General features: G+C 38.7%; 3 protein-coding genes and 1 pseudogene across 3 annotated transcripts; 3 read left to right on the top strand and 1 right to left on the bottom strand.

The window, feature by feature from the left end:
- Positions 1-8,861: 8,861 nt before the first annotated feature.
- On the bottom strand, positions 8,862-9,900 carry LOC119040928 (olfactory receptor 2Z1). Its single transcript, XM_037134015.2, has one exon. It carries the CDS (start codon positions 9,816-9,818, stop codon positions 8,862-8,864), a length of 957 nt encoding a protein of 318 aa, XP_036989910.2. The 5' UTR covers positions 9,819-9,900.
- A 23,694-nt stretch (positions 9,901-33,594) lies between these two features.
- LOC119038852 (olfactory receptor 7A10-like) lies at positions 33,595-34,991 on the top strand. The gene is made up of 2 exons (XM_053658548.1): positions 33,595-34,505; positions 34,961-34,991. The coding sequence occupies exons 1-2, from the start codon at positions 33,595-33,597 to the stop codon at positions 34,989-34,991; spliced, it is 942 nt and encodes a 313-aa protein (XP_053514523.1).
- A 12,074-nt stretch (positions 34,992-47,065) lies between these two features.
- LOC128626374 (olfactory receptor 7A17-like) lies at positions 47,066-56,012 on the top strand (annotated as a pseudogene).
- Positions 56,013-64,826: 8,814 nt separating this feature from the next.
- Positions 64,827-65,759, top strand: LOC128626376 (olfactory receptor 7A10). Its single transcript, XM_053658549.1, has one exon. It carries the CDS (start codon positions 64,836-64,838, stop codon positions 65,757-65,759), a length of 924 nt encoding a protein of 307 aa, XP_053514524.1. The 5' UTR covers positions 64,827-64,835.
- The last annotated feature ends 6,330 nt before the right edge of the window (positions 65,760-72,089 follow it).

Consider the following 72,089-nt stretch of genomic DNA (forward strand, 5'->3'; position numbering starts at 1 on the left):
CTGGAACCCTGGGCTCTGCGGTCTGGCCTGGGGCTGCGATAACTCTCTCTGAAGGTATCCCTCCTGATTTTTATCCACCATACATGAATGTGGGACCCTCTGTGCTGCCAGCACCTCTGTGTGCCACACTGAGCCTCTGTGTCTCTCTGTCTCTACATTGTTGCATCTCCTACCCATCTGTATGAATGTGGCTTTTCTAAATCCTTGGTTGTTGGACCTCGATACAGCTTGATTTTCTGAACTGTTCAGTGTGTTATTTGTTTTGAGATCTAGTTGTAATTCTTTCTATGGTTGTATGGCGAAGTATGTCTACCTATGCCTCCATCTTGACTGGATTGATGGGAAGTCTTATGACTTAATTTTGTTTATCACTGAATGGTATTTCATCACATGGATTTACCCCTGGGTGTTTGCTCTTGAAGGACATTTTGCTTAACTCTAACTCTTGCCAATTATGAATAAAGCACCTACGACCATTCACGTGTAGGTTTTTGTGTGGACGTAAGGTTTCAACTCATTTAGGTCAATACCTAGGAATGTGATTGCTAGATCTCACTATATGCAGTAAGAGTATATTTAGTTCTGACACTGTCTCTGGTGTAGGCACTCCCAATTCTAGTCCAAGCAGCAAAGAATGAGGATTGCCTGTGACTTTACATCTGTACCAGGGTCTGATATTCTGTGTTTGAATTTTCAGCATTTGGTAAGTATATGGTGACATCTCTGTTTTATTTGTAATCCCCTAGTGGTATGTGTTGAGCACATTTTTGTATTACTTATTTCCAATCTGTACTTTTCTTTGATGAGTTGTCTGTTTGAGTCTTATGCCCATTTTTATTTAGATATTTGTCTTACTGCTGAACTTTAAGAGGTTTTTTTTTTTTTTGGATAGTAGTCACTTATCAGGTAAGTTACAAAAAGTTTTCTCCTAGGTTGGGACCTTCTATTTTCTTTTCATTCTCTTAACACTTTTACAGAGCACAAGCTTTTCATTTTAATGAAGAGAAACTTATTATTCTGTTATGGATTTTTTTTGGTGTTTTATCTAAAAATTTATTATTAAAGACCAGGTCACTGATACTTTCTCATATGTTATCTTCTAGGAGTTTTTCTACTTTTGCATCTTACACTTAGATCTGTAATCTTATTTGAGTTAATTTTTGTCAAAAGATTAGGGTATGCATTTATCTTCCTTTTTGTGCTTGTGTTGCATGTGGATATCCATTCTATCAAGCCGTATTTCTTTAAAAGTCTTTATTTTTCATTGAATTGCCTTTGCCTTTTTGTCAACTATCAGTTCACTGTATTTGTGTGGGTCTATAGGAAAACAATTGATTAGTGTATCCTTCAACCATGCTATATTTATATTAATTTCAGGCAATATCTTTGTTGTTGTTTCAGAATATTTACATAGACAGTCGTATCACATGGAGCAAAGATTGTTTTATTTCTTGCTTTCCAGTCAGTGTACCACTTTTTTCTTATCCTTTTCTAGTTACATGCCTGGGGCTTCCACTGCAGTGTTGAATGGGACTGGTGAGAGGACACCTTCTTGCCCTGTTCCCGATTTCACCAGAAAAGCATCTAGTTTCTGATCATTGAGTATAATGTTAGCTACAGGCATTGTGTAGATGTTCTTTCTCAAGAAGAAATAGCATTCCTCTATTACTGGTTTGTTATTAAAAATGGACATTGGATGGTAGCCAGTCCTTTTTCATGTTCCTTTTCCCTTCTATTGAATATAATAATAATATTTTCTGTCTGCCTCATTTCTTAGTTATCTTGACTAAATATCAATTTTATTAAATTAATATTTTTAAAAGACCAGCTTTTGGTTAAAAATAAGACTTTTTTTCATTTTAAAACTTTAAATATTTTATTCCAGTCTCTTATTGCTTGCATGGTTTCTAAAAAGAAGTATTATTTAATTTTAATATTTTTATGTATAACTAAGATGTGCTCCTCTGTCTTTTAAAAAAATCTGTAATCTGTCTTTTTTCTCTAGTTAGACTATAATATGCTTGGTGTGTATTGTTTTTAATGTTTAGAGGTATCTGAGCTTGGATCTACAGTTTACCATGTATGATTAGTGTTTGGAAAATCTCAGTGATTATTACTTCAGTTACTTCTATTCCTTTTTGTCTTCCTTTTTCTTCAGTTATTCCCATTATGAGTGTTCAGCCTTCCACCATTGCTCTGCAATTCAAGGATATTGTTTTCTGCCCTGTTCTTCTTTGTCCTTGTATTAGCCTCTGGCGAAATAGACTGTTTTCAGTACCAGCCTTGCTCAGGACAGAATGTTTGTGGCATGTTTTTATTTTTAAAAGGTCTTTTAAAAATTATTTATTTTTTAGAGAAAGGGGAAGGGTGGGAGAAAGAGAGGGAGAGAAAGATCAATGTGTGGTTGCTTCTTGCCTGCCCCCAACCAGGGGCCTGGTCCATAACCCAGGCACGTGCCATGACTGGGAATTGAACCAATGACTCTTTGGTTCACAGGTAGGGGCTCAATCCACTGAGCCACACCACCCAGGGCTGGGGCATAGTTTAAAATGCCATTTTCCCCCTTAGTTTTGGAAAGAGTGGTTTACTTATGACCTTAATGTTCTGATAAAAGTTGTTTATTTTTGGCATATTCTTTTTGTTGTTGTTGTTGTTTTGCTTTTCCCTATGGGGTCAAGAATGACAACTTCCAAATTTCTTAAATACCAGACTAGAAACCAGAATTCTCTGCTTAGTTGTTGATGATTGACAGATGATAGCTTTACAGTCTCATTCCCTCACATCTACACAAAGTGATAAGAGTGCTCCTTCCTTTAAAGGTGGCAAGAGATCCAGCCCTCTGAGGTCTTGATCTTTCGAGTGAACAATAACTAACCCAACCCCTGACCTCAACTTTACAAAAAGTCCAGGCATTTCTTCTTGCTCTCTCAAGCCATTTCATGACTGCTGGAGAGGTCTGCCCTGTCTTCCCCACACACCGCAGTTGTGGAAGTAATAAGCCCTTCATACACTCTTGGCCATGTGTGCTGTCAACACCCAAGGAATGTGACATATGCTCAGGGCTTGAGGTACCATGCTGCCTTGCTCCACATGGGAGCTTGGAAACTAGAGACCTTGGGAGTGCAGCCTCTAGGGTGGCCAGTTGGGAAACATGTACTCCTGCAAAATAAAAATGTATATCTTATGTTCTTTTGAAGGAAAACACTGCTGAATCCTACCATCCATGTATGTTATACTCACAGGCAGATTCACCGTCAAACCTTTGTGTATTTCACTGACACAGTTGCAATCAGTGACTCTCAAACTGATCCCCAAGGTTGAGAAGGTGCAGGGCAGTGTTCTGTTTCTGCCATAAAGAGCACTTCTGGCATATTTACTGTGTGTGCCCATGTGTGCCAAAAATTGGCTTCAAGTAGTCCTGAAACACATGAGAATAGGGATTTTGTGGTCTTAATTTTTCATGCCTTATTCCTAGTGTCTAAGCTCCATGTTTTAATGAACTTTCTAATCTGTAAAATCAGAGATAGAAGGGAAGAACAGTCACTGATAAATTTTACACAAGTTAAAGAATATTAGAATATTCCAATAGGATGAAAATATTCTCCCAACAAGAATATTTTCATTCTACCAGCTGCATTCATCTACTAAAGCCCTGGCGTACTTCAGGGATGATATAGCCAGCTGGACCTTATTACTACTTGGGTTTCTACAGCTTTCCTGGACTCTCAAGTATGATGATGGGAATGGAAGAAAAAGCACTGAACTGTTTGCTGTGTTTTTATTTTTAAAAAAATTTTAAAATATTTTATTTATTTATTTTTAGAGAGAGGGGAAGGGAAAAAGAAAGAGTGGGTGAGAGACATCAATGGGTGGTTGCCTCTCATATGTCCCTTACTGGGGACCTGGCTGCAACCCAGGCATGTTGCTGTGTTTTTATTGATTAAATATTATATTTATTTGATTCTCATCTGATGGAGTGCTGTATATGGTGGGTAATAAGGCAGGAGATGAAAGAGTTTTTCTCACAATGTACTGAAGGTCTTAAAGTGATAATATTGGTTTCATTTGTAATGTGTGTCTGTCATTTTCCCACATGCTGTGGACTCTGCCATTATATTTTACATATAATGTGAGCACAGTAAAAGTGTGTAAACATTTTTCATGTGTTCATGATGCTGTTAATTTATGAGGAAGTAGGTGTGGATAGGGAATAAGTATCTCTTGGTAAGCCATAGAATAAATATTTGGAGATGACAGAATTATATGTGACTTTTATATAAATGGAGGCATGCTGTGCTGTCAGTCTCAAGCATGCTACTCTACACATATTTGGGAAGTTTTATGACTTGGCAGCCTTTGAGGATGTGCCTGTGAACTTCAGTCTGAAGGAGTGGGCCTTACTGTATCCTGCACACAAGAAGCTCTACAGAGATGTGATGCAGGAAACCTTCAGGAACCTGGAATCAATAGCTAAAGATTACAAGTTACTATCACTTTGTCACTAACAGAACAAGAGTTTCTTGCTTATTGACATTTGCCAAGATTTTGCTTGTGAAAAGGTAGATAAATAAACTAGACAATAAACTAGGCAGTGTCACAGCAAAAAATGAGCCTAAACACCAATAATTTTGTCTAATTTCTAATATTTTGAAGTTTTTTTGGGGGCCTACATTGAAAAAAAATGGGAATATCATGACATTGAAGATCAGGACAAAAACCAGGGGAGAAAACTAAGGTGAGCCACACTCACAATGAAATGCAGTGGATCATGTGGAAATCCTGTATGTTGTAAAACTTAAAAAGAAGGAAAAAAACAAACTTTGCTTCAAATTTGGTTATTCCTAGAATGTTTTTTTTTTTTTTACCAAAAATATATTCTTACATGTGACATTAGATGGTCATTGTCAAAATAGTATCTTCAAAAGAGTTTACTTCAAAATAGTATTAATAAATTTCACTTATGACTGTTACTATTTTGATAATAGCATGGGTACATTCCTTATGTTTAAACAATTCAGACAAGGCAGAAAATATACACTTTTCATATAAATTTAAAAAGGTAGTTTAGCCCTGGTTGGTGTGGCTCAGAGGATTGAGTACAGCTCTGCAAACCAAAAGGTCGAAGGTTCAATTCCCAGTCAAATATCATGCTTGGGTTGCAGGCCATGTCCCTAATGGAGGGAGCACAAGAAGCAACCACACATTGATATTTCTCTCCTTCTCTTTCTCCCTCCCTTCCCTCTTTCTAAAAATAAATAAATAAAATCTTTTTAAAAAGGTAGTTCAAATACCCAACTAGTTAATATAAATTTGTTAATAAAGGGATCATTAATACCGTACTTCTTGTTTTTTAAAGAAATTGTATAGAAGAGAGACTTTGTGAAAGTAAAGAGGGCAGTTAATGTGGAGAAGACTTCAGTCTTCTTCAACGCAGAAATCTGAACAAGGAAACCACTGGAGTGAAACTGCATGAATGCAGCACTGGTGGAAAAGTCTTCATGAATCACTCATCCCTTAATAAGCACATCAGATGTCACACTGGATGTGAAGCATATGAGGGTCAAAACCTCAGGGAGAAGCCTTATAAATTTAGGGAATTTGATAAAGCCTTCAGTTATCTCCAATTTTTTGATAAACATGAAAGAAACCACAGTGTAGAGAAATCCTATAAATGTAAGGAATGTGGGAAATCCTCTAGATATTGCGAGTCTGTTTCGCAAACAGAAACAGACTCACACCGGAGAGAAGCCCTATGAATGTAAACAATGTGGAAAAGCCTTTAGATATCATGAAGCCTTCCAAACATATGAAAGGACTCACACCAGAGAGAAACCCTACAAATGCAAGGAATGTCGGAAAGCTTTCTCCCATAACCAAGCCTTAGAGTACACATGAGACTGTACACTGGAGAGAAACCCTATGAATGTAAACAATGTGAGAAGGCCTTCACATATATACTTTTGAAATCCATGAAGGAAATTCCACAAGAGAGAAACAGAATGAATGTAAGCTGTGTGGTAAAGCCCCTAGTAGTCCCAGTTCTCTTAAAAAACATGAAAGAACTCAACCTGGAGAGAAACCCTGTGACTGTAAGAAGTGTGAGAAAGCTTTTGGTGCTTTGTCATACCTTCACGTACACATGATCACTCACACTGTTGATCACTCACACTAGAGAAGGACCTCACAAATGTAAGGAATGTCAGAGGCATTTTATTTCTCCCAGTTAATTTTGGGTACATGGAAAAATTCACATGGGGAAGAAGCCCTATAAATGTAAACAACGTGGTAAAGCCTTTAGTTACACTCTTCTTTCCAGTTACATGGAAGAACTCATAGTGGAGAGAAACCCTATGAATGCAAGGACTGTGGGAGAGCATTCTCCCAACACCAAATCTTAAAGTACACACAAGACAGCAAACTGGAGAGAAACCCTATGAATGTTGATAAGTTGGTAAAGCCCACGGAGATCACAGTTCCTTTGATACACACAAAAGAGTTTGTACTGCAGAGAAATCCCATGAATGTCAGCAATGTGGGAAAACCTCCAATAACCAAAGGTTAAAAACACACATGAGCCTGCACACCCGAGGGAAACCCTATGAATATGTACGATGCGGAGAAGCCTTTATACATTCCTCATCCTTTCAAAAACATGAAAGTGGCACATGAGAGACCCTGTGAATGGAAGCAATGTGATAAAGCCTCCAGAGATTACAATTCTTTAGAAACACACAGAAGAACTCATGTATCAGAGAAGCCCCATAAACCTAACCATTGCAAGAACTTCAGATGTTATTGAGGTTATGGAGGCCATAAGAAAAGTTACAAAGAGAAATTGTGTGATGTAAGCAATGAGGTAGTGCTTTTATTTCTCATTTAGCTTCAAATACACACACACAAAACTCACACTGGAGAAAAATTCTATGAATGCAGACATTGTGGAAAAAACTATATTCGCCACACAGCTGAAGACATGGCAGGGTGCAGTGTAGAGATATTATATCAATGTAAAAAATGTGGAAAGACTCTAGTCATGCCAGTTCCTTTCAAAGGCCAAAAAGGACTTACTGGGTAAATCTTGAGTGTAATCTGTGGGAAAGACATCAGTTGGTCCACATCTTTACACATGTGAACTCCCACCAAAAAGAAATACAAATGTAAGTAACAAGGGCAAGCTTGATGGAAATTTACCCATCTATAATGTTCCAGAAAACTTTCAACATGAGAGAACTGCTCATAAAATTGTAAATATACCATGTTTATCAAGCCTCTATTTTAAAAGACATCGCTGTGATGCGGATTTCTTATTACTTTCAAACAAATATTAAAGTGAGGTAATTCTACATGTCCTCTTCAACAAGAGCACCTACGATTAATAGCTAGTGCTATTTTATTAAAACATTTTTTTCTTTTTATTTTGAAGCCTGTTGGTACCATGGATGAGTTGAAGTGCATTTCTAAAATGCAGATAAATTTTAGCACTGGCCAATGTGGCTCAGTGGATTGAGTGCCACTTGCAAACCAAACAGTTGCTGGTTTGATTCCCAATCAGGTACATGCCTGGGTTGCAGTCCAGGTTCCCACTAGGGGGTGTGTGAGAGGCAACCACACACTGATGTTTCTCTCCCTCTCTTTCTCCCTCCCTTCCCCTCTGTCTAAAAATAAATAAATAAAATGTAAAAACATGAAATGATCAGGGTAAAAAAAGCCTTGATAAAATAGTTGTTCCTTGATAAAGAATGAATATCCTAATATCTCTTTCAGTTTTAACAAATGTTTTTAATATACCTGGAGTTTGACCCCATCACCTTTTACATGATCCAGAATTTGATGGTCACTGATGGTCACTGGTCCAAATACCCAACACATGCAAACATACAATCCATTGCAGTCATCACCCGCTCAACAGTGAATAGAGCACAATTGCTTAAAGAACCGTGTCTTTACTGACAGAAAAACGTGGGTTCAACTGCCAGTTCTGCCACTTGCCCCTGTGCAGCCATGGTGAATTACTCTTTCTCTTTAGGAACTTATTTTTTATGAACAAATAAAGAAAGTATCACAGTTCCTACATCACAAAGCTGCTGAGAGAGTGAAGCGATGTACAACTGTCAAAACAAGTGGTCAACAAATGTTAGTGTTACTAACATAATTATTCTTTACCAATCTTGACTTATTGGAATTACTTAATATTGGTCATGTATTACTATTATAATTTATATATTTCATTTATATGAAATATATCTTATTTTAGTTATAATTGTGATCATTAATAATTGCAATTATTAATTCACTGTTACAGGCTGAATCATTGAGTTCCCCCCCCAAATTCATGTACTGAAGCCCAAAGCTCCCATGTGAATGTTTCTGAGACAGGGTCTGTGAGGAAGGATAAATGTTAAATGAGGTCATAGTGGAGGGCCCCAATCCCATAGGTCCAATGCACTTATGAGAATAGGCAGAGGCACCAGCGTACATCTTCTCTGCCATCTGAGGGCACAGGGAGAAGCCAGCTCTCTACAACTAGGAAGAGAGCCCTCACCAGGAAAACAATAAGCGAGCACCTTGATCTTAGACATCCCAGCTTCCAGAACAGTGAGAAAGTAAATTTGTTGTTTCAGCAAGATCTCAACTTTACACAGTAGGGCCTTTCATTCCTGTAAATAGTGCTAAAGAGTAGGGAAAGAATATACAAGTGACTGGGGCTGATACCATTGGTTTCCACAAGTCCATGGGAGAAAACATGAACTCAGCTAGTCATGACATGAGAAGAAGCTGACACAGCCTTTAAGAGAAGCTCTCAGCAGCTGCCTGACACGTGGGTGCTTTGAAGAGAAGGGGGGGATGGAAAGCTGCTTCCATCACACCAGCAGCCCCCTATGTGGTCTGAGCGCATCCCTGTTGATCACTTTCACAAAAGCCATTCTCACTTCTCGGTTCCTCAGACTGTAGATGAGGGGGTTAAGCGTGGGGGTGATAAGGCCGTAGAAGAGGGAGACCACGTTGTCCTGCTGTGGGCTGTGGTAGGAACCAGGTACCATGTACATGAACACAGCTGCACCATAAAAGAGCCCCAGGACTGTAATGTGCGAGGAGCAGGTAGTGAAGGCTTTGCGCCGTGCCTCCTCCGAGCGCATGCGTAGAACGGCCCCCAACACGTGGCCATAGGAGGTGACGATGAGAGAAAGGGGAAACACAAGGATCAGCACCCCAGAAATGGACAGCGTCAATTCATAGGCAGAGGTGTCTGCACAGGAGAGCTTTAGGAGGGCTGGCACTTCACAGAAGAAGTGGTCCACGATGCGGGAGGCACAGTAGGGGAAGTGCAGAGTGACAGAGGTCTGGATGGAGGCATTGAGAACACCTGCCATCCAGGAGCAGCCCACCATGAGCAGGCACACCTGGCGCCTCATAAGCACAAGATACTGCAGGGGGTGGCACACGGCCACATAACGGTCATAGGACATAAGGGCCAACAGGATGCCCTCAGCCACACCCATAAGTGTAAGGAAAAATATTTGAGCTGCACAACCCCCAAAGGAGATGGAACTTTCCACCTGTAGGAAGTTTGATGCCATCTTCGGGATGGTGACCAGGGGGAAGCCTACATCAAACAGGGACAGTTGACTGAGCAGAAAGTACATGGGTGTGTGGAGCCGGGAGTCCATGTAGATCAGGAAGAGCAGAACAGTGTTGCCCAGAAGGCCCATGATAAACATGGCAGCCACTAGGGAGAAGAGTAGCTGACTTGACCCTGTGTGACTAAAGAGGCCCACCAGAAGGAAGTCAGAGGTCACTGATTGATTCACACCTCCCATTTTTACAGAATATGCCTTTTCTGTAAGGCAGAACAGGAGATCAATGGCAAAATACTGAGTGGGGCTGGAAAATAAGTTTCATTCCATCTGCCAATGGCCGTTGAGTGGTAGTGGTTGCTTAGAGTGCCATCTTGAGGAGTTGTGAGGTTACAGCCAGAATTAGTAGAGGGGGAAGCCATAATCGTTAGTGAAATCTGTTAGTGATATTTGTTAGAGCCATGGGATGAGAGAGCAGTAACTTGCATCTCTGAATAAGATACTTGGCCACATCCCAAGCAAGAGCTTCCCACTGACTCTTCTATTACAAATTTTAAGGTCCAAGTCAAGAATAGTAACAGCTGCAGTAGAACATGTCAACAGCTCTCATCTCAATGATTCCGGGGCCAAAGTCGAGGTGAGATTTTGAAAATGCTGGGAGGTGAAATAAGAGATAGAGCTGAAGCAACAATTCAAGCAAGAAAACAGAGAGATAGGCCAGGGTCCAAATACCTGGGTAAGCATCTGGAGAAAAGAGAAATGCATGGTGAGCCAGCACTGGGGTCAAATGGAAGATGTGAATCTAGGGAGTTTGAGCCATAAGGACACTTGGGTACCACTTGGGGGTCAAATGGCATAGGGTTAGGAAGGTGGGACGGTTGTCAATGAGCTCACAATTATTGGTGATTTGTTGCATTGGATGGGAGAGTAGCAACATGTGAATAGCCTGACCCAATTTCAAGGACTAGAGTAAGCTACCAGGCCTGGAAGATTGTGAATCTCCAATAAATATAGCCTGAGTGGACAAGAAACATGACCAGTGACAAGAAGGAAATTACCGCCTAAAACAGGGATGCTTAATTTCCTTGGAAACCTTCAAGCCCCCAAACAACCTCAGATTGCCCTGGAATACTATACACCACACAACATCCCCACAGTGAACAATGCAGGACCAGAGGAGTGTTTACTCCCAACTGCTGGTAGTTACAGAAGCAGCAAGACAGGTCATTTAGAGGCAAATGGATTCTATTTTGATCTTCACTGAAGCTCTCTGTCCTAAGGCTGCCATCCTCACATGGCCTTCAAGGCAGTCTTTAATTATTCACCAACCTGAGTTTTCTGTCACATCCAAGCCCCTTTCACACATGCATTCAACAAAATTTGGCACATGCTTGGCTGGGCATGAAACATTCAAAGGTGGGCCAACCAGGCAGGGTCCCTGCTCTGCTGCACCCCACAGTCTTTATCAGGGTACCAATGCAAAAGAGATAAATGGACAAGCTCTTTGTGACAATGGGAAGTACAGTGAAGGAACTGGGTAGAATGTTCTGTAGGAAATGGCTGGGAGCACCCCAGGGCATGGTCAGGGAAGCCTCTAAGAAGAGATGACAGATGTCCTCAGTATCAGAAGAGCTTCGATAAGAAGGATGTGGTATAACCAGCTGCTCCCTGCTACTGGGAGGTGGACGTTTGTGAGTCCAGCAGTGTGGTTCATCCTAACGACATTTCCAACAGTGAAATCCAACTAAAAATAGAAAGGGCTGCCTTACTGGTGTCATTTTCCAAAGTCAATGACATAAGAGAGTAAGATAACTTAGTTCTATGGTTATAAAATTTAGAATTTGAGGAAAAGTGAGCATTGTTCACATCATTTCAGCACAGTCTCATCAGCAGGGGGACAGAGACACATGCCCAGGGCTTTTTGTACCCAGGGGATGAAACTCTGCCTGGGATCAGGTTGAGAAAGGCTTAACTAGGGAGGACATGTTGTAGCTGAATGTTAAAGGTCTAGTAGGAGTTTTTCAGGCAGCCAGAGGAGGCAAAGTTGTTCCAAGAAGAAGGAATTTAGCACATGGGCAGTACGGCTTGATGGTTAGGAGAGTGTACCCAGGAGTAAGATTAAAATGAACTTGGTACCAGCTCAAGTTGTTGGTAGCAGCATGACCTTGGGTAGCTTACTCAACCTCAGTTTCTTCATCCATAAAATGTGTGGCAGTAATCTGGTCACAGGCACTGCTGTGAAGATTAAAGAAAATGATGATGTAAAGAGCGTAGTGCCTGTCATGTGGCAAGTGCTCAATAAGTAAACTGTGATACCTGTTATTAAATATAATATATTGTAATAATATATAAATTGTAGAATTATAAAATTATTGCTAATGCTCTTGGGGGGAAAGTATGGATGATCAATGTGCAGCAACATGCCAGACACACAGGGCATTCTCAGCAGTGCTGGGTCCTAGCACTGTTAGTACAGTAGACCCATTGTACCTTCAGTTACCTGCAGCCAACCACAGGCCAAAAATATTAAATAAAACTTTTCAGAAAAAAACCCAGCATTTACATTTTAAACTGTAAACCATTCTGAGTAATGTGATTAACTCTCATGTCCTCCTGCTTTGTCCAGCTCAAGATGTGAATCCTGCTTTTGTCCAGCATGTCCACACTGCTCTTGCGGCCCACCATTCATCACTTGGTAGCAGCCTTGCTCATCAGATCCACTGTCATGGTATCACAGTGCTTGTGTTCAAGTAACACTTATTTCACTTAGTACTGGACTCAAAGTGCAAGGGTAGTGGTGCTAGAGATTTGGATATGCCACACTAAGTGCTTCCTTTAAGTGAAAGTATATATATATATATATATATATATATATATATATATATATATATATATATATATATATATATAAATATGGGAGAAAAAACATACATATACATATGTGTGTGTGTGTTTGATACGCTCTGCAGTTTCAGGAACTGCCTGGAGATCTAAGAATATATCCCCCATGGATACAGCACAGCTATTATGTTCCGTATTATGGCCTCTTCCATGGTCAAGGCTGACCCTGTCTAGATCGTCATCTATAGTGCTGCTCTATGATATCCTTGTACTTCCTGGAGAGAAACCTGCATGTCCCTTCTCTGGTCTCTGAGAACCCATAGCACAGTCTCTAAAAGTTCATTCATCTCCAACTCTGCTAGTTTACAACTGGGATTTTCCACCTCAGCATTATTCAGGGACGGATAAGTCTTTGTTGTGAGGAACTGTCTTGCATGAAGTTTAGCAACACCCGTGGCCTTAATCCACTTAATACCAGTCCTCTCTTCCACCCCTGGTCATGAAAATGAAAAATGACTCCACACCTGGTCCAATGTCCCCCAGAGAGGTAGAATCACTCCCATTTGAGAACCTTTGGTGTAGAGATAGGATAGTTACAACCTGCAGGGACTGTACTCAGCAATTCTTCTTCCAGATTTTTATTCTATAATTACAGTAAGCTCAGACCCAACAAAAATTCTGGGAATCTCTCATTAGTTATATATCTTCGTATAGAACCAAACAAACCCTTGCAATTTTTTGCTAACTTATCAATTACCAAACCACTAAGTTTCCCAGCTGGTAAAATAGCCTTTCCTGCAAACTCCCATTGCAGGCTATTTAAGTGGCCAAATGAATCTGATCTTGCTCTGTCCACTCACATATCCTCACCCTGAAAGGAGCTGATGCCAACTGAGTGCTGACTGTGTGGAAGGCATCCAGTGTTTACATGCTTAACACTTTAATCCTCAAGTCTGGAGATGGATGGTGGACACGTTTGTATAACAATGTGAATATATTTAATGTCATCAAAAGTAAATTTAGAAGTGATTAAAATGGTAATTTTTAAAAAGATTATATTTACTTATTTTTAGAGAGAGAAGAAGGGCAGAGAAAGAGAGGGAGAGAAACAACAGTGTGTGGTGGCCTGTCACTCACCCCCTACTGGGGACCTGGCCTGCAACCCAGGCATGTGCCCTGACTGGGAATCCAACCAGCGACACTTTGCTTCACAGGCCCATGCTCAGTCCACTGAGATACACCAGCCAGGACTAAGATGGTAAATTTTTATTTTATTTTTACTGTGTATATGTTATTACAATAAAAAAGTAACACTGTCTGTAGATATTATTTGTATTTTTTTGAAGAAAAGACAGAGTTTCAGAAAACTGCGGTGACTTTTCTAGCATCACCCACCAAGGAAGCAACAGAGCCAAAATTTGAGCAAAAGAGGAATCTGATTTCAAAGTCTCTGTTTTTTCCCTTTGTATTCAACACACTCCCCCAAACCCTGTAATAGATGTTTCAGGATTTGTTACACACGCACACACACACACACACACACACACACACACACACACACACACACACAGAGTCCTGCATACCCCCAAACTCACCTTTCCTTCCAGGTTTCGCACTACTATTGATCCATCTTTCTAAAAAAGCATACCCTGGGGTGTTTGTAATCTTGAACACGCAGGTCTTCTGTGACTGGAGATTCTGGCTGTGATTCCCTTGTGTCCTGAGCTTTTAATAAACTCTTCTATCCAAGATATCTTTTGGAAAAAGTTGTCCATCCATCTAACCTCTTTCCTGTCAGTCAGACAGGCAGAGCTGGGCAGAACTAACCATGGCTTACTTTGATCTGGGCTGGGTCCTCTCACTGTGACTCCTAAAGCAATACCTCTCATGTGGGTTGTAGAGGAGCCCCTTCGGAAAGTTTCCAAGTTGTGGGTTCACCTCTTTCTGTCCCCATTTACTGGAATTATGTCGAAATTTGGGACTAGTGGTTCCTCTGTTGACGCTAAGTGACCAGGGGAGAGGCACCAGCATTACTTACCTTTTGTTACCAATAAAACATTCACATCTCTCTGTCATGACCAGGCATGATCTGGACCCTTGGTCACCTAATTAATCAAATAGCAGTTTGGCAGAACACTGTCATTTACTGTTTATTTAATCCTCACATCCAATTAACCCAGCTCAAGAAACCACAGCAGAGTTTGTTCATTTAATCATTGCTGAATGAATACATTCTATAGGAAAACAATATTTTTTGGAACTAATGTTATTAACAAATGGACTGAAAGAGGGTGACTAACTTCAAGTCACACACTGACTAAGAGCACAGGCTAGAATTTGAAGCCTCATCAGATTCCAAATCCTATGTGCTCTCAACTCTGAATGCTGCATCTTTCTTGAAATCTGTGCTCAGCTCTTCTGCCCAGGAGTTCAGAACGCAGAAGTCCTCTGGAGTGCAGAAGAGGGGAGAATGACCAGTCCTCAAAAGGTGAACTGGGGGTGACCCCAAATCAGATAAGTTATTTTGATCAAGTGCCCATGCCTGGCTGCTTCCAACACCTTTTGTGGATTAAACACCAACATAGATGACTTCCTGCTGTCTAGAAGCCCGACTTTCTTAGGTTCATAGCAATAAAGATAGACAAAGAAAGACTAAGAATTCAGCATAACAGGACATGTGCTTGTGGGTTGGCAATTGTCAGAGAGGCAGACAAAAATTCATCTTGGCATCCAAATACCTGTATACACTCAACCCATCATGTCTGTGGAAAACAACATCAGCAAGTGTTTAGATCCATTAATGTAAAATTTCAATCATACCTAGACCTCTAAGATCCCCACAGGCTGGATTTCAAGTTCTCACCCCAACTCACCATGGTCTGTGTGCAGAGTGAGGGGCCTTTCTCAATACCCCATGAGCTTGTCAACCACCCTTATTCCAAGACAGATCCTAATAAAACCTCCCTGGACTAGCATCATGGGCTTACTCAGTGCTGCCTCTGTGTATGCAATGACGGATGTCATCCTCTGGGGATAGAGGCTCCAGGGAGAGCTGCTGCATCAGAAACCCCTCAGGCTCTCCAGTTCTGCTAGACAGAAAGTTAGTTATAATGAGAGTCTAGAGCCTTTGGTGTTCAGATAGTCCCTGGAAGGCTGTGGGAAAACGTTTACTCATCTCCCAACCACAGGAAAAGTGGGAAACACTGATGTGGATAACTAAAGATGACAGATGTCCAAGTCCTCCTGTTTACATATAGTCAGGAAGAAGAGATTTGGGAATCCATTACAGCAAATGGACACTATGCCCCACTGCCCCAATTCTGGTGTCCAGGAGACTTCTCCTGAGTTACATAATGAGGCAGTGATGGTGGTGGGACAGCCAGGAGGAAGGTTTCCTGGGTCAGGACATTCTTTCTTTAAGTGCCATTCTTTTTTAAAAAATTGATTTTTAAAAGAGAGGACAGGAGAGAGAGAGAGAGACCTCAGTGTGTTGTTCCACTTATTTATGCATTCATTGGTTGATTCTTGCATGATATGACCCCCAAAACCCCAGAATTATCTTTTGGAGTTCTGCTCTCTTATAGTACAGGTTTCTTCCTGTATGGGAGTGTTCTAGGAACCTATCTGTATCAGTTTAGCAGCTGGTGGTGTTGTGAGAGGCTGCCTTCATGTTCAATGAATTTTTTTGAGGACTCAGTGAGTTTGTACATTTTATGATGGATAATTCACAAGCACAATTGCCCACTCTGTGCTGAATGATCAGCAGTTTTTGACCAAAACTGGTATGACCCCTTTACCCAACCCTGCCATTCACCTGATCTCATACCAAGCAACTCTTTTTGTTCCCCTAGATGAAAAAAAGTCCTCAAAGGGAAATGTTTTGCTGGTGTGGAAGAGGTGAAACAAAAAACAGCAGAAGCACTAAAAGGTATCATAATCGGTGAGTTCAAAAACTGTTTTTTCCCAGATGTGGAAAAAATATGTTGATAGGTGTATTGCATCAAATGAAGAGTACTTTAAAGGGGACTGAAGCTTAAACATGAAAGAAAAAATATACAATTTTTAACGAATGGATTTTGGTGTTTTGGGTCCCACACATATATTAAGAAGTGTTATGTATTTTTTTAAAATTTAGTTTTATTAAAAAATTTTTAAAATATATTTTATTAATTATGCCATTCCCCCCTTCATTCCCCTCCACCCTGCACACCCCTCCCCCACCATTTCTCCCCTTTAGTTTATGACCACCTGTCTCAAGTTCTTTAGATTCTATATTTCCCCTACTATTCTTGCCCTCCCCCCTATCTATTTTCTACCTACCGTCTATGCTACTTATTTTCTGTACCTTCTTTCCCCTTCTCCTTCTCCCACTCCCCTGCTGCTAACCCTCAAGAAGGGGCTGGAAAGAACTATTCCAAGTCATAAAATCCAAAGACCTACATCCAAGAAGTGTTATGTCTTCTCGATGTAGTGTTACTTTTGTTATTTTAAAATTTATTTCATCAGATTATAAGTATGGCTACACCTTGTTTTTTATGGATGTTGCTTGCTTTGAGAATCATTTTCTACACTGTCTCTTTTTTCTTTCTTTTAAAAAATATTTAATTATTGTCCAAGTACAGTTTTCTGTCTTTTACTCCCATCCCAGCCCACCCCCCCAGTGCTCCCCACCTCCCTCTCATTTCAACCCTCCCTTAGTTGTTGTACATGTGTCCTTTATACTAGTTCCTGTAAATCCTCTCCCCTTTTCCCCTGAAATTCCCTCCCCTTTCCCTTCTAGTCACTGTCCCCTGTTCTCTATTTCAGTGTCTTCAGTTATATTTTGCTTGTTTGTTTTGTTGTTTAGCTTCCTGTTAGAGGTGAGGTCATATGGTATTTGTCTTTCACCACCTGGCTTATTTCACTCAGCATAATGCTTTCCAGTTCCATTCATGCTGTTGCAAAGGGTAGAAGCTCCTTCTTTTTTTCTGCTGCATAGAATTCCATTATGTATATGTATCATAATTTTTAGATCCATTTATTTACTGACTGGTACCTAGGTCATTTTCAGCTCTTGGCTATTGTAAATTGTGCTGCCATGAACATTGGGGTGCATAGGTTCTTTTAGATTGGTGTTTTAGGATTTTTAGGATATAATCCCAGCAGTGGAATTGCTGGGTCAAAAGGCAGGTCCATTTTTAGTTTTCTGAGAGAATTCCATACTGTTTTCCACAGTGGTTGTACCAGTCTGCAATCCCCCCAACAGTGCACTAGGGTCCCTTCTTCTCCACAACTTCTCCAGCACTTGCTGTTTGTTACTTTGTTCATGATGGCCATTCTGACTGGTGTAAAGTGGTATCTCATTATGGTTTTAATTTGCATCTCTCTGACAGCCAGTGATACTGAGCATCTTTTCATGTGTCTCTGGATTTCCTGTATGTCCTCCTTGGAGAAATGTCTGGTCTAGTCCTTTGCCCATTTTTTCATTGGGTTGCTTGTCTTCTTGGAGTGGAGTTGTGTAATTTCTTTGTATATTTTGGAGATTAAACATTTGTCTGAGAAATCATTGGCAAATATGTTTTCCCATCCAGTTGGTTCTCTTTTTATTTTAATACTGTTTTCTTTAGCTGTGCAAAAGCTTTTAATTTTGATGAGATCCTATTTGTTTATTCTTTCCTTATGTCCCTTGCTTTAGGGACATATCAGTAAATAAAGTTGCTGCATGAAATATCTGAGTTTGCCAATATTCTCCTCTAGGACTTTAATGGTTTCAAGGCTTGTATTTAAGTCTTTTATCCACCTTGAATTCATTTTGGTGTATGGTGTAAGTTGGTGCTCGAGTTTCATTTTCTTTTTTTTGCACGTAGCTGTCCAGTTCTCCCAACACCATTTGTTGAAGAGGCTATCTTTACTCCATTTTATGTTGCTACCCCCTTTGTCAAATATTAATTGGTCATAGAGATTTGGATTTATTTCTGGGCTCTCTGTTCTGTTCCATTGGTCCTTTGATTACAGTGGCCTTGTAATACAGTTTGGTATCAGGTATTGTGATCCCTCCTACTTTGTTCTTCTTTCTCAAAATTGCAGCTGCTATTTGGGGTAATTTATGGTTCCATATAAATATTTGAAGTGTTTGTTCTATGTCTGTGAAGTATGTAATTGGTACTTCAATAGGTATTGCATTAAATCTGTAAATTGCTTTGGGTAGTAGGGACATTTTGATGATGTTAATTCTTCCAATCCATGAACATGGTATATATTTTTTATCTGTTTGTGTCTTCCTTGATTTCTTTCTTCAGTGTTGTGTAGTTTTCCGAGTGCAGGTCTTTTACCTCTTTGGTTAGATTTATTCCTAGGTATTTTATTTTATTTTTTGCTACATCGAGTCGGATTTTTTTCTTGATATTTGCTTCTGCTGTTTGTTTCATTGTTGATATACAAATATACCTTTGATTTCTGGATATTGACTTTGTATCCTCCTGTTTTGCCAAATTCATTTATTAGGTTGAGCATTTATTAGGTTCATTTATTGGGTAGAGTCTATAGGATTTTCCATGTACACTATCATGTCATCTGCAAACAGTGACAGTTTTGTTTCCTCCTTTCCGATTTGGATGCCTTTTATTTTCTTTTCTTGTCTGATCACTGTGGCTAAAACCTCCAATACTATATTGAATAGAAATGGTGAAAGTGGACAACCCTGTCTTGTTCCTGATGTTAGTGGAAAAGATTTTAGTTTTTGCCCTTTGAGTATAATGTTGGTTTTAGGTCTCTCATATATGGCCTTTATTATATTCAGGAATGCTCCATCTATTCCCACTTTCCTGAGGGTCTTTATCATAAATGGGTGTTGTACCTTACCAAAAACTTTTACTGCATCTATTGATATGATCATGTGATTTTTGTCTTTGCCTTTGTTTATGTGATGTATTACATTTACTGATTTGTGAATATTGAACCATCATTGCATCCCAGGGATGAATCCCACTTGGTCATGGTGAATGATCTTTTTAATGTATTGTTGAATGCGATTTGCCAATATTTTGTTGAGGATTTTAGTGTCTATGTTTATCAGCGGTATTGGTCTGAAGTTTCCTTTTTTTGTTGTGGCTTTATCTGGTTTTGGGATAAGGATGATGCTGCCTTCATAAAAAGAGTTTGGGAGTCTTCCATCATTCTGGATTTTTTGGAATAGCCTGTGAAGTATAGGGGTTAGCTCTTCCTTAAATGCTTTGTAGAATTCTCCTGTGAAACCATCTGGTCCAGGGCTTTTGTGCTCCAGGATATTTTTGATTACTACTTTGATTTCATTTGCTGTTATTAGTCTATCCAGGCTTTCTGCTTCTTCTTCATTAAGTTTTGGAAGATTATATTTTTCTAGAAATTTGTTCATTTCACCTAAGTTTTCAAATTTCTTGGCATACAGTTCTTCATAGTAATTTCTTACAATCCTTTGTATTTCTGTGGTATCAGTTGTAAGCTCTCCTCTTTCATTTCTGATTGTGTTTATTTGTGTCCTCTCTCTTCTTTTGTTGATGAGCCTACTTAAAGACTTGTCTATTTTCTTTATCTTCACAAAGAACCAACTCCTGGATTCATTGATCCTTAGAATTATGCTTTTAGTCTCTATGTCATTTAGTTCTGCTCTAATCTTGGTTATTTCCTTCCTTCTGCTTGCTCTGGGCTGTCTTTGTTGTTGTTCCTCGAGTTCTTGCAGGCGTAGGGTTGGGCTGTTTGTTTGAAATGTTTCTATCTTTCTTAGGTAGGCCTGTACTGCTATAAAGTTCCCTCTCAGGACTGCCTTCACTGTGTCCCATAAGTTTTAGGTTGTTGTGAGATCATTTTCATTTGTTTCCTGAAACTTTTTGATTTGTTCCCTAATTTCATTCTTGACCCATTTGTTGTTTAATAGCATACCATTCAGTCTCCACGATTTTGGGTGCTTCGGGTTTTTTTCTTTGGGGTTGGTTTCCAGTTTCAGTCCCTTGTGGTCAGAGAAGATGCTTTATATGATTTCAATTTTCTTGAATTTTTTGAGGCTCATTTTGTGTCTTATCATGTGGTCTGTCTTTGAAAATGTTCCATGTGCATTTGAAAACAATGTGTATTTAGGTTCTTTGGGATGAAGGGCTCTATATATATCAGTTAAATCCAATTCATCTAGGGTGTTGTTTAATGCCGCAATGTCTTTGTTCATGTTTTGTTTGGAAGATCTGTCCATTTTTGATAGTGGGGTATTAAAACTTCCTACTATAATTGTGTTGCTGTCAATATCTTTCTTGAAGTCCTCTAAGATTTTCTTGATATATTTGGGTGCCCCTATCTTTGGTGCATACATATTTATGATGTTAATGTCTTCTTGGTGGATTCTTCCCTTGAGTATAATGAAGTGACCTCTGGGTCTCTCTTTATGGTCCTTTTTTTTGAAGTGTATTTTGTCCGATATGAGAATTGCTACCACAGCTTTTTTTCTTGTCCGTTTGCTTGGAAAACTTGTTTCCAGCCTTTCACTTTTAGTCTGTGATGGTCTTTTGTCCTGAGGTGGGTCTCTTGTAGGGAGCATGTGTGTGGGTCATGCTTTCTTATATTATCAGCTATTCTGTGTCTTTTGATTGGAGCATTTAATCCATTTATGTTTAGGGTTATTATTGATAGGTACTTATTCATTGCCATTTTAGTCCATGTGTTCCTCTCTGTCTGTCATTTTTTCTTTCTTTTCTTAAAACAGTTCTTTTGGTATTTCTTGTAGGACTGGTTTGGTGGAGGCGTATTCTTTTAGACTTCTTTTGTCTTGGAAGCTCCTTATTTGGCCTTCTATCTTGATTGAGAGCCTTGCTGGGTAAAGTAGCCTTGGTTGTAGGCCTCTGTTTCTCATTACTTGGAATATTTCTTAACATTCTCTTCTTGCTTGGAGTGTTTCCATTGAGAAGTCAGTAGGTAACCTTATTGGGGCTCCCTTGTATGTTACTTCTTTTTTCTCCCTTGTTGCCTTTAAGATTCTCTCTTTGTCTTGGAATTTTGCCATTTTAATGATGATGTGTCTTGAAGTGGGCCTGTTTGGATTCCTCTTGATTGGGACTCTCTGTGATTTCTTGATTTGTGTGACTTTTTCTCTCATCAAATTAGGAAAATTTTCTCTCATTACTCTTTTAAATACATTTTCTATTCCTTGTTCTTCTTATTCTGCTTCTGGTATTTCTATTATTTGGATATTTTTACGTTTCCTGTTGTTTTGCATTTCTCTAAATCCCTCTTCATTCTTTCTGAGCCTCTTTTCATTTTCTTGCTCTTTCTGTGAGATGTTTTCTACTTTGTCTTCCAACTCGCTAATCCAATCCCCCGCCTCATCTATCCTACTTTTGAAACTTTGTACTGTGTTCTTCAATTCAGAGATTGTATTCTTCATTTCCTCTTGTCTCTTGCTGATATTTTCTATTTTTGTTTCATGTTGATGTATTTTGAAGAGAGATCATTGTAGTTCCCCTTTGTTTCTGATAGGTCATTGTGAGCTCTTTGAACTTTGGAGTGACCAGTGCTTTGAATTCACTATCTGATGGTTGATTAGCCTCTATTTCATCTAACATTCTTTCTGAAGTTTCTGCTTTTTCTTTCATTGGGGATTGTTTCTTTGTCTTCCCATTGTTTGATACTCTTCTTGTCAGCCTCAGCTTCTAAAAGTGATCTGTTCTGACTCCCTGGGTTTATGGTGTGAACTTCTGTGGTATGATACCTGTGAAATTCAGTGGTGCAGACTCCTTCAGGTATCTTGATGTTCTCTGTCTCCACCTACTCTCATGCTGGTCCCCGCGCTGTTTGCCTACCACTGCTGAGTGTCCCGGCTCCTGTAACCGACTCCTCCACCACCCAGGTCCATTGCTATGGCAGCAGCACAGGGGCTGCGAGTGTCTTGGCTCCCATAGCTGACTCCCTGGCACTGGCAGCTGACTCCCTGGCGCCCAGTCCCGTCGCTATGGCAGCAGCACAGAGGTCAAGAGTGTCCCAGCTCCCATAGCTGACTCTGCCACTGTCTGCTGTTTTAGCATCGGTCACATCTCTGGTCTTTTAATTTCATAAACGCTGGGTAACCAATGGTTTATTGTGCTGTTTCTCTATAGATCTGCCAGGATTTTCACCCACGAGTACGGGAGCTAGAATCCACTCCGTCCTACTCCATCGCCATCTTCCCAGCATCCCTGAAATACTCTTAATTTTTATGCACCATGATTTCTTGTGTATGATTTTGTCCTCATCTTCACAGAATAGCTGCTGTGACTCCAAACACTCAATCCATCAACCATGCAGGAATACTGGGAGGAGTTAGGAGGATAGTATTGGAGGGTATTGGAGAGAAGGGATTTTTTTTTGTTTCTTTGAAGTGCAACATACATATGAAAAATTATCATATCAAATATTCGATGAACTTTCACAAACCTAATATATTCCTTGTAATTGTACTTAAGACCAAGAAATAGAACATGTCCAGCAATGCAGTAGCTTCCTTTGTGCCTAATTCCAGTCACCACTTTTCCCCACTCTCCAGATTTCTAATAGCATAGACTATTTCTTGCTTAACTTGAATTTCATATAAATGGAATGTTGCATAGTATATTTTCATGCCTGCCATTGTTTGCTCAATGTTATACTTGCATTGGTCAATATTATGTCAGTTTGTATTGGTATTTTTAATTAAAATATTATTTAAATAAAAATATAGGATTTCTACAAAGTTTCACCTAACAGACTTCCATTGTCAAGTCTTTGACCAAAATTGTATCACATATTATGGCAGGCAGAATAATATTCTCTCAAAGATGTCTACCTCCTGAAACCCAACATTTGTGAATATTAGGCTATATGAATTAGATTATAGGAAAAATTAAGGTTTCTATTCAGCTAACCTTCAGTCAGGAGAGTATTCTGGATGATCTGAGTGGACCCAAAGTCATCCTATTTCCTTTATTGTGAGAGAGGAAGGCCAGAGTGATGTGATGCACAAAAGACTTGATTCACCATTGCCAAGTTTGAAGATAGGGAAGGGGCACCAAACCAAGGAGTGTTGTCATCCTTCAGAACCAGGAAAAGGCAAACAAACAGATTATCCCTTACAATCTCCTAAAGAGAGAATAGCTCTGTGGACACCATGACCTTTAATACAGTGAGGCATGTTTTGGACTCTTGACCTTAAAAACTGAGTGAGAATAAATGTGTATGTGGGTTTTTAACATATAATTGACTTTTAACATTATAGTAGTTTCATCTGTACAATATAATTATTAACCACATAAGTCATGTTACCATCCATGACCATACACTGTTACCAAAATGTTTTTTTATGATGAGAACCTTTAGTATTTACTCTCTTGACAATTTTTAAATACAGAGTATAGTGTTACTAGATGTAGTCACTGTGCTATAGATTCCATGTCCAGAACTCACTGATATTGTAACTGGAAGTTTGTACTGTTTGACCCGCTCCAACTGTTTCACCTATGTCCCCATCCCCTACCTGCAGCAACCAACAATGTGTTCTCTGTCTATAAGCTCTTGTTTTTAGGCAGATAATATATATAGTATTTGAATTTTTATGTCTACTTATTTCCTTATTTTAGGCACCAGATAACAGAGTGTTATATTCTGGCTAAATGATTGTGATTAATTCTAAAATTAGTGGAGAGTCAGTGCAGGGTTTATGCAAGTGATGTCCAGAATCAATCTCACCCTGTGGAAAGGTCATTCCAGATAAAGTTTTTATCTTCATATGATGATATCAAAGTCATAGATAAAAATGATGAAATGGATATAGCATGATGGCAGTGCCAAATTCATAGAGAAAAAGAGGTTACCAGAGGATGAGGTAAGAGAAAATGAGGGGTTATTGCTTCATAGGTACAGGTTTTCTGTTTGGGGTGATGGAAATGTAAGGTGGTAATGGTTGGACATTGTGAATATACTTCATGCCACTAAATTCACATTTAAAAGTGATTAAAATAAGAAATTGTTTCTATTTTCTTGCATCTTGTTGAGTATATTCAGTATTGCAATCTTAAATTCTCTGTAACGTTCAGCACATATTTCCATGTGTTTGGGTTTGCTTTCTGCAGATTGTTATTCTCATTAAGCCTCTTTACCGTGGTTATTCATGCTAATTGGTGGGTTCCTTCTCTGTCTAGGCATCTCTGTAGTGTGGCCCTTCTCTAGCAGATTACTAGGAAGAGGTCTTGCCATTAATATTTATGAAATGACACTGAGTCTACAGGTTTTGAACTCTGTGAAATCCCCAAGTTGACCCCAGTAGCTTCTGTCATCATAGCAACAATGCTCAAGGGTGGGGTTTCCTGGGGTAACCTGGCTGACTTTTTGCTTTGCTTTCTTGTTATAGGTGAACTTAGACTTCTCTGGGGCCCCCTCGGCACCCCAACTTGGGGTCAGTAGCAGAGTAAAATCTTTACTCAGGGGAAATAGTGATTCTATAGTAAGCTTTTTTGGCTTTGAGGATAAAGTACCCCACAATCTGTCACCAAGGCTGATGGAAGGTGAGCTTTGGGAGCCTATAGGACAGCAGGACTCAATGGCTCTTTTTCTCTGTCTGGAATGCCAACCGCTTGAAAGTCCCAACTGAGCCCCTGTGCTGTGTCCTTTACAGGGTGCATCGTATCTTCTTGCCTCCCCTGTTTGTTCCTTCTGGCACATCTTTAAATATTTCAATGAGCAGATCTCTGAGGCATACATGTGCATTGAGCAGGGAATCCTTTATCAAATTATAGCTGTTCAAACTGTTGATATTTCTGGGGGAGAGACCAAGGGGATCTCTCACACTGCTATTTCTCTGATATCACTCCCCTTTACCCATCTTTAAAGCCAGAAGTGTAGCATTTTTAATCCTTGCTCTGATACCAACTGTATCTTCTCCCTTCCTCTTCTACATTCAGAGAACCATGGATATTACATTAGCCTCCTCTATGTAGTTATTGCCAATTGTACGTTTCAAATTTATTTTTAATTACAGTTAACTTATATAATTATATTAATTTCAGGTGCATAAAATAGTGACTCAATATTTATGTACCTTACAATGTGATGACTACAGTAAGTTTAGTAACCACATGTTACCATACATAGTTATTACAGTATTACTGACTCTATTCTCTATGCTGTACTTTACAACCCCATTACTTATGTTATAACTGTATGTTTATACTTTCTAAATCTCTTCCTGTTATTCCCCCATCCCACAACCTCTCTCTCTAGTGACCATCAGTTTTTTCTCTGTATCTATGAATTTGTTTCTCCTTCATTTTGTTTTTATTTTAGATTGTACTTTCCTTTTTCCCCCAGAGATATCTTCTACCCTTTCTCAGTGTGAATCAGCTACCTGAGCTCTAGATCCTACTCCAATCCATGCACTGCTATATTTTTTACCTTCTAAGTAATGCACTGAAGTATAATAGTCCAATACAAATGGACCATGATTATGTGGTCCATTGAAATGTGATGTATAAAAGTCATGAAAATGATCATCCATACCTCACGGTTCCAGTCGTGTATAAGTCAAGAAAGTGCATGATAAACTTTAATGGCTTCTCAATGTGATTGTTGAACCAGCACCTCAATTTTTTTATGTCTGAAGGTAGAATAGGATAGCAAACATAGCTTCAGATGAATGTTGCAAGAAATAAATGAGATGTAGACATATTTTATTGGGTTGAAATAAACTATTCAAAAGTAAAAGTGTATCTATGTACATACAATTATTTGTGTACATTTTATACACATATGCGTACACAAACATAGTCATATATAAACTCACATTTGAAAGGAAACTTAAAGAATATTGTATAGGATAAAAATAGAATAGAATAGAATGAATATAAAATTTAATATAATAAAATTCTATGTAAAATTTAAAGATGGAGACATTTAGACACAAATATTTAAAGTAAATGGTACACATAAATTAACCTGAATTCCTTTTCTCATATCAATGTCTCAAAAGCATAAAATCTGAAGTCCATTGAAACTTTGCCAAGAAGAAATTCTCTACCAGCAAGAGAGGCTGAATATCTACAGAATGATTACGTGTCTTCCACTTAAGGGAGGAATACAATGCAAAATGCCTTTACTCAGGGAAGAATAAATCAATGAATGAGGCACTTTAACTCATTTTCCTAAATAAATTCCTTTGGACAAATATGTGTATTCAATTATTAATGCTATTGTAAAATTACTACACCTGTGATTTTAAAACAAACACATTTAATCTCCTACAATTCTGGAGGTCTCGTGGGCTAAAATCAAGACATTTGCAAGACCAGCTTTTTTCTACAGGCTACAGGGATGAGTCTTTTTACTTTTCTGTTCCAAGCTTAGAGCATAGTGAAAAAAACCCAATTGTATTTCTTATAAGTGACAAATATTTCATAGTGAGAGACTAAATGACAGCACTTGTGATATGAAGTTGAAATTCCAAATTGTTTTGGCCAACATGTCATGAATCCCAGTGTGTAACACTCAAGGTTTAATCAAAGGAACTTAGTTCTCCCCCTTGTTGAAAAGAAAAATAGCAATTTTCTGTGAACACGAGGGGCCAAGTTCCTGCCACAATTCAATATTTGGGGATTTGAGTTTTCTAATCCAGACTGGAATCTTGGTCTTAAATTTGGAAAAATTTTAAATGAGGGTTTGGATAAAGTGCTGGGAGGTTAGTCTTCTGGAACCCACAGGTTTTATGAGGAGAAACTAGTAAAATTCAGATTCACTGAAGTCTCTGCTGGTCTTTTGGGAATGCAGAATCTCCAGGAAAAATGGTCCCTTCTATCTAGATCCACAGGGGAATCATGCAATTAGAGGTTGGAATAAGAAGATGGAAATGTATCTAGTGAGCAGACATAGGTAGCTGTAAATAGCTTCTCATCTCCAGTCTCTCAGCATGTATGACCTTGGGCTGGATGGGACCTACTTGTTGCTTTTGGAACCCTGAGTTTGTGTAGGAGACCAGTGCTTCCCTGCTTCCTGCTGTCTTGTCTGAGAAGAGAGCTTCAGCCTCCATTGCCATCCATCCAGAGGCTGGACTTTCTTCACTAGAAGTCCATCCTTTCAGAGCTCCAGATTAGGTGAGGCCAAGGGTGCAGTAAGTGCTCTAGGAAAGGGTCAGAGAGAGCAAAAGCCAAGCCCATTCACCTGAGGTCTTTTGACAGCCAGCAGCCTATTATTGTTTGCTTACCTGATTAACTAGTTCATGATTTGTTTGTGATGCTAAAAGGAGAAGTGAACATTGAAGTCAGCAGCACATGGGTCATTGCTCACAACTCACTAATGGAATCCCAACTGAGGTGGCAATGAGAGGCATAAAATATTTCAAATGAAAGTGGAACATGTACAGTGAATTTTGTCACCAAAGGGAGTAGAAAAATAGAATACTAGGGGTGGAGAGCTGTCCAATAAAGTGAAGACAGTTCTTCATTTTTATCATGGGGCATACTCAAGACTGTTTCACATTGATGAGACAGATCCATATTCAATATACATCTTGCAAATATTACCTTGCAACAATGGTCATGAAACCTACATTCCACAGTATCTTCTTTCATTCTGGGTATTTGGTTAGCATGAAAAATAATGTATTTGCTAAGTCAAAGTAGGTGTGCTAAGTAGCTTAACTTTTCCATCACTTCATTACCTGAGGTCCGAATACATTTGTGGGTTAGTAATTTATTTATTTGCTATACTATAAATTATCTGCAAATTCCTGAAATTTACAGAGTGGGGTCAGCATGCTTTGATTTCTGTTTTATATTGCATATTTCTAAACAAGGAACTGGAGAGTTTTTTTCCCCACAAACTTTGTTGTTGTCATTGAGTACTTTTATGTGCATATATGTGGAGAATTGTGAGTATTTATTAACTGTGTAGGCTGAGATATATTACTCATCACATTGTATTCTCTCCATTGTTTTTTTTATGTTTACCTTTTCTTACTGAAAAATACACAGCTTTTACTTTTATATTCTTTACTTGTGAATCCTTGTTATAAACAAACAATGAGAGTGAATACTCTTCTGTGTACTTAGTACTAATAAATCACCCTACACACATACTGCCAACACGGTCACATCTCCAGTATTTTTTCTTTGTCCTTTGGCCTTCTGTGGTTAGAGCTATTTTAAAAGTGGCATCATGTCCTACCATTCTTTGGAAGGCTCTCTTTCTTTTTCTGTTTTTTAATTTTTATTTATTTATTTTCATTTTCATACAGTAATTTTCATGTACATTCATGAATTCAGCAAAAGCATAACAAACAAAATCAATGCATGTTGGAGGGAGGTATCCACTTAAAAGGTATTTAAAAGACTAACTCATTTTGTTTTATGATCCCAAGTCTTTTAGAAATTCATCATTATTTCATAAATATTGAAACTAGTGCAATATGAACATAAATATGCCATATGACTAAGCAATTCTTCTGTTAATTACATATCCAAAAGACAGTAGTGCATGGGTATATAAAAATATGAACAAATTATTTATGGCAGGATTATATTTACTTTTTAACAATCTTTTTATTGCTGTTTAAGTAGTTTTCTGCCTTTTTTCCTCAGCCCTCCCCACCACCCCAGCCTTCCCCACCCCCTTCCCCTGTTTCCAACCCCGTCGCCCATTATTGTCTATGTGTCCTTTGTAATTGTTCCTATAAACCCTTCACCCTTTACCCCCATAACCCCTCTCTCCTCTTCTTTGGTCACTGTCATCTGTTCTCAATTTCAGGATTTTTGGCTGTATTTTGCTTGCTTGATGTTTTGTTGATTAGGTTCCAGTTAAAGTGGAAGGCAGTCTAATTAAAAAAAATAAAGACTTGACTGAAGACTACCTGTTCCTTTTATGAGCAAATGTGAATCCACATATCTCTATGTAGGAAGAAATTGTAACTTAGATACTGCTTTCTCCCTGATTTTAAAAACCTTTTTATAACATTCTTTTATTTCCAAGTCTTTGTCAATTTAATCTGGGATCAGTGACTCATGTTGATATTGTTAAGTTATTACTTCTTTTAGTATAAATGAATTTGATTCTCACTTAATTATTTTTCATAGAATAGTTTTGTGATCAGTGTACTTAACCTAATTACATTGCTGCTGGTAATCTTTATTCCATAAGGTCTTAGTTTCTTTCTTTAAATCTTATTTTCCTGTATTATGCTCACATACTCATCCATGCACTTTTGTACAAATACATAAACAGCATTCTGGCCCATCAGAAATGCTCTTTATCTATGGTGCAGTTTTTTTATCTATGTGTCCACTCTTCCTTCCTACTCAACAATACCTATGGTCTTCCCTCCAGTGAAAAAGGGTGTAAGATGCTGATTGATTATTTCCATGTCTACATAATAGTCTGTGGTGTGGCTGTGCTAGTCACATTTGAAATCTAAGGTATACTTTTTCAATGCACTGCTATTATAACAATATATGAGAATATTTTGATATTGTTATGTTAAAACTTTGGTTCTCCACCAGAGGCAATACTATTCCCCCAGGGGACCACTAAACAATCTTTGTAGACATTTTTGGCTGTCACATGGGAGGTGTCAGTTAAGTCCAGGGGTGCTCTGAACATCCTTCAATGACTAGGAGAGACCACCCCTCAGACAAAGACCTGGCCCAGGATGTCAGTCTTGCAGAGACTGAGGAGCCTGCATTAGAGACAAAGGTCCTTGTAGTGTGTGTAGCTGCCTTTAGACTGTTCTCTCAATGTTGTAACACTTAACAGTTCTGCCAGGAAAAAACAGAGCACCCCTTTGCTACTTGTTTAAAAGTCTGGATCCCAGTCAATGTGACATTATTCTAAGTTTTTCTCCAGGCTGATATGTATGAAAGAACTTTTCTGTTGTTTGTTGAACTTTTTTGATTTTGATCAAAGATTCATATTTAATGTTTTTGAATAATGTGAACATTATGATATACTTACTATTTTTTCATTGTTAGCCTTTTCAGTGATTTTTAAAAATTGTGATGTTGTATGTAGAACAGGGTAAAAGAGGGATAAATGTTGACAGAAGGAGACCTGACTTGGGGCACTGAACACACAGTACAACATACAGGTGATATATTAGAAGGTTTTGCACCTGAAACCTACACAATTTTATTAACCAATGGCACCCAAATAAATTCAATAAAAATAAAAAACTAAAAATAAAAAAGCATATTATTAATGACTTTAGGGATGTTTTGGCCATACAAATGTTTTTCCTTTTATTTGTTAAGTATATCTGTGTTTTTATTCCTGAGACTCTTGACTTGATTAGAATGGTTTGACCCATATATCAATATTATTATATTGTATTGCATCTGTTAACCTAATAGGACTGGTTACTCTCCCAGTGAGTAGGCAATCTCCCAGATTTTATCTGACATGGCAGAGGTAGGGGATCAACTTCATTTTCCTTCAGGTGGATGTTTATTTTTCCAGCTTTTATTCAACAATCCAACATTTCCATATAAATAGAAATAGAATCTCACTGTGTGTGAAATGTACTTATATACTGAGGCCTAATTCCTGATTCACCCAACAAATAAAACTAAGCCTCTGTTCTGCCACCATGTCTAGAAACATCAGACATTACCTTCTGTGTCTGTGCCTCTGCCAATGTAATTAATGAATGCACATTGTTATTTATACCTTATTTTCATTACTTTCTGATGCTCCCCTCATTTCTTGATCATGGTTGCTAAATTGCTTTTTTGAACTAGGTTTTATTTTCTCTGTCATTCCTTTCATTACTTCAGATTTACTTCAATGGGTCCCTGGGGAAGTGCACAAATATATATCCACACATTTGTAAAAATACAGAGGTGAACAAAGCAAGGTGATTCCATACCATATGAAGATGTGGCAACTATCTTTGTGTTTTGGTCAAATATGTTTTTTTTCCTTATTATTTTTGTTTGACTTGAATGGGGTGTACTTAGGGTTGGACAGCTGCCAGAATCCAAACACATTTCTTTCTCCTCACCTCTCAGAGATCACCTGAGCTTGTTATCAATAGATCATTTTTTCCTCATGTCAATAAAATTCTTCTCTTTCCCTCTACATTTGCTTTTTTTTTTTTTTTACATCCAGAGCATAAAATGAACATTCCAATCTGGATCCCCAAGCTTATTTGTGCTTGCAGGCTCACCATAGCTCTATTGAGGCAGTATGTCTACATACTTTCTGGAAAAGATACTTGATCTGGACAGCTTGAGTTGTATGTCCTCATAGCCTAAATAGTGAATGAGACAAACATGGAGACCACATACATGAGGGGGCAATGGTGTGTGTGTGTGCCCATGTGTGCCTCATAAACTGAGAGCAGTGCTCAGAGCAGGGGTACCTGGACTCATGTATTCTGAGGGGCCTTTTCACAGAGTGGGCAGAACTCTTTCAAGAGCATGAACTAAGGAGGAGATTCTTTTCAATTCAGAGGATGTTTGTGCAACTAGAATAGTAAAGATCCTGGTTTACATAATTGTGTACGGGGGACTCTCTGTGACTTGAAGTTCCAACAAAAACACACAGGCCCCACTGTTTTTAATATTCTCTAATGCCATCTGTCCTGCCCCTGACACACTAGCTGGTTCTGAACCTTGATTTTCTAAACCCACAAACTTCCTCAGGGGCTTTGCACTGGCTGTTCTTCTGCCTTGCAAACACTCTCCTCCTTAGGTTCCCGCTTAGTCTTCTTCGAGTTGCCTGTTACACTGTTGGATATTGGCAAGCCTTGGCTAAGCTCTATAAAAAAGAACACCCTCAGCATGGATAGCCCTGGAGAACTTCTCAGTAAGTAAAGTAAACTGTCAGAGAAGGACATATACCATATGGTTTCACTTACATGTGGAGTCTGATGAAGAAAATGATTTAACAAGCAAAATAGACACATATGGATAGATAAACCACAGGATGACAGCTGTTGAGTGGGAGGTTATTGGGTGGGGGATTGAATAAAAGAAAGAGGACTCATGGACATGGACAACAGTGTGTTATTAAAATGGGGGAGTAGGGAATATTGGGGTTCACTGGTTATAGAAATATTGCAATAAAAATGAAAAAAATGGAAGCATCCTCTCTTCATGTAGTGTTATTTACTTTTTTATATAGCATCTGTACCATTGGATACATTATAGTATTAATCATGTTTGATTATATTCTTTGTCCATTCTTAGTCTGAGGAACCCTTTACTCTACTCTAAACAGTACTCTAAGTACTCTAAACAGTGCCTGGTACAGGTCTAAAGACAATATATCAGTATATTCCTCAAATGCATGAACAATATCCCCAATAAAATAGCAATATACATGGTGTTTGAAGAATTAGTTGATGGTAGAAAAGAGAATTCTTTTTTTTTAATTTAATTATTGTTCAAGTACAATTTTCTGTCTGTTACTCCCATCCAAGCCCCCCACCCCATGCTCAACACACCCCTCCCATTTCCACCTCCCTTAGCTGTTGTCCATGTGTCCTTTATACTAGTTCCTGTAAATTCTTCCACTTTTTCCCCTGAAATTTCCTCCCCTCTCCCCTATGGTCGCTTTCCTCCTGTTCTCCATTTCGGGGTCTTTGTTTTTATTTTGCTTGCTTGTTTGTTTTGTTTTGTTCTTTAGCAGCTTCTGAAAGATAAGATCATATGGTATTTGTCTTTCACCACCTGGTTTATTTCACTTACATCTATGCTGTTGCAAAGGGTAGGAGCTCCTTCTTTCTTTCTGCAGCATAGAATTCCATTGTGTATATGTATCATAATTTTTTGATCCATTCATTTATTGACGGGCACCTAAGTTGCTTCCACTTCTTGGCTATTGTAAATTGAGCTGCTATGAACATTGAGGTGCATAGGTTCTTTTGGATTGGTAATTTAGGGTTCTTAGGATATAACCCCAGCAGTGGAATTGCAGTCAAAAAGCAGGTCCATTTTTAGTTTTCTGAGAAAACTCCATACTGTTTTCCATAATGGTTATACCAATCTGCAATTCCACCAACAGTGAACTAGGATCCAGGAAAGGGAATTCTAATGAGCAATGGCAATAGACAAGCCTTAATGAAAACCAGATCCTAACCCAATATATAAATTAGTTTTTGCATTCTAAAAAATGTAACATTTATTCTCAGTTACTAATGTGAAAATTAGTTATTCATTTTCTTCTATTTTTTGGTAGTCCCCTGCCGCACATGGAACCAGGCAACGTTACACAAATTTCAGAGTTTCTTCTCATGGGACTATCAGAGGAACCAGAACTGCAGCCTGTCCTCTTTGGGCTCTTCCTGTCCATGTACCTGATCACTGTGTTGGGAAACCTGCTCATCATGTTGGCCATCAGCTCAGACTCTCACCTCCACACGCCCATGTACTTCTTCCTCTCCAACCTGTCCTTGGTAGACATCTGTTTCACCTCCACCACTATCCCAAAGATGCTGGTGAACATCCAGACACAGAGCAAAGTTATCACCTATGCAGTTTGCATCACCCAGATGTATTTTTATGTGCACTTTGCAGTGTTGGATGACTTCATCCTTACTGTCATGGCCTATGACAGGTATGTGGCCATCTGTCACCCCCTGCACTACATAGTCATCATGAACTCCCGCCTCTGTGGGCTGCTTGTTCTGGGGTCCTGGATCATTAGTATTCTGCATTCCTTGTTAGAAAGCTTAATGGTGTTGCAGCTGTCCTTCTGCTCACACTTGGAAATCCCTCGCTTTTTCTGTGAACTCAAAGAGGTGGTCCAACTTGCCTGTTCTGACACTTTTCCTAATGACATTGTGATGTACTTTTCAGCAGGGCTGCTGGGTGGTGGTCCCCTGGCTGGGATCCTATATTCTTACTCTAAGATAGTGTCCTCCATATGTGCAATCTCATCAGCTCAGGGGAAGTATAAAGCATTTTCCACCTGTGCATCTCACCTCTCAGTTGTCTCCTTGTTTTATGGTACAAGCCTGGGTGTGTATTTTGGGTCTCTTGGTACCGACTACTCACAGTCTAGTGCAGTCACCTCAGTGATGTACACTGTGGTCACACCTATGCTGAACCCCTTCATCTACAGTCTCAGGAACAAAGAAATAAAAAGGGCTCTGAAAAAATTTCTTGGTAGGTAACCTTTTCCAAGGCCTACTGTATGTGGCTGAAAAAGTTCCTCTGAATGGTCAATGCTTCAGAGCAAGAATTACTGATAGAAGTGATTGCAATCTTTGGACCATATGTAATTAGAAATTCTCCTGTATCTCATGGGTTTCCATGAATTACATTAGCATAATTATTCTCTAATGACATATATCATTGCAACTAATATTTCTGGTGTTTTACTGAAAGAATAGTCATGTATTATAATACTGTTTTGAACTAAACTACACTTGGATACTGAGGTCTTGTATATAATTTTGTTGTAGACGAACATCTGAGACCACAGTTTTCACCTACATGGTCATCATTTTTTTCTATAGCACTATGTTTACTATGCTTCTTGATAATGTAGACTTGAACATGCTGGTAGGTTTTATAGTTGGTCTCCTGGGTTTATATGCTTCATTGTGTTATTCAGCTCTATGTCCACAGCCTACATAGCCCCTGAAAAAAACTGACTATCAAATCCATGTTTCCAAGAAGAGTCTACTATGAAATATACATTTTAGTAAATAGTTTGACCTAATGTATAACAGATGACCATACATACAGTGAAGCAAAAGGTGCCAGACAATTTATTATTATACAAAATATTTTTCATGCTGCACATCTACTGATTGAAGTATGGATTACGATGTCCATGTGTTAGGAGTGAATAATTACATTGAGGTTTTTTCTGAAGTATTTTCCTTTTTCTGCTTGAAAACTTTCAATGTGCTCCCTACAAATGGCACTCCTTCTAGTGCTCTAAATGAAATGTCTCCTTTTTTCCAAATGTTTCCAAAAGCCACCAAAGGGACAGTGAGTGAGCAGTATGAATATCATACAACATATATCTTATTCATACTCAAGAACGTCTTCAGTCTTTATGATTAAAGGATGAATCACACAGGAGATAAAATCCTGTCCAGTCATGTGAAAAGGGATCACCAATTTTTCTGCGAAAATGTGCACATCATTTCATCCTGTCCTGATTGCCTGAAAGGGAACCTTATTGGAATTGCTTTAATGCAGTTATCTGAAATATATGTGAATAAAAGCACAATTGTGAATGCTGCCCTATATCAGTACAAATGTTAAAAGTAAAAAGTAGCAGATTATTATAATTACCCTCAGTTCTGTTTGCTTTGATTATAGCATCAGTTTGCTATTGCTATATAACAATCCATACCAAAAGCAAGTGGTTTAATATAACCCTTTATTTATTTCTGTTACTTACAGAATAGTTTCTTGCTTCTTGACACCTTGCCATGATTTGGCTTGTGAAATGGCAGATAAATAAACTAGGTAAATAAAGTAGGCATTGTCACAGCAAAAAATGAGCCTAAACACCAATAATTTTTGTCTAATTTATAATATTTTGGAGTGTTTTCTTTTGGGCCTACATTGAAAGAAAAAAATGGGAAGATCATGACTTTGAAGATCAGGTCAAAAACCAGGGAAAAAACTAAGGTGAGTCATACGCACAGCAAAATGAAGTGGAACATATGGAAATCCTGTTATGTTATAAAACTTAAAGAAGAGGAAAAAACCAATGAACTTTGCTTCAAATTTGGTTATTCCTAGAATGTTTTTACAAAAAAAATATATTCTTACATGTGACATTAGATGGTCATAGTCAACATAATATGTTCAATAATCAGGACGTTGGTGGCAGAGTAGGAAAAAGGATTCAGCTATCCCCACGCAGGAAGTGGGGGGGAGAAACCTGGGTCTTCTGCAGAGGAGCACAGCAAATAGCCAACAGGGACCCAACATATAGAAAAATAGGACTCCAGAAACTGGAGTGGACACTGACCAGATGGTGAGGAGATGGCTGCAGATCAATAAGGTTTGAGGGAACAGCGCAGAGGCCCTAGGCCAAGGCTGCCTCATCTGCCAGGCTGCACCAGGGCCCCAGCTGGTCTGCCTCGGACTCTGGGAACCAAGGGCTGGGAGCAAGATCCTTGGGAGAGAGCCAGGTCATCAGCTCCCTCCCTAACTGGCTGGGCACAGGTTGAAAAATGCCAGGAGAGATCTGTTTGCTTAAAGTGTCAGGGAGAGGAATGGGCACAAGGAAGCAAACAAGGGGGCTTTGATCACCCTTGGAGTCTGTGTTCGCCAGCTTGGGAGAATTGAGAGTCGCCCTTGCATTCCCCCATAGCACTGGGAAAGGTTCGCACCCAAGCCTGGGGGACCAGGGAAGCCTGGCTGGGAGCGCAGGTCTGCACTCCATCCCAGGACTGTGAATCCTGGGGAAAGACTGCTCTCAGTGGGGTGCTGGGGAGAAGCACTGCTCCAGGTCCTGCTGAGCTCCTGGTGAAAAGAGAAAGGCCACACCAATCACCCCTCAGACTGCTACAGCTAGTGTGACCAGAAAAAACAGTTTGATCAGCTGGAAACTAATAAGAGGGTTTTTGTTTGTTTGTTTTTAAATAATGTTATATTTTTAACTTTATTATTGTTTTATCTTTCAATACTTTTACCCTCTCTCTTCTTCTTTCTTGTTTTATTTCTTCTTCCTTTCTTTCCAAACCTTCCACTACTCCTCCCTTCAACTGCCTTGTGTTTCTTTATTTTTGTCCCCTTTCCTCCCAAGTGAGACAAAAGACTTGGAATGACGAAAAGACCAGAGTTGGACTCAAAGAGGGGGCATTTCAACAGTAGAGACAGAGAGAAAAAATTCACTTTGCTATAGCAGAAAAACTACAAGTTAATGCATACTTGTACTTTTCATTATTCTTAAATCTTTTATTTTAATAGTATCTTTGTATTCCTCCTCTTCCTGTATAGTCTTCTTTACCTTGGCTGGATATACTGTATCATTTGACAAGTTTCCCCTGTCCCCTCAATCATAATGTATTGCAAATTTACTCTTCTTTATTCCCCTTGCCCAGTTAGCACACTATTGAAGGTCCCATACTCCCTAAACTTGGTATATCATAGATTCTGTCAAATGATTGTTGCTCTATATTATTGTAAATATAGCTGTTATATACTATTGTAAATACTACACAACACCCCTCCCCCAGATCTTAGCCCTCTTCATTGTTGCCTGAACTATAATACTGTAGTGGTTAACTCTATTCTCTCTCACACTACACCTATTTACCATCCTTTATTCTCACATTACCTCAGAATCTGGCCTCCATCAAACTCACTTCTTTCTAGATTCAAATCACAAACGTTCCCTCCCCAACAAGAGCTTTGTCTTCTTTCCATCCTTTCTAAATAGTGGCTAGTTGGTTTGAAGATTTGGTTAACTTTGTACATAGCCAGGGGATCTTCTATCTCTTCTTTACAGGCTGCTACTGTTAATATCATAGAATACTCTCCTGTTGTCATAAATCAGTTTTTCTTCTCCTCCAACTGATTACAGACACACAAGAAAAGAGTAGGTGGAGGTGGTGAATACCAGGATACCCAAGGGAAGAGGAAACCAACAACAAAGGAACCATCAACAGATAACAACAGAAGAAGGTGAAGGAGGGAGTAGAAACCAAACAAACCTCAACCCAAGTCCTATATGGAAATACAACTAAATAGTGGAGAAACTACCCAGGGCAAACAACTGAACAAGAGCAAAGGAGAATCCTCAAAACCCTGTACACACAGAAGAACTAGCTTCAACACAATCCAACCTCACCAGCACAACAAATTAAAATGGGTAGAAGACAGAGGGACCATCAGTTCACCATCTGGTGGGAAGGACCCACAAAAGAAAGACCCAGAAACAACAAAAACCCAAAGACAAACTCAGAGCCAACGTATAGGACAGCCCAAGACCAGCAAGTTTAGGCGATTGAGGAGACAACAGCAGTGAATCTCACAGGTATTATATCACAGAATTTCACACCATAAATCCAGGAAGTCAGAACAAATCAATTTAAGAAGCTGAAGCTAACAAGAAGAGTTTCACAATGGGAAGACAAAGAAACAATCCCCAAATGAAAGGAAAGGAGAAGCCTCAGAAAGAATGCTAGAAGAAATAGAGGCAAGTCAGCTCTTACATACTGAATTCAAAGCACTGCTTATCAGGAAGTTCAAAGAGCTCACATGAGCTACCAGAAACTACAGGGGAGCTACAGTGAACTCACCACAAACTATATCAACATGAAAAGGGAAATAGAAACTATCACTAAGGACCAAGAGGAAATAAATAACACAATTTTGGAGCTGAAGAACACAGTGGAAGAAATCAAAAGCAGGATTGATGAAGAAGATCGGATCAGTGAGTTGGAGAACAAGGTAGAAAAAAACTCCCAGAAAGAGTAAAAAAATGAAAAGAGGCTCAGAAAGAATGAAGAGGAATTAAGATAAATGCAAGACAATACAAAATATAATAATATCCGGATAATAGAAATACCAGAAGCAGAATAAGTGCAAGGGATAGAAAACGTATTTGAAAAAGTAATGATGGAAGACTTTCCTAGTTTGATGAGAGAAAAAGTCACAGAAATCCAGGAATCACACAGAGTCCCATTCAAGAGGAACCCAAGGAAGCCCACTTCAAGACACATCATCGTTAAAATGGCAAAATTCCAAGACAAAGAGAGAATCTTAAAGGCAGCAAGGGAGAAAAAAGAAGTAACATACAATGGAGCCCCAATAAGGTTAACTACTGACTTCTCAATGGAAACACTCCAAGCAAGAAGAGAATGGCAAGAAATATTCCCAGTAATGAGAACCAGAGGCCTGCAACCAAGGCTATGTTACCCAGCAAGGCTCTCAATGAAAATAGAAGGCCAAACCAAGAATGTCAAGACACCTCCACCAAACCAGCTCTGCAAGAAATACTAAAAGGTCTACTTTAAAGAAGGGGGAAAAAAAAGAGAAAGACAATGAAAAACACAGGTATAAAAATGACAGTGAATAAGTACCTATCAATAATAACCTTAAACATAAATGAATTAAATGCTCCAATCAAAAGAATAGAATAGCTGGATGAATAAGAAAGCATAACCCTGACACTTGCTGCCTACAAGCGACCCACCTCGGGACAAAAGACCTACACAGACTAAAAGTGAAGGGCTGGAAATAAATTTTACAAGCAAATGACCAGGGAAAAAAAGCCAGCATAGCAATACTCATATCAGACAAAATCTTCAAAAAAAGAGCAATTAAAAAGAGACCCAGAAGGTCACTTTATAACACTGAAGGGAAGAATCCACCAAGAAGACATAAACATTGTAAATATACATGCACCCAACATAGGAGCACCCAAATATATAAAAAAAATCTTAGAGGACTTCAAGAAAAATATTGACAGCAACACAATTATAGTTGGGGATTTTAACACCCCACTGTCAAAAATGGACAGATCTTCCAAACAAAATATCAACAAATATATTGTGGCATTGAACAACGTCCTAGATAAAATGGATGTAACTGATATATATAGGAGCCCTTCATCCCAAAGAAGCTAAATACACATTCTTTTCAAATGTGCAAGGAACATTTTCAAAGATAGGCCACATGATAGGACACAAAACAAGCCTAAACAAATTAAAGAAAACTGGAATCATCCAAACATTTTTTCTGATCACGAGGGACTGAAACCAGAAACCAACCCCAAGAAAAAATACCCAAAACATTCAAAATCATGGAGATTGAATAGCATGCTATTAACGACGATGGGGTCAAGAGTGAAATTAGGGAAAAAATCAAAAAGTTTCTGGAAACAAATTAAAATCAACTCACAACAACCCAAAACTTATGGGACACAGGAAAGGCATTCCTGAGAGGGAAGTTCATAGCAATACAGGCCTACCTAAAAAAGATAGAAACATTTCAAGTAAACAACCTAACCCTACACCTACAAGAACTTGAGGAACAACATCTAAGACAGCCCATAGCAAGTAGAAGAAAGAAAATAACCAAGATCAGGGTAGAATTAACTGAGTTAGAGACTAAAAGCACAATTCTAAGGATCAATGAATCCATGACCTGGTTTTTTTAAAAGATAAAAAAAAATCGACAAGCTTTCAAGCAGGCTCATTAATAAAAAAAAAAAGAGAGAGAGAGAGAGAGAGCCCAAATAAACACAATCAGAAATGAAAGAGTAGAGATTACAACTGACCCCACAGAAATACAAAGGATTGTAAGAAATTACTATGAAGAACTGTATGCCAAGAAATTTGAAAACCTAGGGGAAATGGACACATTTCTAGAAAAATATAATCTTCCAAACTCAATGAAGAAGCAGAAAGTATGAATAGACCAATAAGCAAATAAAATTGAAGCGGTAATCAACATTCTACCAAAGCACAAAGACCCTGGACCAGATGGGTTCACAGGAGAATTTTACAAAGCATTTAAGGAAGAGCTAACTCCTATCCTTCACAGACTATTCCAAAAAATCCAAAATAATAGAAGACTCCCAACCTCTTTTTATGAAGCCAGCATCATCCTAATCCCAAAACCAGAGAAAGACACAACAAATAAAGAAAACTTCAGGCCAATATTACTGATGAACATAGACCCTAAAATCCTCAACAAATATTGGCAAATCGCATGCCACAATACATTAAAAAGATCATTCATTATGACCAAGTGGGCAACTATTTTTCTCCCCCAGATGAAAAAAAAGTCCTCAAATGGAAACGTTTTGTTGGTGTGGAAGAGGTGAAACAAAAAACAGTAGAAGCACTAAAAGGCACCCTAATCGATGAGTTCAAAAACTGTTTTTTCCAAGATGTGGAAAAAACATCTTGATAGGTGTATTGCATCAAATGAAGAGTACTTTAAAGGTGACTGAAGCTTAAACATGTAAGAATAAATACACAATTTTTAATAAATGGATTTTGGTGTTTTGGGTCCCCCTCACATATTAAGAAGTGTTATGTCTTCTTGATATAGTGTTACTTTTGTTATTTTGAAATCTATTTCATCAGATATAAGTATGGCTACACCTGGTTTTCTATGGATTTTATTTGCTTGGAGAGTAATTTTCTACAGTTTCTCTTTGAGTTTACCTTTGTCTTTGCACCTTAGATGTGTCTCATGAAGGCAGCATATGGTTGGGTTTTATTGTTTGTTTTACTCTGCTACTCTGCGCCTCTTTTATTGGAGAATACAGTCCATTTACATTTAGTTGTTTATTGATGTATAAGGATTTTCTATAACCATTTAATAATTTCATCTTTTTTAGTATTTTCCGTCTCCATTGATTTTTTTCCTTTGTGTCTATTTATTTTTGTTTGGTGGTATTCCATCCTTCTTTCCTCTTCTTTTGTAAGTTCTATGTCTCAGTTTTGGATTCTTTGTGTGTGGTTATTATTCAGCTTATGAAAAGAGAGTTTCATATATGCAGTAGTTTTTTTCTTTCTAATGCATCTGATCTCTAGCCTCCTTTGCAAATTCAGACCTTTATTTACTTCCAGCTTATGTTTTCTTACAAATTATTCTTGTTTTTATTCAGATTTGTTGGTGATCTTACTCCTAGTGTAGTGACCTTCTGTTCTTTGTTTCAGTTGAAAGAATCCCCTTCAGTATTTCCTTCAATGGAGGCCCTCAAAGTCTGTATTTCTCCATATCTAAAGCATAACTTTGCTGGACATATTATTCTTGGCTAGTAATTTCTCTTTCAAAAGTAGTTTGAATATTTGTTTCCACTCTCTTCTGGCTTGTAGAGTTTCTGCTGAGAAGTGCAATGATAACCCGATGGGCTTTCCTTTGTAGGCCACTTCCTTCTTTGCCCTGGCTGCTGCTTTTTCTTTGTCATTAGTTTTCTTAAGTTTAATACAGTGTTCCTTAGAGAGGGCCTCTTTGAATAGAGATGACTAGGTGTTTTGTTTGCTTCTTGGATTTGAGGATCTAGGTCTTTTCATAGGTTTGGAAAGTTCTCATCAGCTAGTTGTTTGAATAGGCTCTCTGTTCATTTTTCCCTTTCTTCTTTTTCTGTTATGCTTATTATTCTTATATTGCTTTTTCCTCATGGAGTAAGATAGTTCTTGTAGAGCTCTCTCATGTCTTATGCTGAAGTCTCTTTTTACTTCCCTCTGTATAATTTCTAGATTTCTATGTTTGATATCACTAATTCTCTTTGCCTTCTGGTCAGTATTATTTCCTATGCTCAGTTGTTCATTCTGATCTCTTTTATTGAGAATAAAAGAGGATTTCTAGTTGACTCTTTTTTAAAGTTTTAATCTCTTTGGTAAAGTACTTGTGTTGTTCATAATTTTTTTCTGACTGCATTAAATTGTCTGTACCTTCTTGCGTCTTGTTGAGTCTTTTCAGAACTGCAATGTTAAATTCTCTGTAATTTATATCACATATTTCCATGTGTTCAAGTTTACTTTCTGGAGATTTTTAATTTTATTCCCGAGCTGCCTCATTACCTTGGTTATTCATGGTATTTGGTTCATTACTTTTTTGTCTAGGCATCTATGTACATGTGGCATTTCTCTAGCAGATTGCTGTGAAGAAGTCTTGCCATCATTTGCTAATAGGTGGTGCTGAATCACGAGTTTTGAAATTGTAAAATCCCAAAGCTGACACCAGCAGCTGCAGTCAATGTAGTGGCAATGCTTGGGGGTGTGGTTGTTTAGGGCAACCTGGCCTTTCTCTTAAACTTGTCTTCTTGGTAATAGTGACCTTGTACCTCCATGGGTCCACCCCATCTGAGCACCCCAGACAAGGATCAGTCACCAGGTGCATTTTTTACTCAGAGGTAATATTGGTAGTAACAGTTCTTGAATTTGCAGACAAAGTGCTTCATAACTTAACACCAAGAGCAATGAAAGGTGAGTTGGGGAGTCTATAGGACAACAGGACTCAAAGGATTTATTTTTATTGTCTGAATGCCAACTGTCAGATAGCTTCAACAGAACCCCTGTGCTGTGTTCTTGCCCAGGTCTGTTGTCTCAGATGCAGCTCACACTGCTCACTTCTGAAGGAGTGCCCACTGAGTCTCTCTGGGCCTCCCAGCTGAAGGAGGTGCCATCCATATCCTGCTTTCTTCCCTCTCCAGGAGGAAACCGGAAGTGAGCTCCAGGTTGTAAATCTGTGTTCATGGCTACTCTGAGCCCTCCACCACTCTTGTTCTCCCTATTTGTTTCTGCTTGCCCACCTTTAAATGGTTCAATGTGAGGATCTCTCAGGCATGCATGCACATTGATCAGGGAACCCTATGTTGAATTTTGTAGCTATTCAAATTGTTATTTCTGGGGGAGAGACCAGGGGGATCTCCCACACTGTCATTTCTCTGATGTCACTGTCTTTTACCCATCTTTAAGGTCAGCAGTGTAGCATTTTGAATCCTTGCTCTGATACCAACTCTGTCTTCTTCCTGCCTCTTCTACCTTCATAGAACCATGGGGTTACTTTAGCCTCACCTAGAAAGTTATTGCCAATGGTATCTTTTAAATTTATTTTTAATTACAATTAACATATGACGTTATATTAATTTCAAGTGTATAACATAGTAATCCAATATTTATTATCTGAAAGTGATGACCATAAGAAGTGTAGTAACCATCTGGCACCATACATAGTTATTTGAGTATTATCAACTCTATTCCCTATGCTGTACTTTACATCCCCATGACTTATGGTATAATGGGATGCTTATACTTCCTAATCCCCATCCCGTTATTCCCCCATTTGACTCTCTCTCTTCAAGTAACCATTAGTATGGTCTGTGCATCTACGAATTTGTTTCTCCTTCATTTCACTTTTCTTGTTAATTACACTTGGAATTTTTTCCAGGTAGAATAGAAACCATCTACCATTTCTTAGTTTGAATCAGCTACCTAAGCTCTAGATCCTATTCCATGCACTGCTATGTTTTTTACCTGAGTAATTTATTGAAGTTAATTATATAAGTGGAACATGATTAAAATGTACAGTGTGATGAATAAAAGTCATAAAAGTTTTAGTCCATATCTCATGTTTTCAGTTGTGTATAAGTCAAGAAAGTGCAAAATAATCTTTAATGGCTTCTCAAAGTAATTGTTAAACCTGAGCCTCATTTTCTTTCTTTCTGAAAATCATATAGGATAGCAAACATAACTTCAGATGAATGTTGCAAGAAATAAATGAGCCTTGTCAAGATTGAAACATTGATAAATTCAGTTCACTTCTTCGGACAACCACAACTAACGTTACAATTAAACTACAAAACAGCTATCATCCAGAATTCTCAATAAATTGAGCTGTATGGAAGTCTGTCAACCTAGAAATTAAAGAAGTCACATGCATTAAGAAGGGTAGGATGAGCAGAGACACATAGAGACACAAAGACATGGAGGCATGGAATGGCTGCTCCCACACCCCTGTTTGACAGATAAAATTGGGGAGGGTTACCTTAGGAGCAAGAGAACCCAGCCTTACACCAGACCACCTAGCCCATGGTTCCAGTGCCAGAAAGATAAGTTTCCATCACTTCTGTCTGTAAAAACTAGTGGAGTTTGGGATTGTGGAACAAACTGTGGGATTCTCACATGTCTCCTCTTAAAGAGCCTGAAATGAACTTAGGACTTACACAGACTCACTCCCTCTGGGCTCCAGCACTGGGGGCAGCAGCTGAAAGGGCACCAGTGACATACCGAGAGAAAATGAAGTGACTTGTATCAGAGTGAATGCTGGGGAACAGCTTCCTCCCATATAAAGCTCCAGAGGCCAGGCAGCAGCATTGCTTCTTTCTGAACCCTCCCACACACAGAGCCACAGAGTGGCAACATCATACTGGAGACTCCATCAACTTGGTTCATATGGACTGCATTGACATGGCAATTATGTAAGGCTCTACCCCATCTAACCTTCCAGTGTGGGTTTCTGCAATAGCCACAGTACTAAGGCAGGGAGTCAAACCATCTCTACCCAATACATAGAAACAAACACAGGGAGGCTGTCAAATTGCAGAGACAAAGAAATATGGCCCAAATGAAAGAACAGACCAAAACTCCAGAAAAAGAACTAAACAAAATGAAGATAAACAATCTATAAGATGTAGAGTTTATAATGCTGGTTATTAGCATGCTGAAGGAACCCACTGGGTTCATCAACAGCAGAAAAAAGACACAGGCAGAAATGAAGATTACACTAAGTGAAATAAAGAAAGGTTATAGGGAACCAACAATGAAATAGTCAGAGTCAAAAATCACATCAATGATTTGGAACATAAGGAAGAAAAAGAAACATTCAATCAGAACATCAAGAAGAAAAACAAATCTTCCATAAGAAGGATAGGTTAAGGAGCCTCTGGGACAACTTCAAAGCTACCAACATTTGAATCATAAGGGTGCCTGACAAAGAAGAGAACGAACAGGATAGTGAAAATTTATTTGAAAAAACAATGAAAGAAAGCATCTCTAATTTGGTGAAGGAAATAGATATACAAGTCCAGGAAGCACAGAGAATCCCAAATAAGATGGGCACAAAGAGGATCGTACCAGGACACGTCATAATTAAAATGCCAAAAGGCAAAGGCAAAGAGAGAATCTTGAAAGCAACAAGAGAAAAGCAGGTACCATATTTTTCAGACTATAAGATGCACCCCCCAAGTTTGCGAGGCAAGATGGCGACAGAGTAGTACGGAACAGATTTCAGTTCCTTGTGCACAAGGGAGAGAATCCTGCCCAATCAGTGGAGGAGAAGCCAGGCAGCCAGCAGTTGCTCAGCATATGCGAAAATAAGGTACCAGAAATTTTCTGTTTTTGGGTGCTTTGGGTTTTTTTCTTTGGGGTTGGTTTCTAATTTCAGTCCCTTGTGGTCAGAGAAGATGCTTGGTATGATTTCAATTTTCTTGAATTTTTTGAGGCTCGTTTTGTGTCCTATCATGTGGTCTATCTTTGAAAATGTTCCATGTGCATTTGAAAAGAATGTGTATTTAGCTTCTTTGGGATGAAGGGCTCTATATATATCAGTTAAGTCCATTTCATCTAGGGTGTTGTTTAATGCCACAATATCTTTGTTGATAATTTGTTTGGAAGATCTGTCCATTTTTGATAGTGGGGTGTTCAAATCCCCTACTATGATTGTGTTGTTAAAAATAAAATATTGTTTAATACTAAAAAAAAAAAGAAATTTTCTGAACAGGTCTCGTGATATGAGGTTGAAATTCCAAATCGTTTTGGACAACATGACATGAACATGTGTGTAACAATCAAGGTTTAGTCAAGGGAACTTAGTTCTCCCCCTTGTTGAAAGGAAAAATAACAATTTACTCTGTTCATGAGGGGCCAAGCCCCTACTGAAATTAAATATTTAGGGATTTGAATTTTCTAATTCAGACTGGATCCTCAGTCTTATATTTGGGAAAATTTTAAATGAGCATTTGGATAAAGTGCTGGGAGGTTAATCTTTTGGAACTCACAGACTTTATGAGGAAGAACTAGTAAAAATAGGATTCATAGAACTTCCAAGCTGGTCTTTTGGGAATGCAGAATCTCCAGGAAAATGGTCCCTTCTATCTAGATCCCCAGGGAAATGATGCAATTAAAGGTTGGAATAACAAGATGGAAATGTACCTAGTGAGCAGACATAGGAAGTTGTAAATGGCTCCTCATCTCCAGCGTCTCAGCATGTGTGACCTTGGGCTAGATGGGAACTGGTTGTTGCTTTTGGAACCTTAAGTTTGTGTAGGAGACCAATGCTTGCCTCCTTCCTGCTGTCTTGTCTGAGCAGAGAGCTTCAGCCTCCATTGTCATCCATCCAGGAGGCTGGACTTTCTTCACGGGGAGTTCATCCTCTCAAAGCTCTTGATCAGGTGAGGCCAAGGGAGCAGCAGGTGCTTCAGGAAAGGGTCAGAGAGAGAGCCATAGCCAAGCATTCACCTGAGGTCTTTTGACAGCCATCAGCCTATGGTTGTTTGCTTGCCTGATTGACTAGTTCATGATCTGTTTGTGATGTGAAAAGAGAAGTGAACATTGAAGTCAACAACACATGGGTCATTGCTCACAACTCACTGATGGAAGCCCAGTTCAGGTGGCAATGGGAAGAAAAAAGTATTTCAAGTGAAAGTAGAACATGTACAAAGAGTTTTGCAACTTAAAAGAGTTGGAAAATAGAGTACTAGGTGTGGAGAGCTATCCAGTAAAGTGAGGACAAGTTTTCCTTTATTTTTATAATGAGGTGCACTGAAGACTTCTCATATTGATGAGACAGATCCATATTCAATATAAGTCTTGCAAATATTACCTTGTAACAGTGGTCATGAGACCTACATTCCACAGTATCTTCTTTCACTCTGTGTATTCGGTTAGCAGAAAAAAATAATGTATTTGATAAGTAAAAAGAGGTGTGCTAAGTAGCTTAACTTTGCCATTACTTCATTACCTGTGACCTGAATACATTTGTGAGTTAGTTATTCCTTTGTTTCCTTTATGATAAATTGTCTGCAAATTCCTGACATTTGCAGAGTGGTGTCAGCATGTTTCGATTTCTGTTTTTCATTGCATTCTTCTAAACAAGGATTTGGAGGGTTTTTCCCCCATCATTTTGTTGGTGTCATTGAGTACTTTTATGTACATATATGTGGAGAGTACTTGTTAATTGTGTGGGCTCAAGTCTAATGCTTAGTCACATTGTATTCTCTCCATTGCCTTTTTATTTTTTACTTTTCTTTGTGAAAAAAATAGAGCTGTTACTTTTATATTCTTCATTTGTGAATCCTTGCTATAAACAAACAATGAGAATGAATGTTCTTCTGTGTACTTAGCACTAAAAAATCACCCTACACTCATATTGCCATCATGATCGCATCTCCATCATTCTTGATTGCTTCTTTGGCCTTCTGTGGTTAGCTCTGTTTTCAAAATTGGTGTAATCTACCCTCCTCTGGAAGGCACCCTTTATAAAGATTTGACTAAAGATTATCTGTACCTTCCATAAGATAATTTGAATCCATACATCTCTATATAAGAAAAAATATATAACTTAGGTACTGCTTTCTCTCTGATGTTAAAAGCTCTTCTATTACATTCTTTTATTTCTGAGTCTTTAGAAATTTAATTTGGGATCAGTGGCCCATGTTGATATTGCTAAGTAATTATTATTTTCTTTCTTAATATAAATAAATTTGATTCTCACTTAATTATTTTCCTACAACAGTTTGTAGTCAGTATACTTAATCTAATTACATTTCTGCTGGTAATCTTTATTCCATAAGGTCTTAATGTTTTAAAAATCTTCTCTTCCTATATTACGCACACATACACACTCATGGGCTTTTGTATAAATGCATAAACACCATCCTGGCCATCAGAAATACTCTTTATGTGTTGTACATTTTTTTCTATGTATCCACTCTTTTTTTGTACTTAGCACTATCTGTGGTCTTCCCTTCAGTCAAAAAGGGTGTAAGGTGCTGATTCATTATTTCTATGTCTACATAATATTCTGCGATGTGGCTGTGCTAGTCACACTTGAAATCTAAGGTATACTTTCCTGATATATTGCTATTATAACAATATAAGAGAATATTTTGAGATTGTTGCATTAAAATATTTTATGTAATACCTCTGGGTATTACTGGGTATTACAGAGGCAATACTGTCCCCTTAGAGGTCACTGAGCAATGTTTGTACACATTTTTGGCTGCCACATGTGAGGTGTCAGTAAAGTCCAGGGATGCTCTGAACGTCCTGCAATGGCTAGGAGAGACCACCCCTCAAACAAACACCTGGCCCAGGATGTCAGTCCTGCAGAGACTGAGGAGCCCAGTGTTAGAGACACAGGTCTTTGTAGTGTGTGTAGCTGTCCTCAGCCTGTTCTCTCAATGTAACACTGCACAGTTCTGCAAGGATGAAACAGAGCACTCCTTTGCTACCTGTGTAAAAGTCTGCACCACAGTCAATGTGACACTTTTTAAGTTTTTCTCTAGGCTTCCAGGTGTGAAAGAACTTTTTTGTTGTATGCTGAATTTTTTCTGATTTTGATCAAAGATTCATATTTGAAGTTTTTTGAATAATTTGAGCATTACTACATGCTTACTATTTTTTCATTGTCAGCCTTTTCAATCATTTTTTAAAAAAATTGTGGTGGTTGCCTGGCTGGTGTAGCTCAGTGGATTGAGCGTGGACCTGCAAACCAGACAATCGCGGTTCGATTCCCAGTCAGGGCACATACCAGGGTTGCAGGTCGGTTCCCTGCAGGCCAGTTCCCAGCAGGGGATGCACAAAGGCAACCATACATTGATGTTTCTCTCTCTCTCCCCTTCCCTTCCCCTCTACAGATAAATAAATAAAATCTAAAAAAAAAAAAATTGTGGTGGTTGGATGTAGAAGAGGTTAAAAGGGGAATAAATGTTGACAGAAGGAAACCTGACTTGGGGCACTGAACACACAATACAACATACAGATGATGTATCAGGAAGTTGTACACCTGAAACCTACAGAATTTTATTAACCAATGGCACCCCAACAAATTTAATCAAAATTAAGAACATAAAAGTAAAATTAAAGGAAAATTATTATTTCTTAGTGACTTTAGGGATATTTTGGCCATGATAATGTTTTGCCTACTATTTGTTAAATATGTCTGTGTTTTTACTACTGAGTCTCTTGACTTGATTAGTGTGGTTTCACTTATCCATCTATATTAATATATAGTTTTCCATTGTTCACGTAAAAGGAGTGCTACTCTCTCAGTGAGTAGCTAATCCCCCAGATTTTATGTAACATGACAGAGGTAGGGGATGAACTTCATTTTCCTCCAGTTGGGTGTTTATTTTTCCAGGTTTTATTCAATAATCTGACATTTCCAAATATATAGAAATAGAACCTTACCCTGTGTTAAATATACTTATATACTGAGGCCTAATTCCTGAGTCATCCAACAGATAAAACTGGGCCTCTGCTTTGCCACCATGTCTAGGAACATTAGGCATTACCTTCTGTGTCTGTGCCTCTGCCAATGTAATTAATGAATGCACATTGGTATTTATACCTTATTTTTATTAGTTTTTGGTGCTCTAATTTTTCAGTGAGTTGATAATTGTTCATTTCTAAAATGTTTTGTTTAATATTTTTAGATTGTGGTTGACCATGGGTAAATGAAACCAGAGAAAGCAAAATGGCAGATAAGGGGAAGACCAGTGTATTGTATTGTATAAATTCATTTTCATATTGGTAGATGTCTAGGTTGTTTCCAGTTTGGGACTGTTACAAATATTAGCAATATGTTCAACATCCTTGGACATATCTTTTCATGCTCATATGTATGTATCTCTGGAGTGGAATTGCTGGATCACATGATGTGTACATGTTTGGCTTTAGTAATGCTGTCCAACAGCTTTCCCAAGTAATTGTACCAATCCGTACTCCTCCAACAGTATATGCAGGTTCCCACTGTTCCATATATACTCAGGAAAGCCAGTCTTTATAATTTTAGGTGTTTCTTTTGTGGTTTTCTCCAGGCTCATCTGTTTTTTATTTTATTTATTTAAAAATATTTTAAAATATGTTTTATTGATTATGCTATTACATTTTTCACATTTTTTTCTCTTAATTACCATCTGTCCTGCACCCATCCTACCTGCATTCCCCAACCCAGCCTTAGTCCATGTCCGTGGCTCATACATATAAGTTCTTTTGCTTCCACATTTCCTGTACTATTCTTAACCTTCCCTCGTCTATTTTCTAACTACCATTTATGCTACTTATTCCCTGTACCTTTTTTCCTGCCTCCCTTTCCTCCCCACTGATAACCCACCGTGTGATCTTTATTTCTGTGATTCTGTTCCTGTTCTAGTTGTTTGCTTAGTCTGTTTTTTTTTAGGTTCAGTTGTTGATAGTTGGTAGTTTGTTGTCATTTTACTGTTCATAGTTTTGATCTTCTTCTTTTTCCTACACAAGTCCCCTTAATATTTCATAAAATAAGAGCTTGGTGATTATGAATTCCTTCAGCTTGACCTTGTCTTGGAAGCACTTTGTCTGCTCTTTCATTCTAAATGATAGCTTTGCTGGATACAGTAATCTTGGATGTAGGTCCTTGCCTTACATGGCCTGTAATATTTCTTTCCAGCCCCTTCTTGCCTGTAAGGTTTCTTTTGAGAAGTCAGCTGATAGTCTTATGGAAATTCCTTTGTGGGTAACTGTCCTTTTCTCTTGCTGCTTTTAAGATTCTCTCCTTATCTTTAATCTTGGGTAATGTAATTCTGATGTACCTTGGTGTGTGCTTCCTTGGGTCCAACTTCTTTGATATTCTGTGAGCATCCTAAACTTCATGGAAGTGTATTTCCTTTGCCAGATTGGGGAAATTCTTCTTCATTATTTTTTCCAAAAATTTTTCAATTTCTTTCTCTCCTTCTTCTTCTGACATACCTTTGCTGTGGGTGTTGGAACATTTAAAGTTGTCCTGGAGGTTCCTAAGCCTCTCATTTGTTGAATCCTTGTTTCTTCATTCTGTTCTGGTTGAATGTTTCTTTCTTCCTTCTGCTCCAAATCCTTGATTTGAATTTTGTTTTCCTTTTCATCACTGTTGGTTCCAAGTACATTTTTCTTCATTTCAGTTTGCATAGTCTTTACTTCTTCCCTCCATTTTGTGACCATACTCAATCAATTTTGTGAACATCCTGATTGGCAGTGTTTTAAACTGTTCACTTGATAGGTTGGCAATCTCTTCATTGCTTAGATGTATCTTTCTGAAGCTTTGATGTGTTCTTTCATTTGGCCCATTTTTCTTTTTTTGTCTCAGCATGCCTGTTACATAGTAAGGGTCAGAGCTGTAGGTATTCACCAGGGTAGGATAACCCACATTGCTGCATTGTGGCACTAAATGTGGGGGAGGGGTCAGAGAGGGAAAATGCCACTTGGTCAGCTCTCTGTGGGCTTTCAGTCACTTTCAACACTACTCACAAGCAAATTGGGCCATTCTGGTGCTGATTCCTGGATGGGTGGGATTGTGTATGTTCTAGGACCCGGTGGATCTCTCCAGCGAATTCTCCTGAAAAGCTGGAAGTTACTCCCACTGCTCAACCCTCACAGGTTTTTATTCTCAGAGGTTTTGAGGCATTAATCCCCACACTGGAACCCTGGGTTGTGTCTTCTGTGTCACTTCCCAGTTGTTCCTTCCTGTTTATCTGCACTCAAATGGGGGACCACCCACTCAACCAGCCACTTTCATGCCAGGAGTCCTTTCTTCCCAGCTGCTCATCTCCATCCCTCCTACCAGTCTGGATGAATGTTTCTTCTTCAATCCTTAGTTGTTGGACTTCAATACAGTTCAATTTCTTATCAGTCGGATTTTTGTTTTTGAATTTGTTGTTGTCCTTGTTTTGGTTGTGCAAGGGTTCAGAGTATGTCTCTACCTATGCCCCCATGTTGGCCAGAAGTCTCATATTTCCCCATTCAGTTTTTCTTAACAGAGGTGCTAAATCACTCTGTTTAACCAGGTTTTATTTCCTCTGCCATTTTTTTCATTTTATAACTCCACATTTATTTAAATGGGTTTCTGGGTAAATGCAAATATATACGCATTCATTTTTTAAACTAAAAAGGTGAGCCAAGCAAGTGAAGCCCTACTTGTTCAGATCTGGCATTGTGATGGTAAAGAGTAGGTGAAATAAATGTTTGCATGATAATGTGCTCAGGCTTAAATCATGTGAAGAAAGTTACTCAGTGTAACAGGATAGATTGTCATGGCCTGTGCAGGCTTTATTGGTTACATCCCAAGGAGGCCTTTGCATGTTGGATGAAGATGAGAACCAGAAGGAGACATTGCCTATTGATTTGCCAAAAATGACAACCAACCCTAAAGTCCAAGAAAAAGAAAGGGGCCACATGAGAAGAGTGAGGGAGGGGTTTGTTTCATCTGCATTTTAACCTTATAAAAACCCACTCATCAAATAACTATAAGAGAGACACAGGAAAAACCAGTCTTCTGCTACTTGATATTAAAGAGATTTACTTTGGTAAAATACTAGTTTATGTTGTTGCTCAGTTTTCACTTGGGGTAGTCAATCTTCAGGGTGTTTCCACATCATCTGTTAATAACTACGTTTGTGTTTTGGACAAATATATACTTTCTTCTTCATTATTTTTGCTGGACTTTAAGGTGGTGTACTTAGGGTTGGAAAGCTGCCAGAATCCAAAGACATGTCTTCATTATCATCTCTCAGGGACCACCTAAGTTTATGATCCATAGACCTGTTTTCTTCCTCGTGTTTATTTTATACTTCTCTCTTTATATTTATGTTTCTTTAAATACAGGGCATACAATGGACATTCTAATGTGGATCCCCAAGCTCATTACTTTATGGGAGGTTACCTTAAGAATATCGAGGTAGTATGTCTAAATTCTTATTGGAAAGGATACTTGATCTGGACAGCTGAGTTGTATGTCCTCATAGCCTAAATAGTGAGTGGAAAAACATGGAAACCACACACATGAGGAGGTCATGGTGTGTGTGCCCATGTGTGGCTCATAAACAGAGAGCAGTGCTCAGAGCAGGGGTACCTGGACTGAAGTATTCCAAGGTGACTCATAATACAAGTAGCAGAACTCCATCAAAAGGAAGGAGTAAGGAAGAAATTCTTTTCAGTTCACAGGATGCTTTTGAAGCAAGATTAATAAAGTGCAAGAGTTTCATAGTGTGCAAAAGGCACTCTCTGTGACTTGAAATTTCAACAGCAGCACACAGACCCTCTTGCTTTTTAATATCATCTGACACTATCTCTCCTTCTCATGACATACTGGCTCATTCTGAGCCTTGGTTTTCTAAAACTACCATCTTCCTCACAGCTTTTGTACTGGTTGTTCCTCTGCCTGGCAAACACTTTCTCCCCCTTAGGCTCCCATTTAGTCTTCTTTGAGGTGCCTGTTAAAGTGTTGCCTGTTGGCCAGCCTTGGCTAAACTCTATGAAAAACAATACCCTCAGCATGTATAGCCCTGTAGAACGTCACAGTAAGTGAAGTAAGCCTGTCAGAGAAAGGCATATTCCATATGGTTTCACTTATATTTGGAATATGATGAATGAATTGATCTAATAAGAAAAATAGAGACATATGGATAGATAAACCACAGGATGACAGCTATTAAGTGGGAGATTAAGTTGTGGTGGATTTAGCAAAAGAAAAAGGACTCATGGACATGAACAACAGTGTGTGATTGTGGAAGAGTAGGGAATATCAAGAGGTTAAATGGTTATAGGAAAATTGAAATAAAAAATGAAAAAATAAGAAGCATCCTGTCCAGTCTCTTTATTTAATGTGATTTACATTTCTATATAGCATCTGGACTATTAGATATGTTATGTTATTACTGTTATTTAATTATATTCTTTGATCATCTTTAGTTTGTAGAGACTCTTGTTTTTCATCATCCCATACTCTGAACAGTACCTGAAACATGGTCTAAAGTCAATATATGAGCATATTCCTAAAATGCATGAACTATATACCCAATAAGAAAGCAAATATATGTGGTGTTTGAAGAATGAGTTGATGGTAGAAAAGGAAATTCTAATGAGCAATGGCAGTAGACAGGCCTTGATGGGAGCCAGATCCTATACCAAATATGGAAATGATATTTTGAATTCTAAAATAGAAATGCAGCATTTATTCTGTTACTAATGGCAAATAAGCTATTCATTTTCTTCTATTTTTTGGCAGTCACCTGCACCATATGGAACCAGGCAATGATACACATATTTCAGAATTTTATCTCCTGGGACTATCAGAGCAACCAGAATTGCAGCCTGTCCTATTTGGGCTCTTCCTCTCCATGTACCTGATCACTGTGTTGGGAAACCTGCTCATCATGCTGGCCATCATCTCAGACTCCCATCTTCACACACCCATGTACTTCTTCCTCTCCAACCTGTCCTTGGTAGACATCTGTTTCTCCTCTACCACTATCCCAAAGATGCTGGTGAACATCCAGACACAGAGCAGAGTTATTACCTATGTACTTTGCATCACCCAGATATATTTTTCTATACACTTTGCAGTGGTGGATGAACTCATCCTTTCTGCCATGGCCTATGACAGGTATGTGGCCATCTGTCACCCCCTGCACTACACAGTCATCATGAATTTCCGCCTCTGTGGGCTGCTGGTTCTGGTGTCCTGGATTATTAGTATTCTGCATTCCTTGTTAGAAAGCTTAATGGTGTTGCAGCTGTCCTTCTGCTCACACTTGGAAATCCCCCACTTTTTCTGTGAACTCAAAGAGGTGGTCCAACTTGCCTGTTCTGACACCTTTCCTAATGACATTGTGATGTACTTTTCAGCAGGGCTGTTGGCTGGTGGACCCCTTACTGGGATCCTTTATTCTTATTCTAAGATAGTGTCCTCCATATGTGCAATCTCATCAGCTCAGGGGAAGTATAAAGCATTTTCCACCTGTGCATCTCACCTCTCAGTTGTCTCCTTGTTTTATGGTACAGTCCTAGGTGTATATCTTGGCTCTGCTGGAACCCACAGCTCACAGTCAAGTGCAATACCCTCAGTGATGTACACCGTGGTCACACCCATGCTGAACCCCTTCATCTACAGTCTTAGGAACAAGGACATAAAGAGGGCCCTGAAAAGATTCCTTGGCAGGTAGCCTTAAATGCCAGCTGTATGAGGTGCCTGAATGTTCAAAGCTTCATAGCAAGAATTACTGACACAAGTTAATACAATCTTTGGACCATATATAATTAGAAATTCTCATATGTCTCATTGGTTCACACAAATTACATCAGCATAATTTATTCTCTTATGACATATATAATTCCAAGTAATATTTCTGTTGTTTTACTGAAAGAGTAGTCATGTATTATACTATTCTTTTGGACTAAAGTACACTTGGATACTGAGGTCATGTGTATAATTTTGTTGTAGACGAATATCTGAGACTACAGTTTTCACTTACATGGACATTACTATTTTCTATAGCACTATGTTTTCTATGCTTCTTGCTAATGTAGACTTGAATATGTTGGTAGGTTTTATAGCTGGTCTCCTGGGTTTATATACTTCATTGTGTTATTCAGCTGTGTGTCCTCATGCCTACATAGCCTCTGGCAAAAATTAAGCATCAAATCCATGTTTCCAAGAATAGTCTACTAAGAAATATACATTTTTATAAATAGTCATCTAATATGTAACAAATGACCATCCATATACTGAAACAAAAAGTGCCAGGCAAGTTATTATTATACAATATATTTTTCATGCTGCACATCTATTCAGTGAAGTGTGGAATATGATATCCATGTATGAGGGGTAAAGAATTACATGGAGTTTTGTGTGCTGAATTATTTTTCTATTTCTTCTTGAAAACATTCAATGTCCTCCCTACAAATTGGACTCCTTCTAGTGCTCTATATAAAATGTCTTCCCTTTTCCAAATGTTTCCAAATCCACCAAAGGGACAGTGACTGACCAATATAAATATCATACAATATCTATCTCATTTATGCTTAGGAATGTCTTCAGTCATTATGATCAAAGGATGATTCACACAGGAGTTAAAATCTTACCCAGTCATGTGAAAAAGGGTCATCGCTTTTCCTGCAGAAACATGAACATTGCATCCTGTCCTGACTACCTGGAAGGGAACCTCAGCGGGATCACTTTTATGCAATTATCTGCAATACATGATAATAAAAGCATGACTATGAATGTTGTCCTCCAACATCAGTACAAAAGCTAAAAGTAAGAAGTAGCAGATTATTATAATTGCCCTCAGTTCAGTTTGCTGTGATTACAATCAGTTTGCTATTCCGTTATAACAAGTTACCTCAAAAAGGTGAAGGGATTAATGTAATTTCTTTATTTTCTTTTTTCTAAAGTGTGTTTTATTGCTCATGCTATTACAGTTGTCCTATTTCTTCATCCTCTTTACTCCTTTCTGCCCTGCACATGCCCTCCCACCAGCATTCACCCCAATTTAAGTTAAGTTATAGCAAACATAACTTCAGATGAATGTTGCAAGAAATAAATAAGATATGGACATGTTTCATTGGGTCAAAATAAACTATTTAAAAGCAAAACTGTATGTATGTACAAATGACTTTTTGTGTACATTTTATACACATATGTGTATACGAACAGGTCATGTATAAATTCACATTTAAAAGGAAATTTAAGAGAATGTTGAAAGAAGAAAAATAAATAGAATGAATATAAAATTTAATATACTACAATTTTAATATAAAATTTAGATGGAGAAATTTAGACACAAAGATTGAAAGTAAATGGTACACATAAATTAAAATGAATTCCTTCTGTTATAGTACTGTCTCAAAGGCATGAAATCTGAAATCCTTTGACACCTTGGGAAGAAGAAATTCTCTACCAGGCAGAAGCTGAATATCTACAAAATGATTATATGAGTCTTCCACTTAAGGGGGAAATACAATGCAAAATGCCTTTACCCAGGGGAAGCTAAATGAATGAAAAGAGACACTTTATCTCAATTTGCTAAAAAAATTCCTTTGCATAAATGTTTGTTTTTGATTATTAATGCTAATGTAAAATTACCAAACCAGTGATTTAAAACAAACACACTAATGCTCTTATATTCCTGAGGTCTCATGGCACTAAAGTCAAGATGTTTGCAGGACTAGCTTTCTTCTGGAGGCTATAGAGAAAAATCTATTTACTTTTCTGTTCCAAGCTTAGATAATAGTGCAAAAAATCTAAATGTATTGCTGTAAGTAACAAATCTTTCATAGTAAAGGACTAAATGGCAGATCTTGTGATATGAGGTTGAAATTCCAAATTGTTTTGGCCAACATGTCATGAAGCCCAGTGTGTAACACTCAAGGTTTAGTCAAAGGAACTTAGTCCTCCCCCTTACTGAAAAGAAAAATAGCAATTTTTGTGGACATGAGGGCCAAGTCCCTACCACAATTCAATATTTAGGGATTTGAGTTTTCTAACCCAGACTGGAATCTTGGTCTTAAATCTGGAGAAAAATTTAAATGAGGGTTTGGATAAAGTGCTGGGAGGTTAGTCTTCTGGAACCCACAGGTTTTATGAGGAGGAATTAGTAAAATTAGGACTCACTGAACTTCCAAGCTGGTCTTTTGGGAACACAGAATCTCCAGGAAAAATGGTCCCTTCTGTCAAGGTTCACAGGGAAATCATGCAATTAGTGGTTGGAATAACAAGACGAAATTGTACCTAATGAGCAGACATAGGGAGCTGTAAATAGCTCCTCATCTCCAGTCACTCAGCATGTGTGACCTTGGGCGGGATGAGACCTGGTTGTTGCTTTTGGAAACTTAAGTTTGTGTAGGAGACCAATTTTGCCTCCTTCCTGCTGTCTTATCTGGGCAGAGAGCTTCACCTCCATTGTCATCCATCCAGAAGTTGGAATTTCTTCACCAGAGTCCATTCTCTCTGAGCTCCAGATTAGGTGAGGCCAAAGGTGCAGTAAGTGCTCCAGGAAAGGGTCAGAGAGAGCCAAAGCCAAGCCCATTCACCTGAGGTCTTTTGACAGCCATCAGCCAATTGTTGTTAGCTTGCATGATTAGCTAGTTCATGATTTGTTTGTGATGCTGAAAAGACAAGTGACCATTGAAGTCAGCAACACATGGGTTTTGCTCACAACTCCCTGATGGTAGCCTAATTGAGGTAGCAATGGGAGGCATAAAGTATTTCAAGTGAACGTAGAACATGTGTAGTGAATTTTGTCAGTAAAAGGAGTAGGAAAATAGAGAACTAGGAGTAGAGAGCTGTCCAATAAAGTAAAGGCAGTTCTTCATTTTTATCATGGGGTGTACTCAAGATTGTTTCACATTGATGAGATAGATCCATATTCAATATATGTCTTGCAAATATTACCTTGCAACAATGGTCATGAGACCTACATTCCACAGAATCTTCTTTCACTCTGGGTAATCAATTAACATGAAAAATAATGTATTTGCTAAGTCAAAGGGGGTGTGCTAAATAGCTTAACTTTACCATTACTTCATTACCTTGATCTGAACACATTTGTGGGTTAGTAATTTATTTGTTTCCTCTATTGTAAATTGTCTGCAAATTCCTGACATTTACAGCATGGAGTCAGCATGCTTTGATTCCTGTTTTTTATTGCATATTTCTAAATAAGGAACTGGACAGTTTTTTTCCCCACCAACTTTGATGTCGTTATTGAATACTTTTATGTACATATATATGGAGAATTGTAAGTATTTATTAACTGTGTGCGCTGAAATGTAATACTCTTCACATTGTATTCTCTCCATTGTTTTTTTATGTTTAACTTTTCTTACTGAAAAGTACACAGATGTTACTTTTATATTTTTCACTTGTGAATCCTTGCTATAAACAAACAATGAGAGTGAATGTTCTTCTTTGTACTTAGCACTAATAAATCACCCTACACACATACTGCCAACACGGTCACATCTCCATCATGCTTTCTTGATCCTTTGGCCTGCTATTTTAAATGTGGCATCATGTCCTACTGTCCTTTGGAAGGCTCTCTTTAGTTTTCTTTTTCTTATTTTTATTTATTGATTTTCATTTTCATACAGTCATTTTAATTTACATTTATGAATTCAGCGAAGGCATAACACACAAAATCAATGCATGTTGGAGGGAGATATCCACTTAAAAGGCATTTAAAAGACTAACTCATTTTGTTTTATGACCCCAGGTCATTTAGAAATTTGTGATTATTTCATAAATATTGGAACTAGTGCAATATGAACACAAATATGCCATACAACTAAGCAATTTTTCAGTTAATTACATATCCAAAAGAAAGGAGTGCATGGGTATACCAAAAATATGAACAAACTGTTCATAGCAGCATTATATTTACTTTTTAACAATCTTTTTTATTGCTGTTCAAGTAGTTTTCTGCCTCATCTCTCCAGCCCTCCCCACATCCCCAGCCCTCTCCACACCCTTCCCCTATTTCCAACCCTGCCCCCCGTTATTGTTTATGTGTCCTTTCTAATTGTTCCTATAAACCATTCATTCTTTCCCTCCATTATCCCCTCTCCCCTGTTCTCTGGTCACTGTCAGCCTGTTCTCAATTTCAGGTTCTTTGTCTGTATTTTGCTTGCTTGTTGTTTTGTTGATGAGGTTCCAGTTAAAGTGGAAGACACTCTTTATAAAGAGTTGACTGAAGACTACCTGTTCCTTTTATGAGCAAATGTGAATCCACATATCTCTATGTAGGAAGAAATTGTAAGTTAGATACTGTTTTCTCCCTGATTTTAAAAACCTTTTTATAACATTCTTTTATTTCCAAGTCTTTGTCAATTTAATCTGGGATCAGTGGTTCATGTTGATATTGTGAAGTTATTATTTCTGTCTTAATATAAATGAATTTGATTCTCACTTAATTATTTTCCATGCAGTAGTTTTGTGATCAGTGTACTTAACCTAATTACATTGCTGCTGGTAATCTTTATTCCATAAGGTCTTAGTTTCTTTCTTTAAATCTTGTCTTCCTATATTATGCTCACATACACAGCCATGCACTTTTGTACAAATGCATGAACATCATTCTGGCCCATCAGAAATGCTCTTTATCTATTGTGCAGTTTCTTTTGTTTCCACATGTCCACTCTTCCTTCCTACTCAACGAATACCTATAGTCTTCCCTCCAGTGAAAAAGGGTGTAAGATGCTGATTGATTATTTCCATGTCTACATAATAGTCTGTGTTGTGGCTGTGCTAGTCACACTTGAAATCTAAGGTATACTTTTTCAATACATTGCTATTATAACAATATATCGGAATATTTTGAAATTGTTAAGTTACAACACTGGTTCTCCACCAGTGGCATATATTGTTACTCTAGGGGCCACTGAACAATCTTTGTAGATATTTTTGTCTGTCACATGGGAGGTGTCAGTAAAGTCCAGGAATGCTCTGAAAATCCTGTAATGGTCAGGAGAGATCACCCCTCAGACAAACACCTGACCCAGGATGTTAGTCCTGCAGACACTGAGGAGCCCTGTATTAGAAACACGGGTCCTTGTAGTGTGTGTAGCTGCCTTCAGCCTTTTCTCCCAATGTTGAAACACTTCACAGTTCTGCAAGGAGAAAGCAGAGCACCACTTTGATACCTGTTTACAAGACTGCACCCCAGTCAATGTGACATTTTCTCTAAATTTTTTTCCAGGCTGAGAGTTGTGAAAGAACTTTTCTGTTGTTTGCTAAACTTTTTCTGATTTTGATAAAAGATTCATAATTGATGTTTTTTCAATAATGTGAATGTTACTATATGCTTACTATTTTCTTATTGTCAGCCTTTTCAATGATTTTTAAAAATTGTGGTGTTGGGATATAGAAGAGGTTAAAAGGGGGATAAATGTTGACAGAAGGAGATCTGATTTTGGGTACTGAACACACAATACAACAAACAGGTGATGTATCAGAGAGTTGTAGACCTGGAACCTACACAATTTTATTAACCAATGGCACCCCAATAAGTTCAATAAAAATTAAGGACATAAAAGTAAAAATAAATAAAATTATTTCTTATTGAGTTTAGCGATGTTTTGGCCATAAAAATGTTTTGCCTCTTATTTGTTAAATATGTCTGTGTTTTTACTACTGAGTCTCTTGACTTGATTAGGGTGGTTTCACCCACCCACCTATATTAATATATAGTTTTGCATCTGTTCACCTGAAAGGACTGGTCACTCTGCCAGTGAGTAGGAAATCCCCCAAATTTTATGTAATATGACAGAGGTAGGGGATCAACTTCATTTTCCTTCAGGCGGATGTTTATCTTTCCAGATTTTATTTGACAATCTAACCTTTTCAAATATATAGAAATACAATCTTACCATGTGTTAAATGTACTTATATACTGAGGCCTAATTCCTGATTCATCCAACAAATAAAACTGGGCCTCTGCTTTGCCACCAGGTCTAGGAACATCAGGCATTACCTTTTGTTTCTTTGCCCTTGCCAATGTAATTACGAATGCATGTTGGTATTTACATTTTACTTTCATTACTTTTTGATGCTCCCCTCATTTTTTTTAACACAGTTGCTAAATTTCTTTGTTTAACCTAATGTTATTTTCTATGCCATTTCTTTCATTACTTCAGTTTTACTTCAACAGGTTCCTGGGTAAGTGCACAAATATATATACACACACATGTAAAAATACAGAGGTGAACAAAGCAGGTGAAGCCCTGCTTGTTGAGATCTAGCATTGTTTTTTTGTTTTTAATTTAGTGGGTTTTTTTTTCCAATTTTCAATTTTGATTTTTAATTATTTTCCATTCTTATCTCCATACTTTGTTGTTGTTCCAGTATAGTTAGTTTTCTCCATTCACCACCCCCCCCCACCATTCCACCTCACAGTATTGTGATGGTGAAGGCACAGTATGCTGAAATAAATGTTTCCATGGTAACATGGATGGGCTTAAGTCACATGGAGAAAGTTACTCAGTATAAAAGGACGAATTGTCATGGCGTGTGCCAGCTTTATTTGTCACATCCTGGGGAGGCTTTTGTATGTTGGATGAAGACTAGAGCCAGAATGAGACAGTCCCTATTGATTTGCCAACAATGAGATCCAAACTTAAAGTCCAAGAAAAAGAAAGAGGCTACATGAGAAAGGTGAGGGAGAGGTTTGTTTCATCTGCATTTTAACCTTACAAAAACCCACTCATCAAATAACTATAAGAGATGCACAGGAAAAACCAGTCTTCTACTACTTGATATTAAAGAGATTTTCTATGGTAAAATACTAGTTTATGCTGTTGCTGAGTTTTCACTTGGGGTAGTGAATCTGAAAGGTGTTTCCACACCATATGTAGGAAAGTACCTTTGTGTTTCGGATGAATATGTCTTTTCTCCTTTTTTATTTTCGCTTGACTTTAAGGGAGTGTACGTAGGGTGAGAAAGCTGCCAGAATCCAAAGACATTTCTTTCTCCTCATGTCTCAGAGATAACCTGAGCTTGTTATCAATAGATGATTTTTCTTCCTCATGTCCATTTATTCTTCTCTCTCCCTCTACATTTATGTTTCTTTAAATCCACAGCATAAAATAAACATTCCAATCAGGATCCCCAAGCTTATTTCTGCATGCAGGCTCACCCATAGCTGTATCGAGATAGTATGTCTAAATTCTTTCTTGAAAAGATACTTGATCCGGCCAGCAAGAGTTGTATGTCCTCATAGTCTAAATAGTGAGTGAGACAAACATGGAGACCACACACATGAGGAGGCCATGATGTGTGTACCCATGTGTGCCTCGTAAACTGACACCAGTGCTCAGAGCAGGGATACCTGGACTCATGTATTCTAAGGTGACTTATCACACAGTGGGCAGACTATTTCAAGAGAAAGAACTAAGGGGGAGAGTCTTTTGAAGTCAGAGTATGTTTGTGCAACTGGAATAATAAAGATCCTGGTTTACATAATTGTGTACAGGAGACTGTCTGTGACTTGAAGTTCCAACAACTACACACAGGCCCCATTGTTTTTAATATTCTATAATGCCATATGTCCTGCCCCTGACACGCAGGCTGGTTCTGAGCCTTGATTTTCTAAACCCACCATCTTCCTCAGGGGCTTTTCACTGGCTGTTCTTCTGCCTTGCAAACACTTTCTCCCCCTTAGGTTCCCGCTTAGTCTTCTTTGAGTTGCCTGTTACAGTGTTGGATGTTGGCAAGCCTTGGGTAAGCTCTATGAAAAAGAACACCCTCAGCATGAATAGCCCTGGAGAACTTCTCAGTCAGTGAAGTAAACTGTCAGAGAAAGACATATACCATATGGTTTCACTTACATGTGGAGTCTGATGAAGAAAATGATTTAACAAGCAAAATAGAGACATATGGATAGATGAACTGCAGGATGACAGCTATTGAGTGGGAGGTTATTGGGTGGGAGATTGAAGAAAAGAAAGAGGAATCATGGACGTGGACAACAGTGTGTTATTGGGGCGGGGAATAGGGAATATCAGGGGGTTAAATGGTTATAGAAAAATTGCAATATAAATGAAAAACAATAGAAGCATCCTCTCTCCATGTAGTGTGATTTACTTTTTTATATAGCATCTGCACCATTGGATATGTTATAGTATTAATTGTGTTTGAATAATTTCTTTGTCCATCTTTTGTCTGAGGAACTCTTTGTTTTTCATTATCCCATACTCTGAACAGTGCCTGGTATGGGTCTAAAGTCAATATATGAGTATATTCCTAAATTATGTGAACAATATCCCCAATCAAATAGCAATAGACATGGTGTTTAAAGAATGAGTTGATGGTAGAAAAGGGAATTCTAATGAGCAATGGCAATAGACAAACCTTAATGGGAACGAGATACTTACCCAATATGAAAATAATTTTTTGCATTCTAAAAAAATGTAGCATTTCTTCTCAGTTACTAATGTGAAAATTAGTTATTCGTTTTTTTTCTATTTTTTTTTTTGGTAGTCACCTGCCCCACATGGAACCAGGAAATGTTACACAAATTTCAGAGTTTCTTCTCCTGGGATTATCAGAGGAACCAGAACTGCAGCCCGTCCTCTTTGGACTCTTCCTCTGCATGTACCTGATCACTGTGTTGGGAAACCTGCTCATCATCCTGGCTGTCAGTTCAGACTCCCACCTCCACATGCCCATGTACTTCTTCCTCTCCAATCTGTCCTTGGTAGACATTTGTTTCACCTCTATCACCATTCCAAAGATGCTGGTGAACATCCAGTCAGAGAGTAAAGTCATCACATATTTAGGATGCATCACTCAAATGTATTTTTTCCTGCTCTTCACAGCATTGGATGACTTAATTCTTACTGTAATGGCCTATGACAGGTATGTGGCCATCTGTCACCCACTACACTACACAGTTATCATGAACCCCCACCTCTGTGGGTTGCTGGTTCTGGTGTCCTGGATCATTAGTATTCTGCATTCCTTGTTAGAAAGCTTAATGGTGTTGCAGCTGTCCTTCTGCTCACACTTGGAAATCCCCCACTTTTTCTGTGAACTCAAAGAGGTGGTCCAACTTGCCTGTTCTGACACCTTTCCTAATGACATTGTGATGAACTTTTCAGCTGGGCTTCTGGGTGCTGGTCCCCTGGCTGGAATCCTATATTCTTACTCTAAGATTGTGTCCTCCATATGTGCAATCTCATCAGCTCAGGGAAAGTATAAAGCATTTTCCACTTGTGCATCTCACCTCTCAGTTGTCTCCTTGTTTTATGGTACAAGCCTAGGTGTGTATCTTGGCTCTGCTGGTACCCACAGCTCACAGTCCAGTGCAGTCACCTCAGTGATGTACACTGTGGTCACACCCATGCTGAACCCCTTCATCTACAGTCTCAGGAACAAGGACATAAAGAGGGCCCTGGAAAGATTCTTTGGCAAGTAGCCTTAAGGGCCAACTGTATGAGGCGCCTGAATGTTCAAAGCTTCAGAGCAAGAAGTTCCGAAGCCAATTAATACAATCTTTGTAATTAGATATTCTCATATGTCTCATGGGTTAACAGAAATTACACTAGCATAATTCATTCTCTTATGATGTATATCATTCCAAGTAATATTTCTGTTGTTTTACTGAAAGAGTAGTCATGTATTATACTACTCTTTTGGACTAAAGTACACTTAGATACTGAGGTCATGTGTATCATTTTGTTGTAGATGAACATCTGTAACTACAGTTTTCACTTACATGGTCATCAGTATTTTCTATAGCACTACGTTTACTATGCTTCTTGCTAACGTAGATTTGAACATGCTGGTAGGTTTTATAGCTGGTCTCCTGAGTTTATATACTTCATTCTGTCATTCAGCTGTGTGACCACATGCCTACATAGCCCCTGACAAAAACTGACCATCAAATCCATGTTTCCAAAAATAGTCTACTAAGAAATATACATTTTATTAAATAGATTGATAGAATACATAACATCCATGATGACCATCCATACAATGAAGCAAAAAGTGCCAGAAAATTTATTATTATACAAAATATTTTTCATGCTGCACATTTATTCAGTGAAGTGTGGAATATGATGTCCATGTGTGGGGGGTGAAGAATTACATGGAGTATTGTGTGCTGAATTATTTTTCTATTTCTTCTTGAAACCTTTCAATATGCTCCCTTCAAATGGGAATCCTTCTAGTGCTCTAAATAAAATGTGTCCCCTTTTCTCAATGTTTCCAAATTCACTAAAGGGACAGTGAGTGACCAATATAAATATCATACAATATCTATCTCATTTATGCTTAGGAATGTCTTCAGTCATTATGATCAAAGGATCACTCACGCAGGTGTTAAAGTCTTACCCCATCATGTGAATAAGGATTATCACTTTTCCTGCACAAATATGCACTTTGCATCCTATCCTGACTACCTGGAAGTGAACCTCAGGGGCTCACTTTTGTGCAATTATCTGCAATACATGATAATAAAAGCATGACTATGAATGTTGTCCTCCAACATCAGTACAAAAGCTAAAAGTAAGAAGTAGCAGATTATTATAATTGCCCTCAATTCAGTTTGCTCAGATTACAATCAGTTTGCTATTCCTATATAACAAGTTATCCCAAAAAGGTAAAGGCATTAATGTGATTTCTTCATATTCTTTTTTCTAAAGTGTATTTTATTGCTCATGCTATTACAGTTGTCTCATTTCTTCATCCTCTTTATTCCTCTCTACCCTGCACATGCCCTCCCACCAGCATTTACCTCATTCATTCATGTCCATGGTTCATACATATAAGTTCTCTGGCTTCTCTATTTTCTTTTTTTAAATTTATTTTTTATTGATTATGCTGTTACAGTTGTTCTATTCCCCCCTTCATTCCCCTCCACCCTACCCCCGTCCCCACCATTACCCCCCCTTTAGTTTATGACCATGTGTCTCAAGTTCTTTAGATTCTATATTTCCCATACTACTCTTGCCCCCCCATCTATTTTCTGTCTACTGTCTATGCTACTTATTTTCTATACCTTCTCCCCCCCTTCTCCTCCTCCCACTCCCCTGTTGCTAACCCTCCTTGAGATCTTCATTTCTATGTTTCCACTCCTGATATAGCTGTCCTTTTAGTTTGCTTTTGTTTAGTTTGCGTGTGGTTGTTAATAACTGTGAGTTTGTTGTCCTTTCACTGTTCATGTTTTTTTAACTTCTTTTTCTTAGGTAAGTCCCTTTAACATTTCATATAATAAGGGCTTGGTGATGATGAACTCCTTGAATTTGATCTTATCTGAGAAGCACTTTATCTGTCCTTCCATTCTAAATGAAAGTTTTGCTGGATAGAGCAATCTTGGTTGTAGGTCTTTGGATTTCATGACTTGGAATACTTCTTTTCAGCCCCTTCTAGCCTGTAAGGTCTCTTTTGAGAAATCTGCTGACAGTCTGATGGGGACTCCTTTGTAGGTGACTGTCCCCTTATCTCTTGCTGCTTCTAGGATTCTCTCCTTCATTTGAATCTTGGCTAATGTAATGATGATGTGCCTTGGTGTGTTTCTTCTTGGGTCCAACTTCTTTGGGACTCTCTGAGCTTCCTGGATTTCCTGGAATTTTATTTCTTTGCCAGCTTGGGGAAGTTCTTTATTATTTGTTCAATAAGTTTTCCACTGGTGGCTGTGCCTTTCCCCCTTCTGGTACCCCTATAATTCGGATGTTGGAGCGTTTAAAGATGTTCTGGAGGTTCTTAAGACTCTCCTCATTTTTTTGAACTCTTGCTTCTTGACTCTTTTCTGCTTGGCCATTATTTGCTTTCTTCTGGTCCACTCCATTGATTTGAGACCCAGTTTCCTTTTCATTGCTATTGGTTTCCTGTGCAATTCCATTCATTTCAATTAGTTTCACCTTCATATGTTTGTCTAATTTGTGGCTATAATCAACCAGTTCTGTGAGGATCCTGATCACCAGTGTTTTAAACTGTGCATCTGAGAATTTTTCTATTTCTTCATTGCTTAGATTTATAGGCTCTGGGGCTTTGAGATCTTCTTGAGCCATTTTTGGTCTGTTTGCACCCGTTAAGACTGAGGAGCGGAGCCTTGGACTCCTAGGTCGCTGGGTTGTGACTCTGTATGTGGATGCGGGGTCAGAGCGGGGAAATGGCAGCCCCCTCTGCTGTTTCTCGCAGCTGGGTGATGAGCAGAGCCTTAGGTTGTTCGCCAGGGCAGGGCCACTTAGGTCGCTGGATTATGACGCTGTATGTGGAGGCAGGGTCAGAGCAGGGAAACGGAGGTGCCCTCCGCTGCCCCTTGCTGCTGGGGCTGCTGGCCCTCGTCCAATCGCCCACTCCCTCGCTTGTCTATCCACACAAGAATGCGCGACCACAGTCAACCCGCAGCCCTGCTCCCTCGCTGTTTCCCTGCGATTGCTTGCTGAGTTGCCCACCAGGTCCAACCCTGCACCTGGATTCCTCGCGCCTGAGTCCTTCTGACCGAGCCAGCTGCTGCTTTCGCCCCTCTTACCGGTCAGGCTGAAGAATTTGTTGTTATCAGACTTCCGAAAAGTTCAATTTTCTGTGTTCTGGCTGTGTTTTCTGTTGCTATTATTTAGTTGTCTCTAAACTTGGTTGTGTGAGGAAGCATGGCGTCTCCACCTATGCCGCCATCTTAGCGGAAGTCTCTATTTTCTATACTATTCTTAACCTCCCCCTACCGTATCTATTTTGTATCAACAAATTACAGTTATTCCCTGTATCTTTCCCCTGCATTTTCTCATGCCCTCTCTCCACTGATAAGCCTCCATGTGATCTCCATTTCTGTGATTCTGTTTCTATTCTAGTTTGCTTAACTTTTGTTTTTAGGTTCAGGTGTTGATAGTTATGGCTTTATTGTCATTTCATTGTTCATATTTTTTACCATCTTCTTTTACTTAGGTAAGTCCTTTAACACTCCATATAATAAGGGCTTGGTGATGATGAATTCCTTGAACTTGACCTTATCTGAGAAGCTCTTTATGTGCCCTTCCATTCTAAATGAAAACTTTGCTGGATAGAGCAATCTTGGATATAGATCCTAGCATTTCATGACTTGGAATACTTCTTTCCAGCCCCTTCTTGCCTGTAAGGTCTCTTGAGAAATCAGCTGACAGTCTGATGGCAACTTCTGTGTAAGTAAATGTCTTCTTTTCTCTTGCTGCGTTGAAGATTCTCTCTTTCTATGTAATCTTGGGTAATGTGCCTTGGTGGGTGCTTCCTTGTGTCCAACTTCTTTGGTTCTCTCTGAGCTTCCTGGACTTCATGGAAATCTATTTTCTTTGCCAGACTGAGGACGTCGTCCTTCATTATTTTTTCAAAATAGTTTTCAATTTCTTGTTTTTCCTCTTCTCCATCTGCCACCCCTATGATTCAGATGCTGCAACGTTTAAGGTCACCCTAAGCCTCTTCTCACTTTTTGGTTTTTGTTCTCTCATTTTGTTCCAATTTAAAGTTTATTTCTCCCTTCTTTTCCAAATCATTGATTTGAGTCCCCATTTCCTTCCCTTCACTGTTAGTTCCCTATACATTTCTCTTTATTTCACTTTGCACAGCCTTCACTTTTTTCTCCATTTTCCAACCATATTCAGCCACAGGTGTGAACATCCTGATTACCAATGTTTTGAAGTGTGCATTCCATTGGTTTGCTATCTCTTCATTGCTTAGTTCTGTTTCTTTAGCTTTGATATGTTCTTTCATTAGGGCCATATATTTTTGTCTTGGCCCAGCTGTTACATTGTAAGGAGCAGATAGTTATGAATTCACCAGGGCAAGGCAACCCAGGTCCCTGCACCGTGGTCCTGTATGTGGAGCAGGGGTTTGGAGAGGGTATAATGTGGTTGCCTCACCTTCTGCCACATTTTCACTCACTTCCCTCTCTACCCACAAGCAAACTGGGCCCTTCTGATGCTAATTCCCAGGTGAGTTGGTTTTTGTACATTCTGGGAGCCTGTGGGTCTTTCCAATGAATTCTCCTGTGAGGTTGAAAGGATTTCCCACCATTGCAATTTCCCCAGGGTTTTAAGGCCAGAGATTTTGAGGCTTTATTCCCTGCACTGTAACCCTGAGTTGTGTGGTCTGTCATGCTCCTCAGGTATTCTTCCCGGTTATGTGCACACAGATGTGGGACCACCTACTCTGCCACAGCTGTCTTAACCACCCAGTGTTGCAGTCGCCTCCTTGCTGTGGGTCCTCTCTGCCTTGGCTGCCTGTTTCTGCACCTCCTACCAGTCTGAATGAATGAATGAATGCCTGAATCTTGGATGAAAGTTAATTCCTTTATTTCTAATGAGTTTGTGTAATGGGGAGGTTCTCTGATGTATGCTGGTCTCCTCATGAGTCTGGAGTCAACTATGGGTCAGCCAGCCTGTGCCTGCTGACCTCGGCTATTGTGGCTGCTCTAGGGAGACCTTGGCTGGGATAAGTGAGCTCTGTCCATGTGTCCCCTCCTCCTCTGGAAGTTCCACCTGGATGGTTCACACAGCTGAGCCAGAATTTTGAGTAAGAAAGGCTGAAATGACAAGACCTGGTAAAGCATATTGTCACTTTCACTATATTTATTGGCTAAAACAAATAAAAATCCATAAGTCCAACCCAGTTTCAAAGGTGGAAAAATATCTCCAGCTCTGGATGGTAGGAGCTTCACAGTCACATTGCCAAAGACTGGAAACAGACAAGAACTGGGGACAGCTCTGCATTCTGCCTACCTACCACTTATGTAAATTCCAATTTAGTCAAGGTTTATTTCTGCCTCCTCCACCTGAACAGCTGAATAATCATAGGGAAAAAAGTGAGAGTAAAAATATGTTAAATGAGCTGCTGTGGAAATTCTACTCTAGAGGGCCAAACCCTCTGAATATGAACACTACCACTCCTGCTCCTGGCCTCAGGCTTGCCATTTCTAAGCTGAAAAAAAAAAAATAAAACTTTTTCTTCCAGATTTGTTGAGTCCAGGGACGTAACTCATGGATTTTCAGAGCTAGGGAGTTCTTCCTTTCCTTGCACCATCTGATGGGCTTCTTTGTGTACATAGTGCCTTTTTTTACTGGCCTGCTCTCCACATATTCATAATGATTCCCAATCTGATACTTGTATTTTTGGGGGGTGGGGAGCCTGTGGATGGCTGTGGCATTTGAAATGCAGATACTACAGAGAATATAATTTGAAAGAGGATGTGGTGTTGTTGCATTAGTTTCACTGTTAATATCCTGAATGTGAGGGTTGAGGAGGTACAAGAATTTCTGGAGACTGCAAGGTACCCATGAGGGAGGGCATGAAGTTATTTCACAAGTGCCCATCATGCCAGGTTTCTTTCCAGTGGAGGGCAGGTCTTGTGACCACTAAGTATTTACTTATGCAAAAAAATCTCTAAAATTTTTATTTGGTCTTACTGTGGCATTTGTGGCATCTATATTAATGATTATCTGTTGGAAGTCTTCTGATTTCTCTAGGCTTTTTTTTTCCTTTAAAATCAGCCCTCTCCCTAGGATATGTTTACTAATTTTACAAAAAGAGGAAGGGGGAGAGAGAGATAAATATTAATGTGTGAGAAAAAACATTGCTTGCTTGCTTTCCTGTGTACCCCCAAAAGGATGAACCCTTAACCAAGTATGTGCTCTACTGGAAATTGAACTGCAACCTTTTGGTGTATGGGACAATGCTCCAACCAACTGAGCCATTTGGGTGCAGCAATTACAAAAATACACATGCCCTTATTACAGGGGTGTGCTGAGTTTGGGATGGCACTCAGCTAAAAGGGATG

Source organism: Artibeus jamaicensis, unplaced genomic scaffold (assembly GCF_021234435.1).
Source record: "Artibeus jamaicensis isolate MK-2021 breed Jamaican fruit bat unplaced genomic scaffold, CSHL_Jam_final scaffold_537, whole genome shotgun sequence".
Taxonomy (NCBI): domain Eukaryota; kingdom Metazoa; phylum Chordata; class Mammalia; order Chiroptera; family Phyllostomidae; genus Artibeus; species Artibeus jamaicensis.

What these genes read in the sequence shown, in the direction of transcription:
- LOC119038852 (XM_053658548.1), top strand. Translation starts at nt 33,595, where the DNA reads ATGGAACCAGGCAACGTTACACAAATTTCAGAGTTTCTTCTCATGGGA. An exon ending in AAAAGGGCTCTGAAAAAATT is followed by an intron (nt 34,506 to 34,960) that starts TCTTGGTAGGTA and finishes TTGTGTTATTCA; the next exon opens with GCTCTATGTCCACAGCCTAC.
- LOC119040928 (XM_037134015.2), bottom strand. Translation starts at nt 9,818, where the DNA reads ATGGGAGGTGTGAATCAATCAGTGACCTCTGACTTCCTTCTGGTGGGC.
- LOC128626376 (XM_053658549.1), top strand. Translation starts at nt 64,836, where the DNA reads ATGGAACCAGGAAATGTTACACAAATTTCAGAGTTTCTTCTCCTGGGA.